This window comes from Spodoptera frugiperda, chromosome 14 (genome assembly GCF_023101765.2).
Source record: "Spodoptera frugiperda isolate SF20-4 chromosome 14, AGI-APGP_CSIRO_Sfru_2.0, whole genome shotgun sequence".
Lineage (NCBI taxonomy): Eukaryota > Metazoa > Arthropoda > Insecta > Lepidoptera > Noctuidae > Spodoptera > Spodoptera frugiperda.
The window spans coordinates 9,641,938-9,714,026 of NC_064225.1; the positions used below are offsets into that span (position 1 = coordinate 9,641,938).

Genomic DNA, 72,089 nt, shown 5'->3' on the forward strand with positions numbered 1-72,089 from the left:
AATGACATCACGAATTTGCTTTAAATTTTTGTTGAGGTTTTGTGCGCAGTGTACTAAATAATTTGAGTTATTTCATTTTTTTTTTTATGGTAGTACCAGTGAAAACACTTCGGTATGAATAGGTGACTCGGGAATATGGATGGGGCTCTCATTTAGATTTATTGAGAAAAAAAACTATTTTCCAAAAAATATGTAAGCACATAAAAAATCATTTAATTTGTAACTTCGTCCCATTTTTAGTTTAAAATAGTTTGAAACTTAAAATGTTAAAAAAATGGTCTCTTAACCACACTGTAATTTGATTAAACCGATTGTCTCTAAATATTGTCCTCTCTTTCTAACAGTATGAAAAAGAAAAGAGATAGACTATCTTTAGGAGAAAAATAATTATGATGATTATTTTTCTCTTTCTAATTCTTATTGTTAGAAGGAGAGGACAATGTTTATGAAAACTATGGTTCTTAAACTTACCTTAGGTCATTATTAAAGAACTATTCCTAAGAAATTGGATCATTAACGCTTTAAGCGCCACCTGGTGAGAGCAAAAACGATAGTTTTCATTTAGCAGAGTCGGTTCCAAATGGAAATGTATGAATGAAAATGTATTTTTAATTTATTTACTAAAGCTATCCAACATAATTAGGCTTTGCTAGTGACGAAATTACTGCCTTTTTTTAGAGGGAAAATCATCAAATGACTTCTCCTGAGAGAGGGAGTGTCAGACTCTTACTGACTGGAACCTACCCCGTTCTTACTACTGCTTTGACGCCGGGGTCTACTACCTAAGACCTATTTTTATGCCCCGGACTAAAATCATCCAATGACTTCTCTCGCCTTAGGTGTGTCAGACTCTTACCAACTGGAACCCACCCCGTTCCTAGTCCTGATTCGAACCGAGATCCCAGTAGCCCACTACTTAGTGGGTTAGCCCCGGACTACCTAAGACCTTGGACAAGACGAGAGGGAGTGTCAGACTCTTACTGACTAAAAACCACCCCGTTCCTACTCCTGCTTTTCGAGCGGGAGCCCCGGTAAACCCGCTAGGTAGTCCGCAGCTCCGGATACTACCTAAGAACGTTATAAGGCTTGAGTAGACCGCATACAAATGCCTAGACGACCATACCACTGACTTTAATATAAAGAATATTTGACAACTAGTCAAATTCAATACTTATATCGAAATGTTAAAAACTATATTTTTCTATGGGTCTTGCTATGGGATCATGAGCTCTAAAATGCTTAGTTTAGAGTTTAAAATTGCAGTTTTCATTTCCTAGATATTATTTGAGGAGGGTGGGAGGGGAAACTTATGAAACTGACAGAGTTGAAAATGTTTAATTGAAATTGAACTTTAGGAGTTTGTAATAAAGTCGATAATCTATTAAAGATATTTAGCCCATGTTTGTGTCTCGCGTAACATCAGTGATGCGATGTGTAATACATTTAATTTTGAACTCTATGTGTTAATCATCACAATTCCTTGAAACTATAATTTATCGTAAAGTGAATAGAGATCAAATTCGCATGGCAGTAATTTCTTCATTATCAAAGCTATACCGATGTCAGTGAATGATCGTTTGTATATAGTAATGGAGTGTTTAACTGTAGTTTACTCGTAAACCTATTTATAATAATATACTACAACTAGTGAGATATTTAAATTTATAGTTTTTAGTATATTTCCTTTACCGTACGTATTTTAATGTAAAAAAAATGCAAAATATCGATATGATAGATTTTGCGTCATGTCGCAACTCTATTTTACCAGTGATGGGCGATATTTTTATCGATATGTGCGCTTCACTAGTCTGTAATGAAATGTGATTGGTAATTACGATGGCCAATCACGATTCGTTGCTGTTATAGTAAAATAGGTTTATGAAATCGACTTGATCTTTTTTTTCTTTAAAATATGTACCAAAGGAAATAAAGCATAGTTTTTATTTTAAAATTCGGTGTACTGAAGTGAAACCAAATATTATTTTGTAAATAATTACTCTTGATAATTTTAGTGTTACGCCACATAGATATAAAGTTCATTATTGAATAGCAGACGCGTTAACGCTTTTTGGCGAAGACCAGGTCATGAAATGCACTGAAACAGTTCCATTTATAGTACCTAGCGTTAAATATTGCACATTGGCTTTAAAAAAGAAACAATTTTGTTTGATATTACGATGATTTATTTGGACTAAACTTCCTATGATTTGAGAAAACTGCTTGACTGGTTTTAGCCTGTTATATACCACGCTTTCTAAGATTATTTAAACACCACTGACAAACGGTGAAGGAAAACAACGTGAGGCAAAATGGACTTATAATTTCTTATTACAAGTTTGAAATCGCCAACCAGCATTGAGCAAGCGTAGTGATTAGTGTTTAATACTCAAACGTACTCCGTACGAGAAGAGACCTTTGGTCTGCAGTGGCTACTTATAAGCTGTTGATGAGATGTGCAATATTTATCGCCGGGTGCTATACAAATTCCTCTATAAATGTACGGTGAAATCAGGATAATAGACACGTAACATATGGAATAAGTATGAATTGTATTAGAAATGGTACAAAATCGTTATCTGGGGGCACGGCAGTCCCCCGCCAAGTCGAGCAAAAAAAAGCGGCACGGCCGTACCATCCTTTTCTCGAAGCAATTCGGGCCTTTTTCGACCCCCTATAATTCGGTTGTGGATAAAGCAAGAAACCTGAATCTTCAGTAACTAATCCGGCATTGTATAAACACGGAATATTTAAAATTTCAGTCAATTTGAACCAGTAGTTTAAGAATGACAACTTGTTAAAGTTTCTAAATTTTGTCACTCACTGACTCACCGATCATCAAAAGTCCAAGGCACTTCTAGCAGACTTAGAAGCTTCATATTTGGAATACATATAGAGTTTAGTGTCTTAATCATGGGAAAACTTAAATATTTTGTAATTTCGGTCCAGTTTTCCAAATACACCAACTGCATCAATAACTTTGTAATCCCATATAAATATATGGGATTACAAAGTTATTTATGCAGTTGGTGGTTGGTGGTGGTTACCGTCCAGGCTTGTCAAAAATTGAGACATCAAAGCCTCCGAGAAAAGCCCATAGAGACAGGGAGTGGGCTTTGAGAAAAACTGTGGCTGAAGCTCAAGAAGTAGTACCGGAAAAGAAAAAGAGGAAGACTACATATAAAAATAAGAAAATATCATAAGACCTTTAACAAAATTCGTTAGAAGTAGATGGTATCAAAAAGAAAGGCTCTACAAAAAGAAGTGAGATCCCATCAAAAACATCCTGTAAAAAACCCAAGTCTCGCAGCTCAGTCTTTCTACCGTCAAAAGTTGTGAGATCCATGTAATACCAAATCGGTTAATCTATTTAGTGTCTACTTGAAGGACCTTCTGTCTTAAGTTATTACATAAGTTATTATCATGCCAATATTAAAAATATTTAACGTTTTAAACAAATAGATCGACTTGGACATCGCATGAAAACAAAATGAATATTACAATATTATATTAGATTCTTTAGTCTCTCGCGCCTCACGCGATTGAAACTCTCGTTCCTGTTGGTCGCTGGCCCGTCGTGCTGTGTAGTGTGATACATACTAATAATCAAATCAAGCGATGTCCAAGTCGATCTATTTGTTTAAAACGTTAAATATTTTTAATATTGGCATGATAATAACTTATGTAATAACTTAAGACAGAAGGTCCTTCAAGTAGACACTAAATAGATTAACCGATTTGGTATTACATGGATCTCACAACTTTTGACGGTAGAAAGACTGAGCTGCGAGACTTGGGTTTTTTACAGGATGTTTTTGATGGGATTATTATTACAATTTCGTGATATTTCAGACAGGCCACTGCTTTTGGGTGATATGATCATAATGATGAGTATGCGGATGAATTGCACAACTTTATTCCCCCTAGCCCTTTCCATCATCGAACCATAAGACAATCGGCGAAGCGCCAGCAGTTCATGGTAGATGTCCCACCCACTCGCACGAAGCGCTTCGCTTCAAGCTTCCTTGTGCGAACTGCTAGGGAGTGGAACTCTTTGCCGGAGTCTGTGTTTCCTAACGGGTATAACCTGACGAATTGTACTAAGGGCACAGTACACTCTTTTTACCCGACTGCGGCAGAAGGAGGGTTATGTTTTTGAAACAGTCTCTAACATAATAGGTACTTGATTTCTATTTCGTTATAGAGATGTGGTCTGTCAGAAATATCGATATCGATAATATAGTATGTAACGTTTCGTCTAATTTAACTACGTTTGTTTACTTTTAAATCGTTCTGTAGATATGTGTATTGTTTAGAAAGCGTTATGTTACAAGGTATACACAACTCATAGTATACAATTCAGAGGATTAGAAAAAGTAATCGATGGATTAAGATCGGCAATTAATCGCCGTACTCAGAGTCATTTAATGGTTACTTAACCCTAGTCTTTAGCAATTACCGATACGACCTTAAAACCTTCAAGAAAAGAGCATACTCCTTTTTAAAAGGCCGACAACGCACATGTGACTCCTCTGGTGTTGCGGGTGTCCATGGGCGGCGCTGATCGCTTACCATCAGGTGACTCGTCTGCTCGTTTACCACCTATTCCATATAAACAAAATTGTTACAAGGAATAGTTTAAGTAATCATTAAATGTCTCTAAGTACGGCAATAAGACACTATTGCTTTAACTGTCGAAGTTAAGTTGGTCATACTCATACACAGTGATTTACCTGCATTTCATTGTAACTTAGTTATCGATTCATTAGTTTTGTTTATTCACACTAGGACTTTCTCCAGTGTCGTGGGTGCGTTTACAAACACAATTACATCACAACGATTTATGCATCACACTAAGGAGTTGCTTCGTGCGTTGTCTACTACCTTTTCTACATTGCAACCCCTTATATCCCCGAAGGGGTAGGCAGAGGTGCACATTACGGCAACTCTTCTACACTACTCGCCGAATATTAGAACTCGAAACGGGATATTTACCATGTTTTTTCTATTTCTATGAGTTTCCGATATTTCGGCACTGTTGCAAGCGCCATGATCACGGATGAACTGGAGTAAATATCCCGTTTCGAGTTCTAATACTAGTGTTAGTGACCATGTCAGTTTAAAAACTTATATTTCGCTGAAGTACTGAAGAAAATTTGACTAAAGTCCGATGTGACCACACTCTTTACGGTATGTCTATTCATGAGCAACTTTGGGTCCTTTGACTCAGTTGCAAAAACCAGAGTACTTTGCCCAGGACTTTCGCGAGTAGTGTAGGTAGTCATTATCATATTAAGTTACATTTTGGTAGAACTTTACTTCAAAAAGAGTTCAAGTGAGACATACTAAATTAATTATTATGTTATCGGCTTACTCACGTAACTGTTTGACGAGGAATTCGACTAGTTTCAAGCCATGCTAGAGCCTCGTATTCATGAGCAGCATTCGATTTATGAGTAAGCTGATAACATTATAATTAAGTTTTAAATTGTTTATTATTGAGTAATTATGGATATTCTATTGTTTGATCCTGAAAAATATTATAGGAAGCCTAAGTTAAACATACCTATATTTTGGAATGTTGAAAATTATAATGTAAAGCTAATTTATCTTTAAAATTATGTTCTCATCTTATTTTTGTATAAACTACCTTGATATATAAATAAAAATGATAATACGGCTTACTTAACTGATTCGAGTGTGCTCGACTAGTTTCAAGCTACGATGGGAGTTCATAATCACATATTATGAACAGTAGTCGAGCCCTCGAATAGGTACGAGAGTGATTGCCGTACTCGGTCATTTAATGGTTACTTAACCCAGTCCTTAGCAATTGTTTTCGGAACAAAATCGTTACTAAGGAATAGTTCAAGTAATCATTAAATGTCTCTGATTATCCTAATTAGGTTCTTTACTTTACTATGTAATTAAAAACAAAGGTTCATATATCAGATGAGTCTACAATGGAAGGAATTTGAAGGGAAAAACGTTTTTGTTTAGTACCAAGATGATTTCATAAGGACTATTATGGCATAAAACACTTTTAGTTGTCATCTCTCATAAACGCGTGAAATAATGTAGACGGTTAATTTTTGAAGCTTATATCTGTGATTTTAAAATATATAATTGTACTAAATTTTATGGCTTTTTATTTGCGTAAGTGTCCTTATGTACCTGTATCCTTAGATCTTCGCATAAAAATGCTAAATATATGGCATAAACCAACCAATCTGTACCCTTAGTACGAGTTTGCTTTACGTTGAACGAAAACGGAACGAGAGCGCGTTCAGTGCTCTGATTGGCCGGCACGATTGGACTAACCAATTAGAACGCTGAACACGCTCTCGTTTCGATTACTTTAAACGTAAAGCAAACTCGTACTAAGGGTACCTGACTGCTTCGCAGAAGGAGTCAGCATCCCAGTCCCCCTCGCTCCGAACCGACGGCTGTAGGGATTGGAATGAAATTTTGAACAGGGGTAGATTATGGTCTGTAGTAACACATAGGCTACATTTTATCCCACGGGAACGATGGACATTGCGAACTACACATTAATATTAGAACTTGAGAAGGGATATTCACCATATTTATCTGTGTCTATGAGTTTCCGATATTTAGTGTTAGTGACCATGTTAGTTTAAAAACTTTTAGTATATTAAAGCATATAAATTTCTTTAATACCAAACAAAAGTACTTATATAAGACTATAACGTAATAAATACAAGTAGGATGAATGTCATAAATAAAAAATGTAAAACATTTTCAATAAATACCAGTTTTATTAATAAAAAACTTAAACAATGAACATTACAATGATTCAGAAATCCTCACCAAAATCTACATCCATCAAATCATCTACTACATCCACAGCTATTTTTGTGTCCTTATCTAAAATTCGTGTTTCCTGTTCAGTATTTTGTGGCAAATCTTCGCGTACTACATTTAATTCACTATTATCCTCTAGTACACTTTGTTTTTCAACACTTTTATTACTATTATTATCAACAATACTTGGTGTAATGTCTTCATTTTCTATTGTAACTACAGCATTACTTGTTACATTCTCTTCAGCGCCATTAATTTCAATAACATCATTATCATTTTTGTCATTGATTCCTACATCTTTACTATTTTCATCATTTATAACAACTATCTCTTCGCTTCTATCTTTACCTTGATTTGTATTTTCTAAATCTTTAATTTCTATAATTTCATCTGTAATTACATTTGGTTTAACATAACTGTCTGTGACGTCATTTATTACGATAATATCCGTTTCTTTTACTGCGACATTATCATCAATAATTTCTTCAACTAAATCGTCAATACGAAGACTTCCTACAGCATTACTAGGCTCTTTAAGCCCATCATTGATTACAATAACATCATTTGCTACTGTTTTATCTTCCATTTCTATATCAGCATCATTTCTACCAGTCTCTTTACCAAAATCATCGTCTAATTCTTTACTTGCTTCAGTCCTATGCCCATGTACATCAACTATAACAGCTTCTTTAACAGTAGTGATGTCACATTCATCATCAGAACTATCTATAACATTTGATCTGTTTTTCTTTGCTCCAACATTATTCTCTATTTCTTCGTCTACTTCAATAATTCCACTAATGTTGTGTGCAGTGGTTTGTTTAGTATTTTCTGTAGAATTTTGTTTTAATCGCGCTAAGCGTCTCTCTTCAGCTAGTTTCCTGTTTCTTATCATTCTTTCTTTCTGTTCGTCACTTATGGATGGCGATGAGGTTGCTTTCGGCATTGTGAATGGTGATCTGGGAATGAGGAGTTTGAGTTAGAAGATATGTAATGAAGGTGTGACACATACTATATCTAGTTCTTACTACTAAACCTAACTTGAGAATAATAGGAAATAATAGAGCTTTTCTCGGTAGTTTCAGTTACGTGAGTAAGCCGATAACATAATAATTAATAGCCTTTATTTTACAGAATACGAGGTTTCGGTATTTTTTTTCTAAAATCCCATTATTTTTCTGAAATCCCGTATTGGCATTAACAGTGCCGTCAAAATCGGTCCGGCCATTTCTGATTAGCCAGAATAAACAGACAGACAAAAATTGTGAAAAAAATATTTTTGGTGTATGTATATTAAAGGCTTGTAGTAAAAAGCAGTTATTTCAATAATACAAACAGACACTCCAGTTTTATTCTAGACCAAGTGTCTCCCAGCACAGATAAATGAATCTTGAAGAAAGAAATAGAAATTGATGATGCTAAGCAAATATACTATCGAATAAATTACCACCTCCTACACTATTTTTAAGTAATCTAACTACAAAACCAACCTGTCTTGTAACGGCGTAGCAGGAGTAGGCATGGCCTTCTTCACAGACCCTGGTGCAGGTGTAGCTCTAGCCAGGTCAATTTGTTGCTGCAACAGCTTGTCAAACTCATCCTCTTCTTGAGGAGGCTGCGTCTCCTCGTCACTGGAGTCCTTTTGAACCACTGTCTCTTCAGATATAAACTGGTCTGTGCGGATTTTGTGGAGATGGACCTGTGGAGAAGTGTATGAAAATTATTGAAGGTGAGAGTTCTATGTTGTAGCAGTGGACTTTCGAAACGGATGGTGTATCATGAAATTGGTAAATTAAATGCATCCTTTCGGTACTTACTGTAAATATACTACTCTAATTGCCATTCTTAGAGACATTAAATTATTACTTAGTAATGATTTTGTTCCAAAAACAATTACTGAGGACTGGGTTAAGTAACTATTGAATGATTCTAAGTAACTAGTGATGGTAAGCTAATAAAACTTGGCAACTTGTCTTGGGGTCAAAAATAGTTTTAAGATTTTAAATACCTACTTATGTTTTAAACTTAAACTGAAGTGCTGACTGCACAAAGTTCGATTCTACAGCACATTGAACTGTAAAATTAATTGTAATTGAACATACTAGCAGATAAATACTAGGTCTTACCATAACTGGCCTCTTTTTGCCGAGAGTCTCGATCTTCTTCAGACAGTCTTCAAATGGAAACTTAGGGTACAGTCTATATGCCCAATGTTCTAATTTCTTTAACACTAAATCTAGGTCTTCTTTTTCATGTCCTTTGCCTGAAACATTAAGAATTACCTAATCATATTGTCATGCCTTTTATCCTACAGCAGGCAGAGGTGTGCACGCGTTTTACTTTACATAAATAGCAAGTTAAGTAAAAGACCTTACCTTTAAATTTGAAATCTTTAAAATGGTCAGGTATGACCTGTATGCCTCTAGGTCCTGTCAGCCGAGCCGGGTTCAACAAGAACCTAGGATTCTTCGTCACTCGTTTAGCTTTAGTTGAAGTGGGATCCACTCGCCTTTTGTCCTCCTCTGTAAAAATATAGTTTTAAAATTAATAGTCTACATTAATAGTAACCTGATCAAAGTATTTTGAACAAAATGTACCTAAATTACGAAGATTAATTATTTGTGACGTGTTTCGGAAGAGTTACTGTTCATCTTGTAATATAAATGTTTGGATTTGTAGACTTATTAGATTTGTACTAAAGAAAACCGGTATATTGTGGCTTATGGAGGTTAGGTCCAATAAGACATAATAAAATACAATTTACTCATATACAGTGAAACTTGGTTAAGTGGGACCTGGATAAGTGAGAAACCTCCACAAATGGAACTCATACTGAGGTCCCTACCCATTGGCACTGAATTACCTCTATTAGTGGGACAAACAACCCTCTATATCTGGGATTCGTTCTTTCGATTTATCATCTTAGTCACCTCTATAACTGAGACAGGAAGTGAATTTTAATGCATAAACCTCAGTAACTGTGACAAAATCGTATTGTTTGTTGATTTACTTATTCTTATTCATTTATAATGTGCACACATTGTTTTATTTAAGAATCACACCTCTTTATGTAAAATAACCCGTATGTTCACCTCCATTAATGGAACCCTCTGTAAATGAGACAAATGTTTATTTATACCTGGTTATCTGAGACACTGGGTTAGTGGAATACCTCTATAAGTGATACCAATTTGAAGGTCCCTTGATGTCTCACTTAACGAGGTTTCACTGTAAATATAGAATCTTTAGTAATAGTTTTTAATTACCGTACCTGCTTCATCTTCTTTTGGTTCATTGTCATCGCTAGTTGGTGTAACTTCGCGTGAACGAGGTCTTTCATCATATTCGTCGCCTTCTATCACTCTTTCCAGCTCTTGAGCTTCGTCTGCCTCATCTTGTAAGAATATATCCTCCAGCAACGACATTTATTTTACATCCATTAACGTTTCACTAAACAAAATCTGAAATAATCACAAATCAATCTTCGTGAAATATTTTTGACATGACATTGAATTTAGCGGGAAAGTTATGTTTGTTATACTTTTTTTACAAGCTTTTATTTTAGTTTCGTTCAGAATCATAATGCAATTGTTACGTAAATAGGCTATTGTGCCCTTTTTGTTAAATAAATCACAGACACTGTAAAAGTATGGCAATAAATCACTTGAGCTTATTTTCTGAAAATATTGTTTTATTTACATTTTGTTTTTGTAATTTAAATTAATTTAGCAAAGAATATACAAAATCCAAATCGTTTTAATTTTTCAACGAATTTTTTTACCTGTGGAACGCCCTCAAGCAGTGCTGTCGTTCCGCTTTTTATTTAGATCGGTAAATTAAGTTACGGTTATTAGACATTAATGTTTAAATATCCAAATTCAAATTGAACATACCCTCCATAGCATTTGTGAACAATTTGGGAGAAATAACGTCTCATTGTTTCACTCCTCGATGCAGATGGATAGACTCAAACTGCTGATTTTGTACTTACACAGCCAAGCTATGGCTGCAGCATCATACAGGTCTCTCCGCACTTGAACATATCGCTTGTTGACTTGACACCGTTGCAATTATTTCTTCCTCATCATAACAGAGTAAAAGGAATATTTCTAATTCTAGATTATGATCATTTGCATAAAAAATATTTTCCATTACACGTTGTTAACGGCTTTAGTAATATAATCTCATATCTTATTACTTTAAAAATGGCGCCAAAATCAAAATGTATCAAAGTTCATTAACACAAACACAAACGTAGTATACAATACTATACCAGAATAATTAATATTTACATCCTTTTTTATCAAATAAAACGGATTTTTAAGATGTGTAGGTACGTTTGGTTCAAATATCAAACAAATTCAAGTTGCAAAAAATCACTTATATTTTATTTTATCTTGCAACCCTGTTAATTTTACCGGTTTTTACAATATGCAGTTTAAAAATATACTTGTAAATTCTAAATGCATATAAAATTCACTAAAAAATCTATTTTAATATTTTAAAGTTACCAAGTTTGACATTAAATCAAAAACTTCGCTTAAAACTGGCCATTCTGAAGTCGATTACGATTTTTTCTAGTAATGTCCCATCCCTTGAAAGTCACGTGACCAGCTTGCGTTTGAGCGCACTAACAGGTATGGAAATTAGTAAATTTTATTAGAAATTTAGTTATATTTTCGATATTATTGTAGAAATAAGGTAAATATTAACGTTGCGCTAAAATTGAGTGTTCATGTGCGTGGAAATAAGGTGATAAATGGTGCTGTGCACGGTTATTTCGTCAACAAAGACTGTCATTTTGATACCAAGAAAGGTGCTTCAAGAATGGCGTCCCCCACATGTGCCGCTGGCCTATTGAGTTTCGTCTTGGCGGTGCTTGAATCTGATGACGTGAGCTGTTGAAATGGCGTGAAACAGCTACTGCATGAGGTTTCCGGCAGCGTTCCGGTAGAATAATGACGAAAATTTCGTGGTTCATACGGTGCCCTTGCACTGCCACTCTCAATGATTCATTGTTCCGATTTTTGCGAAATATTACAGAAAAAAACGCCTTAAATCATTGTTTTAGACGTTGCTAAAGCTTAATTATGTGTAGTAATTAGTAATTCCGTGTGTTTTGATTGGTAAAATAGTGAATTTTTCGCGATCCGCCCATTTGTTTTGTTTACCATTTTACCGCTCTCACGACAGCCGGGGTGCGATAACTTTCTTATTAACTTTGATATCATTGTTTTCCTTGTAGGTGAGTAGTAGAATACGTCGGCTCCAGTTATGTTTAAAGAATTTATCGTGCAGTTATCAAAGACGCCGGTAGGTTATTTGAATGCACTTCCAATTCGCGAATTGGGCGTTCACGAAATGTTTTTTCGCGAATCCGGTCATGATATTCAATTTTCAACCTCTATAGTTCTGAATACTGACGAGTAACGCTCGAATTCTACTATACTACCACTAATGTTTTAATATTTAGTATTGTTTAGTGGTTTCCTCTAATAGTTTTCACTGTACAAGTATGGTATCAAAGTTATTATAGCATTTACCTGCTTGTTACAACATTGTTTATAACATCTACAGCAGAAATGGTACTATTTTGTCATCTTTATTCAAATTTCATCAGTGTCAAGTTCAATGACCTTTCTAACAGTCTAATACTAACATTCTAGCAATTTTGCTAATACAAGTGCTTCAAAGCATCTTATATTTACAATAATCTTCTAATAGTTTTATTATGTAGGTAGAAAACAACATCAAAACAGGTAAAATTATTTCTAGTGAAACTGACATGTTTAATGGTCGCAAATTAATTTAATAAACAGTAATAATTACATTCTTAAGTTTTATCTTCAGTCATTAAGAAATTCCACATTTTTATTCTATGGACATCACATAATACAGTAACATTTCCATTCATGCTATTTTCTATTTTGCTTGCTGTAACTTGAATAAGAGAATTCCTTTTCTTTTATTATCTAAGAATTCTAAAACAATACAAGCTATTACAAGACCATATTAATGACTATTATAGAATAAAATTATTAATAGTTATGGCTATTTATAAAGAATTACAAGAATTTCAAGTATAAACTCATTAGCTTATACTAGCTGTGTCCAGAGTTTAATAGGTGTAGTAAACTTTTTAATGACCTCTATTTCCATTTATTTATTTTGTTAATATTTAATCTTTTATAGATGGTAAAAAGATTTTAAGGCTTCTACTAGGCAACAACATGATTGAATTTCATCTCAGCTAAAGTAGGAATAGACTGATTACATTTAGAAATTAGGTAAAGAAGGGTAGTGTGATTGACTACAAAATAAATGTTTTAGTCTCTGAATTGTAGACAGATCACATTTAATATTATAAATGTTAAAGTTTGTGTGTTTGGATGTTTGTCAGTCAATCACGTTTAAACCAGTGAATAAAGGCAGGGTGTGAATTGACTTGGGTAATAGGACTTTTTATTCCATGAGGAAATTTGTGCAAAGCCACTATCAAGCTATTAGCTTTAAGTCAAATCTTAGGTAGCATGTCGACGCTGGAAAGGCAAAATGTATTAACCGCCATTATATGAATTGTTCAGTAGGGCGATTTGAAGTTTCAAATTTTGCAAAAAAATTCATAACTAATTAATTACTGGAGCTTTTTCATTGAAAATCAAAATAGTTATTACAAATAATGTTTACTATGAAATGTAATAATAGAAAATAATCTAGGTGTCTTCGTGTCCAAGATTTTGGAGTTAATACAACGCAGGCCCATAATCTTGGTTAGGTAAAATTGACTTAAGTCAGTTAACCATACTCACCGTGTCCAGGTAAAAGATGTTTTAACGAACAAAAAGCTGCATAAAATGAGCTAGAAAAATGTGTTATATTCTATGGGAAATTGACTTATGTGTAGATTTTATAATAATTGCCAATCTGTAAAATGTTTTATTGCGTAATTTTTTAGAAAAATGGAAAGGTAAAGAGTTTTAAACCAAATCTAGTTGTAAATTTAAGCAGATATAAATGACTTATCAATAGTTTGTTACTATCATGTACGCTTTATGAGCCAAAGTAAAAAAATGAATGGATTTAAAACAAAAAAATATACGAAAAAGTCTAAAATCACCGGTGTATTAACCGCCATCAAAATGCTCATATTAAGGCGTGACATATACCATTCGAAAGAGAAAAATCAGGCGATTTCAACGGTATATATAACTCATTTTCGACCAAAGTGGCGCTTAATACATTTTGCCTTTCCAGCGTCGATGTGTTTGTTTACCAATTAGCCAGCAATTTTATCAACAACTTAGTAAACTATAAATCCTACTAACCTAGATAATTATATCCTTTTTGAAAACTTAGTACAATGAATCCTTTGGTTGTTATTATGCAAGTAATTTAATGCAAAAGGCACCTTGACCTCACTGTGCGACCAATTGAGTGTTATTGACAGAATCTTGTACAAATAATAATTAGGTATGTTTTCTATTTGTATATTGATTTGGACTTTACATAAGCTAATAGCTAATGTTTTGATGTTGTTTTTATTCATTTGTGGTTTATCTTACACTCTGAGGTTCAAATTAAAATGTTTATTCTTTTACTTGTGAGTAGGTTGTTAAGGCATTATTTGTCTGTAATTTTCCGGTCAGAATTCCAACTATATTTAATTTATGTTGAAACAACAAAAAATTTACTACAGCCCTATTTTCCCGCCACTTTTCCTTCCACTTTACTTCAGTTCCATCCTCGCTGCTAGGCCCCTATTTTATAGCCTATATCCTCCCTCAATAATTGGACTATCCATCACAAAAAGATATTTTCAAATTGAACCACTAGTTCCAGAGATTAGCGTGTTCAAACAAACAAACCCTTCAGTAAGATTCATAGTAAATATTGGAATCCGATAAAGAATATTGTTTAATATCAGATTTAAATCCTAATCATATTAAAATCAGATACAACAATATTTTCAAACAACTTCATCTCTGGGGAGATTCATCCAATGTCTTCTCCAACTTTATGCTATGCAAGAGGGAGTACCAAACTCTTACTGACTAAAAACCACCCCATTCCTACTCCTGCTTTTCGAGCCAGAACACCGGTAAACCCACTAGGTTTTCCTCAGCCCCGGGCACTTTCATTTCTGCAGATTCACCAAGAAGTTTTCATGTCAGGACTAGCCTCCTTATCTAAAGTTGTTATGAATGTTCATACACAAATACATTCAGATTGATAAGCAGTAAAGAATCATTAATAGACTTGGCACCATTTCTAACTAACAATGTTTGCAGCCAAACTTGGCAACAAACCTTTACTTCCTGGTTTCTTATTAATGTTTCAGTTTTTATGTTCTACTGGTATTTCCCGCGGTTTCGGTCGCGTGTTCTCAAGTATATTGACTACTAACTTTTATTCTGCAGATTTACTGGAATTTAAAACATTTCTTTTAAGTTATTCCCAGGTCTGTAGGAATTTAGGGACATAAAGTAATCTTTACACATTATTATTTTCTAAAAAATATGAGGTTTATTTATACTTATATTGCACACATACAGAGACTTATTATTTAATTACATTGTAACAGTATTTTAAGTACAATGGGCTGTCTTATCACACAAACCAGTTTAATCCAGACAACCTTCTTTTGGGAACACTTTGCATTTCTTTTGGCGGGAATGTACTTTTGACGTATTTTTAGCTATTAACTAATAACAAATAATGGCAATTTATTAAGCAAATATTCTAATAGTGTGGTTATCGAAATTAAGGTTTGATTACTCTTTAATGGATTTCTACTTGTCTCATTTCTAAATGATCACTTATTATAATTGTTAATGGTTTAAATTGCGGTGTGCTTTCTCAATCTCTTGTAGAGGCTTTCCTAGACAGTTGCTCTCTAGTAACATTTCATGGTGCAAATATCAAACATTGTGCTAATTTGTTTACGCGTGTTTTTAAAGAGTAGTGTGGCTCTTTGCAGTTAAAATACAATCGTGCATTTCATTAATACGTGATAATAATTCAAAACACCTAAGTGTGGGATCTCAGGAGTTAATTCTGATTGGCTGAGTAAGTCGTAGTATTAGCTCTTTCTATCTAGTAAATAAATAGAAAAAGTAAGTTCCAATTTAATTAGTACTCTGACTATTATGCATATTTCATGTTTGTATTGCTGCTGTTACTTTCTCGTCCTACCACAAAGTCCCACGTGGCTAATTTCCCTACCTGTAATTACGTCATAATTACACACCACCTGTTATATCCAATACAACAGTGGAGGTAAAACCGCGCCATACGCTGCACGTTGTACCACAATAATAACAGGAGTCGCAAGCAAATGACAGCCCGCCATATTTATTGACATTGCAGGCTGAATGACTTTGTGCCTCGTGCATGTTTTGATAGATAAGTAAGTGTGTTGTTTTTGGTCGGTTACGAAGTTGAAGAATGCGGTTTTGCATGAGTCATAGCCTAACAAAATGTGTATTTACGAAGGAGGTTTTTAGTTTGTAGTGTTCTTAGTTATGGTTACGTAAAGCGTGAGTCAGGACTAACTGCCGCACTCAGAGACAGTTAATGATTACTAAAACTATTCCGTAGTAACGATTTTGTATTGAAAACATTTGCTAAGGACTGGGTTAAGTAACCATTAAGTGACCAAGAAAGTATAGTTGTGACTCATTAAGTCATTACGCGGTTATTATCAGAAAATTCTCAAATGAAATTAGCTTGAGAGCAAGTTTGCGTTGAACTAAATAAGCAATGTTGCCTTGACCGAATTTCCTTCACGGCTGCGAGTTTCAGCGCACAATGCAACAGATAATAAATTGCATAAACGTGTGCGAGAACTTTGGGGTGCATACTTTATTCTGTGACCTTATTTGCTACAGGACCTCCAGTTTTTTTCCTTTTGCAACTGCATACTGTTTTAGTCCTACATATCAATGGGACATATCACAAAAGTTATTGTTGTCGCATAAAAGGTCGTAATATAATAGAGATTGTAAGCTAAATATTCTACACTAGACAACACCGCATCGTCTAGTGTACAATATTTTTTTACGACCAGTAAGCGTAAACAAATCAATGTACCGTCTACTTTCGCCACGAATCACGGTTTACTCGCGTTTTTATTTGTTTTCATACGTTTTCGGCTTGCCATGTGGTTTTCTGAGTCAGAATAGAAAATGTTTTAGCTGTTACTAGTGATAGACATCGCATTTAATATAAAGGAGTTGACTCCTTTACATTAATCACATAGAAAGATGTATTCCTTTGACTTATAAAGATTTTGGATTTAATTCTACATCTACTGGGGCCTTAATAAGAGTTTGCTTTACGTTCAACGAAATCGAAATGAGACCGCGTTCGGCGCTCTGATTGGCCGGTGTGAATGAACCAACCAATCAGACCGCCGATCGCGATCTCCTTAAACGTAAAACAAACTCGTACTAAACCCTCCGGTACTAACGTTTAGTATCCATATTCGGATACTGAAAGCTTCATATTTTGTAAAATAAACAAAATAGCTTATATTTGCGGTGGGTAGGAGTTCCCAATGTTGATTTTCAATGAAGCAACTACTTGTGTAAGGGGATTCCACCCACAATCTCACAATAGAATAGCGTTACGTTTGCGATTCCAATCGCGTGGGCACCAAACATCCATTCATTCAGGATAATAGAAAAAAGTAGGTAGTTATTTTTTTTCACCGAAGTCTTATAGACGAAGGTATGTTTACAAACATTTTTTTTAAACATCTGCGTTTGTCCCGTTTGGTATTAGGCTAAATGCAATTTCCAATTTGGTCTTGTTGGAAATGGGGCATATACCTATTTCTATGTATCAACAGACTTTAAATCATTCAGTTTCATTGGACGCTCATTACTTAAAGTTAGTACGCCGATAACATTACCTCACTCAAAGGATATCCGGCTTCGCATTCCTTAGTTATTTTGGTAATCACACGAACGAATGATTGAAACTGGTTTGAGCTGTGTAGGTGGTGCGGATAACACCCTAATTTTGGTAAAGTTCCCTCTAATAATACCGATTCATGTTGGTTGGCAACCGTGTCTTAAAGGTATATCGTCCTTGAGATATTTTTAGGCTCTTGACCCGGTTCTAGTAGACTTATCGCCCAAAATGTCTTAGGATAGCTCGTAAATCTATTTTTGACGCGAAGGGTTGGTATTGCGTGTCTTAGTATGTTTACTTACTGTGGATTGGTATAGGACGTATTATTGACGAAAATGTTTTAGAATTATCGCATTGTAGGATGAAGTAAAACCGCTTTTTTTTTCTATTGACGAAATAACCAACAGCACCATTTATAACTTGGGTTTTAATAATTCTGTTCCAAAAGGGAATCAACTCTCAGAAGTATGGTCTTTTGAGACACGAAAGGACCGCGTTGCATAGAGAAGTTGATGGAAAAATGACATAAAATACTAATGTATTTTTTATTTTATTTCAGCTATTGTAAATAGAGGCTGTAAATATAACGTATATAGTTTAAAGATGAGTTTGGGTGCGCGCGCCACCAAGGGTGGTGCGAAGGGGGGCGCTAAGGACGGCAAGCATGCACAGGAGACCCGGAAGAGCACAGACAAAACCCAGAGCAAGGAGAAGGTGAAACCACAGGTAATTGGTGAACACCATACTAAATTACTTAGTACAATCGGCAAAAATCATAACCCTTCCCCCCTTTTCATAAATAACCCAAAAAGACCAAGTTTGCCAAGGTAATGTATGAAGTACTTATGTTTATGCGAATGTCTTGAGGATGATTTTATGGTGGCCATAAACTACGAATTAGACAATATTCGTAGTATCAGTAGTTTCTAGACGATTTTAACAAAAGTTTTAATGAAATTTTAGCCAGAAATTGGTATTTAAAAGGCAAAAAACTACAAAAATACGTTTTATCAACGTTAAAATGAGTGATTAGGCGTAAGAAAAGTTCAATAAAAATCCACACCCACGCACTTCCATTCAAGAAAATCAAATCGTAATTCAATCTGTCTATAAGAATAATCTGGTAACCCACGTAAAATGTATACGTTTAGAAGGTATTGCATAAAATTTTGCTAAAAATTTTCTCCTTCAAGTTGGTGAGCAATCGGCACGTCTCGCTAAGCCCAGGGTCAATGACACTCGGGTCACGCCGTCAAGGTCGGCCGCTGTTATTGTCATATCTACGATTATACCGACTTATCTTCGTTTTATTACGCGATACGAAAACGTTAATATGTTAATGCTGTTCTTTCTTTCTCTTTCTTTTTTTTTTGATGTCGTTCTACTGATGGACTATATGCCTCCTCTACATAAGAGGGTTTGCTATAATCTCAATTCTTGGCGGGTTTGAGATAACATAATAACATCATCAACAATCCATGAGACTCTAATGCTGGACTATGGGTCATTAACTCATAATTTGCCCTAATCTCCACGGTTGGCAAACGGGTTGGAGATCGCAGTTTAAAAGGTTCATGTTTGTCAGAGAGCGCTGCTGTCCGGTCTCTGTCAAATGTGTAGTTCCTTATTCGATTCTTACGGCACCCAAGTGAAGACTAGGGTTGGTAATAAAAGTGCTCTGCTTTGCGCTTACCTCGTGGCTTTCCTAGTTTGTCTTGATTAATATCATTATCATAGCAGCCAGCAAAAGTCTTCTACCTGACATACGTCTTCCCCTTCGTAAATTCCTATTTACTTTTTTAAATCCTTTTACAAATTCCTATTTACGAAGGACCAGCCACCCATCAGCTTATTTATAAGAAATGGCCTTAATTATGTACGTTTATGCGTACCTCTCCGAATATCTTTCTAACTTGATCAACATTTCGTACACCGAATCCGTCAAAAAATATCCGATCAATAATGATTTACCGAAATAGTCTGGTATTGTTTACAAAGCTCTCGGTAATAATTGTTTGTATCATTTGTTTTGCAATATAATGAGAACTTGATACTCGACCGTTGCTACGGACGAGCTTGTAAACCAGGGGTGCGGCTAGGGCTGCCTCGACTCCTAAATCACACTTAATATTTAATGTAAATGTGAAAGTATAGTTGTTTGGGTGTTATTCCGTCAATCACGCTGAAACCACTGAACGGATTTTGATGTTTGGTATACGATTTATCCCACGGGAACGTGGGCGAAGCCGCTAGCAGAAACTAGTGTAGTATTAAAGTAATATGGACAATTAAATTTATTAAGAAAATCAAAATTAAATCCAGATGAGGGCAGGTAAAATCTTTTTACCTGGATTTGCAGACAACCTGACGGGTTACCGGGGCTCCGGCTCAAAGCAGGAGTAGGAACGGGGTGGTTTGTAGTCAGTAAGAATCTGACGCTCTCTCGGCTCACCCAAGGCTGACTTTGGGGAAAATGTTAATAGGTTTCATTGATATCTTGAAATAATAGTCAACAAAAATAATTTTCAAAATGGAAATTGGTGTGTTGTACCAATCAAGTAGAGTGCTGTTAAAGTGTAGGTTTGGGGTTAATCCCCATGGATAGGTTATTAAATAGCCTCTATACCTGCTATCATTATACCATTTTCTGATTGTTCTGTTTTTTAATGTAAGCCGTACGAAACATAGTACTAAAGCTAAGGTTACGTGCAATCATTGTTAATTAATCTGGAAATTGAAAAATAATTTCTTTTTCGCTTTAAAACATTCGTCAATACACTTAAATTACAAAAAGTGTTGCCAATTAGTTCCCTATTACTTATTTTATTGACTTGCACCCCTACCATGAGTTTGAAGCAATAGTATTTGTCGATAGTCGCTAGCAACGACGTAAATTTTTTGGATGTCAAATTTTACAACGCCTCTACCGGTCATCTGTGGAACTAAAATTTGTCATACAAAAAATTTACGTCGTCGCTAGCGACTATCGACAAATACTATTGCTTCAAACTCACGGTAGAGGTACTGGCAACCCTAGTTCACGTGGGCGCGCGTAATACAAATTACAACAATGTAGTTGTGTGCTTGTTACGTTGTTCTAACTCGGAGTTCCCATGTAGGGGTATTGTGACCTATATTTATTGTATCGGTGGAATAAGTGTGTTAAACTTATATTCTAGGTTTGTAAACCAGTTGAGCTAGACTGGGGTATCGTTTAAAAACGTGCAGTCAAATTATTTCGAGGGTACAATAGGGTAGATGACTAATTTTTATTTTAATGTCCGTCTTGTAGATTATTTTAAAACATTAGACACGTATTTTCTATTTTCTTACGGAAACAAATACTTTCGATGATATATTGATTTGAAATATCGTTTGACGGCATTTCTAGGTATATTATTTACGTAGAAATGACGTATTTGCTCCGACTCCTAAACTTTGATTTGTTTTATCTAAGTATTGTTATCTTATATGACAAAATAAAAAATACGAGTAAATATTTTTTGATTAACTACTTGACGGACTAAATAGATTTTTATTTTTCATACGAGGATGATGACGGCCATCATCCTTATTTTCTCTAGTAATGATTATTTGTGTATACTTGTTTGAAATTGTATGTTTTTAAACTAATCCACGATACAGGACAAAATCCTAGTATGAGGCAATGTGGGATCAAAACAGTATATTGCTAACTTATCCTTTTGTTCCTAAGCTTTCTAGATTACAGGGTAAACTAAACTATAAACACATGTATAATAGAATTGGTATTTCAGAATCATATTCCAATGCTAACCTGTATCACGTTTGTTCGCAGGCTACAACAGAACAGCTCCGCATGGCACACATGATCGATCGTAAAAGCGATGACGCGTCTGACGTTCGAAGAATGGTGAGTTTTTCATATTAATATTTTTTTTTTACTTATATGGTGACGTCACAGGTAATTTAAAAAAAAATACATTTCTCACCAGCCCTAACCGAAACGAGAGCGTGTTCGGCGTTTTGATTGGTTGGTTTATTCGAGTCGGCCAATCAGAGCGCCAAATAGTCGGAGTGTACAGTTAAATCATAGGTCCATACACCTTACGGTCTAACAGTGCAGTTTTGTTTATTCTTGATTCGATTCAGTTAAATTACAGTTCAACAATTTTACTTAACTGTAAAATCGTAAGGTGTGAAGCCGCTATAAGGACAACTTATAAAACAACAAATAAACAATGTTATATCGTAAGGTGTATAGCTACAACTTTTAAAACAATGATAGCTACAAAAGCACACCTCTCTCTACCCCCGTTCTTGTATAACAGATAACAGGCATCAACTATAATATTACAAGTAGTATAAGTACTTCACCAACTGGAGTATTTTCTCACACAATAATAGATTTGATATGCGTTTACACGCCGGTGTCGTGGGAAACGTAACGGCATCGCCGCTCGGTACGCGAGCCGTTCAATGTACATAGGTAGCTGGGATTTATATGACTGTGTATAAGCCATAAGAAATCATTTTGATTGGTGTTTGTGTGTAATATTATGCTCTAAAACATCCACATATATTTTTTTTATTAGTAAAAATTTGCACAGTTTTACAGCCAACCATTACGTAGTGTCGAATTAGCTTTGCAAATTCTAAAAGTAATTTGAAAATAATTCCATAATCCTTCCCTCTGTCGCTTGTAGTCCAGGAAACCACTGCCATAGCATTCAATGAGCATGCAAACGTGATGTGCTTTTATTGGCTATGTGCTATTACCTATGTTATGTTCTTGTAATACTCAAATTTTAAGACGATCTCAAGAATAGTTCTGTCACTACAAAGTTTTGATAAAAGAAAGAGATAGCACGATATTTAAGTACAACATAAAATTGAGTAGCGTTTCAGTATTCGGGCGTCAGTCATTCAGGCCCTTGATCACTATTTACACAGTCATTATTTAGCTTAACGCCAGTTATAGAAAGCTTTGGTGTACTATACAATTTAGTACACCTTTCCACCGAATACCTAACACCTTGTTGACATAAAAGTCACGATTACTAACAAAGTAATCAAATTTAATCCCTCTTCATCTTAACAATAATCCGATCGGTTGTAGCAACATTGTATCGAGGTTACAGGAAAAATGCAAGTGTAGTACCTACTCGAGTATATTAGTGACTTCCGTCGCGCCTGAGAAACATACTGCAACGTAATCAAACGTTGCGATGCAAGGATGTGGGCTATGGGAGACGGTGTATCATTGTAGTGTAGTTTCGCTAGTGAAATTGTACCTGCATTCAGTTTGTGGCAGAAATTCCATACAAGTAATGTCAAAAATTGATCTCGAACAAAAGATTTTGGATAAAGATCGGTTATAAACGACCGATAGAGGGTTTGCATGTGAAATTTGTCCGTTAAGCAGTGGCTTTTTTTAATGCCTTGAACGAGGCAAGAGGGAGTGTCAGACTCTTCCTGACTAAAAACCACCCCGTTCCTACTCCTGCTTTTCGAGTAAACCCGCTAGGTAGTCCGTAGCTGTGGCTACGTCCAGATTTCTATGCGGAACAACTCAAATGCTATTCCTACTGCTACTATTTGGGAAGCGCAGGGGAGTACTAAGAATGACTAACGTAGAAAGCTAATATTTTGGCATCAACAGAGAGCGTTGAGTCAGTGTCTTGTTTCTGGAGTGAAAGACAAGTTCAATAGCATTTCGGAACTATTTACTTTTACAAGAATGAGCTTTTCATACCCAAAATCTAGCTGTTTGAGTAAAATTTTCCAATAAATTCGTTCTACTTGATCAGCTCTTGTATTAAATCACAACTTGAATAATACGTACATAATAAGTATTATAAATGTGAAAGTTTTTGAGTTTGTTTGTTGCCCAAACAGGTCAAAACGGCTGAAGGGATTGGAATGAAATTTGGGACAGGGGTTTGGAATAAAACATAGTCTTTTTATCCCATGGGAATGCCAGCGAAGCCACTGGTATAAGTTAGTACGTACATAAGTACTAAATTGCATATCAGTGCAGTTTAACAAGCCTACATGTTCAATTTAGCATTTAATCAAACTTGATTGGTTAACTTCTGACCTCTGAGTGAATATCTTCAATTGCAGATTCTGACTCGCATGATTTATTATTGGAAGTGATCATCAGAAAGCCCTTTGTAGCTCGTTGCTATAGCAACTTAAATTACGTTGCGATTTTCTACTTTTTAGAACTGTTTAAATAAATTAAGCTAGTTGCTCTACTCATTTCTATGAAATGGATTCTGCCACAGGTTTCATTCGAGTTCTCTTGGGATAAAGCCTATGTGCTGTTTCCAGACTATAATCTACTCCTGTTCCTAATTTCATCCCGCGGCCTTCAGTTGTTTTGACATGATTGAGTAACAAACATACACACAAGCTCACAAATTGTCACATTTATTATAATACGTGTTCAGAAACGAACAGTCATGAGATATGTGACATATAAGACTGGTCTACTATCACATCAGCTTGCCATGTCGATTACATTAGGTTTTCAATCGGTACCTGCCATATTGGTCGAGTGATCTTTAATTCTCTAATAGGCAAAGGTAGTACGAAGTCATGAGAATACCACCTGGTACTATATGGTGTGCTTATAAAAAGACTAGCGGAAATTAGACATCTCTTATTCTTAAGTGTTAAGTGATATTGGTGTCAATATGATTGTAATAAAGTGCATATTCACTTGCATCAGGTGCTGGAGCTGATGGAGATGACGTGTCGTACCGAGGAGGAAGTGTGCTCGGCACTCCACGACTCGGACAACGACATGGTCCTCGCCTGCAACCTGCTACTCGAGGAGAGCCAGCGGATACAGGTATGTTTCTGTGCCTTATAACTTTTTTTTATAACATAAGGTGGGTCTTTTTTGTGGTATAAGCCGGTAAACGTGCAGTTGGAAAGGGTGGCAAAAGATCTAATGGGTTATCTGATTATTGTTTATGGTGTAAGCTGGTAAACGTGCAGTTGAATCACCTGATGGTAAGCAATCGCCGCTACCCATGGATACTCGAAACACCAGAACTGCGTTACAAGTCCGTTACCGGCCTTTTGGGGGTTATAGGGGAAATCTTGGGAAGATTGGAGAGATATAAGTCCATGTGTTTGGTCTACTGATCGTACTGTTTTTGTATGACAGTTTTTATTATAACGTTAAATGTATTTGTTTGACAGGGCGAGTGGCAAACAAGTGAGAAAAAGAAAAAGAAGCCACCAGCCCCCGCAGGCAACGGCGAGTTAGACCCACCACGGGACCCACGCAGTCGCTCCGGACCCAGGCCACGTAAGTATTTCCTAAACTACTAGCTTTGTCTATATCATTAAATGTTATTTTTATCTAACGTTATGTTGGCATAATCAAAGCATTAAAATTGAAAATTGTATATTAAATTTATGGTAAAACAGTACATTTAACCTTAAGGTAAACTAGGTAACTGTCAAGGGTTAGAGGAAAGTCGCGGGATATGCTTGCCTAACTGTTTAGAGTACGGTGGCGCAAAAAAATTAAAGGCACCTATGAAATGCTCGTCTAGGGCGCTTTTTACTATGAATCCGCTTCTATTTTGGCCGTTATATGGGACAAATATAATGGTTTTAAGAATGATTTAGGGAACAGCAAGTAAAGTTCCCTAAGAAAAGGAGGATCCTCCGACCAGGCGAGGTGATCATGCCTGGCGGGCTTTCTGCCCAACTGTTGTTCGTTGGGATTTTCTATCCATGTTAATTTGCATGTAAACTTCATATGTGCGATGCAGGATATTTATGACGTCATCCGTTGATTTTGCTCGTCGATAGTCTATGTGCGACTTCTGTCATCTGTCATTTGTTACTTGTCAATGTGTCGCCACAATGATAATAATTGAGATGTTTGTTTAAGCAGGCCGAGGGTCAGGCGAGCGTGGCGAGCGCGGCGAGCGCGGTCCGGGCGGGGAGCGGGGACCGGGCGGGGAGCGCGCGCGGGGCGAGGGCTCGTGGCGCGGCGGGCGGGGCGCGCCGCGCGGCCGCGGGGGCGCACGGGGCGCGAGGGGCGCGCCGCCCCGCAGGCTGCGCCCCGACCGGGACACACACTGCTGGAACGACCCGCAGCCCGCCGGTATGGACACCTTACTTCTGTCTACCTACTCACTGCTTTAATTATTCAGAAGAAACACCCCCCATCACAAGAAGGGTCAATTAACATGAACCGCATACCTTTAAACGAATGTTATTTTTTACCAAATTAAATAAGATCACTTATGGTTATGATTATGTTACTTTTATGGTTAACATTAACTACTCATTCTGTGAAGAAGCCTTATATTGTTAAACAGTCAAAACGCTATTCAACCCGTTGTCTGTTTTTCCTGCACTGGGCGATATGGTCGCCAAGCGACAAAGCCCTTTAAATAAATAAAAAAAAAAAAAAAACCCGTTGTCTGTCGGAACGCAGATCTACGCGAGACACAATGTGTTTTCTATTGTGTCTCATATACTGACAGACAAGAGGTTATCATTAGTAAAATTTCGAATAATTTCACTTCCAAAACCAGTGCCCCATATTTTCTCTGAAATATTTAGCAAATAAATTACGAAATAGTATTATTTTTCTATAAATATGAATATTTAATGAATTAATTAATTGCTACAGGTGGCAACAACATCGTCGACACATTCCCCACCACAGAAGACTGGGACAACGAGGAGTGGTCCGGTTCCCTATCAGATACCAAGGTGAATATTATTCTTAATTATTTTAAATTAATATAAATTAATAATGGTTCCGATGTGCATTTCATTATTGTCTGTCAAGTTATAAATGTACAAATTAAAAAAATAAGCGAGTACCAATATGACTTTCCTTTATACCCGCATTTAACAAGCGTGGTAATCAATGTTCAAACCTTTCTCCATGCGAGAAGAGGTTCTTGGTCAGCAGTAGCCATTGTTAGGCTGTTCATGCTGATGTGATGTACTTTCTCAATTTATTTAAACACGACTGACATAGGGTGAAGGAAAATCTGGACCTATAATTTGTAATTTTAAGTTTGAAATTGCCAACCTGCATTAAACAAGCATGGTGATTCATTCATTCACTCAAATCGCAATGCGAGAAGAGGTCACTGGGCAGCAGTGTTGCTGCAGTTGATGTGATGTGTGTGAGACAGGGAGAGGGAGGAGTAGTGTATGTGTGTGTGTAGAGTATATGCGAGCACAGAGTATAGTGGGGTGTCGTGTTGCAGGTGTTCACCCCGAGCGCGGCGGCCGCGCCGCCCGCTGACGTACCGCCCGCCGGGACGGTGCGTATACTCTAATTATATTACATTTTGTTACAATCACCGTCGTCAAACCCTTACTTGCTAAATTCATTCATTAAAGACCGGTTTACTCACGTCAAATAATGAGATAAGCTCTGCTACTACCGAGTACAGTAGGCTGCAAGAGGCCAAGTCGCCGCGTCTACGCAAGCTACTCGTAAAAAAGAGTCGCTCTGTGACTCGAAACTAGTAGAATTTTCTTGTTACTTCATGTGAGTAAAACGGTGTTTTTAACTAACTTATGCTACTTGTATTATACTACGCTTATTGATATAATAGTAACTATCTATCTGGACTAGTATTAGTCACACACAACAACTTTTGTCCTATAACTTCTTCTTTCCACTTTTGAATCATCAAATTCATTATCATTTCTGTCTGTAAAACGGGGTGAATAAAAATCGGTATGCGAATAGAGTCAATAGAAATAGATGAGCAATAAATAGATACTATGAAGATTTTTCCAATACTTATTCACATCTCTTCCGTCTTTATTCGCCTCTCGATATTTATTCACTATAAGCGTATCTTCAAATTGGGCGTTTGTTCAGCGTAGGCGTTCGCGCCGCTCAAACGCTGAGCTTGCGTCGTGTTGTCGCGACGTCTATATAGTTTAGTAAATGAATGAACGCCTACGCTGGACAAACTCTCAATTTGAAAGCGCTCTAATTTGCTTACATGAGTATTGAGTATGCACGGGTGTCTTCAATTGCACGCTTACATCCTCATTAATTTCACTTACCTTTAATTACTTAATATTATAATTGCATACTAAACCTCTCAAATGACTAACTATACTACTTTTTTGTCATGCTCAGACAACGGAAACTAAAGTAAGTATACGTAGAAACAAAAATAAAACGAAATTTTAAAAACCTCCTAACGCCATTGTATTAAAGATAGTTTTCAAATAATTGTACTAAAAGAAATATTTTGTGATCCATGATATTTTTAGAGTTTTCCTCCTGTATCTAATGCTTTGTGGGCTCTATACTAATACTCCAACTAACTAGATAATTCATGGCTGTTTTCACCAACCACCCCTAAACCATATTAACTTAAAATTACTAGCACCTAAACTAACCCCTTACTTGTACTTACACATCAGTAAGAGAAAAACAAAATGTCGTTAAATGTCACCTATCTTAGCTTACGCGGCGTCCTGCGTTAGCGGTCTAGAAGCGAACGCGAAGCGGTGCAGTGACGCACGAATTCAAAGTGATGCGGTATGACGCGGCACCCTGCGAAGTCTACATAATTATATTTTACGTGCATATGAATCGTTTCGTTTTGTTTCTGACCGCGTCTAGTTCGCGCGAATCAGTAACCTCGTATGATTGAGTTCGCACGTGCGATTGGTGCCGTAGGTCACATCAATACATTTTGACAGTTTGTTGTATTCGCGCCGCGATGTACCGCATCGCTTTCGCGTCTAGATCGCTGACGCAAGACGTCGCGTTAGAGGTTTCTTAAAATCTTGGTGGGGATGGTGAAAACGGGTATTAGCTTCTTAAAGTCTTCATCTATCTGGTGGGCTCTATTAAAACTCCCTTTGCTTAACTCTTACGGCCAGTCTCAGTAAAGTAACTATTGGTAGATTTAGTTAGTATACACTTTTTCACGTAGGAGAGCTAGATTTTAGTACGAATGGGCTGGCTCGACCGGAGTGATACCACAGCCTCACAGAAAACCGTCGTGAAACAACTCTTGCGTTGTATGACGGAGGTTACTGGAGGCCTAATCAAAGGTTCCAGTCCCATTTTTTGTATTGCTGTGTCCATGGGCGGCGTCAACTGCTTACCATTCGGGAATCTGTCTACTCACTTGCCATCTTACTCCAAAAACCACACCATTCATTCTGTTTCTAGTCACCAAATCTACCAATAGTTAGTTTATTGAGACTAAAGGCTAGACTATCATTTGTACGTGGAATCAAGGTTTACATTAGTCCTTCTCGCGGGTAACCTGAGTTCCTTCCTTGTGGGTACAGGAGTGGGAGGGCGCGGAGAGCGGAGGTCCGCTGGAGGCGCACATACCCACATACACGTACCACAACTCCGCGCACATACCCGCGCACCCGCACCACCAACTGCGAGAGGTAAACATACACGCACGACATGCTTCTCTATTTACTTGTTTCGGGTTGGTGCAATATGACTGCTTTTTCCATCTTCATTTCATCATATTGGGGCGGCACGATGTCTTCTAATTCCACATTTGTATGGTCACATTACTAATTCCTGTTTATTTCATTGTTCCCTGCACAGTTTTCCGTTTTCATCCATCTACATTTAAGCTTAGTACGGTTGGTAGTCGTTTGATATGACAGAACACAAGAATTTACCTAAAGACTCTGGAATGAGAAACGTTTTTTTTTATATATTTTTTGGTTATTTTACAGAAACAAGGCACAATAGACGAAATCTACAACAAAATTGTAATTAGTGTTTCCGTTCCCTTGCAGCAAATAAACTCAGTGAGCCGGCAGTCCCCGGTGGCTGCGGCGGCGGGCGTGGCGGCGGCGGGCGCGGCCAGCGCGGCGGGCCCGGCGGCACCGGCCGGGGGCGCGGGGCCTGCGCCCCCGGCCGCCGCGCCCGCGCCCCCGCCCGACACGCAGCCCGCGCCTGACACCTACCACCACCAGATGCACCACCAGGTACACTGCTTTGGCTTTATGACCTTCCTAGAATCATTCAATTATATACCAGTACTACTGGCTAAGCCGGTGTGAGCAGTAGAGCTATGATCAATTCGTGATGTTTTATAACCCTTTACCTTTCCTCCAAAAAGAATATTCAGCGCAAACACTTGTTATAAGTACAGTTAATTAATTTTATGACAACAACGGTAATTGGACAAACCATAACCCTTATTGACGAACTGATAATATTTATGTATATTACGCTTGGTTCCAGCCCATGGGTATGTCCGGCAGTCTAACGGCGGCGCAGTCACAGTACCTATCGCAACTCACGCAACAGTCACAAAGGCATGACAATAGTGAGTACACATTCATTATATATACATACATAATCCTACTATTTACAATCGTAACTGTCATACTTAATTTATCTATAACTATCATAAAGACTAACGGTCATTTTAAATTTTACTGCACGGTTGACGCAGTGTTTGGGCACCTGACTGCTGTGCAACAGGTAGCGGGTTTCTTTCCAGCATGGAACAACTCTTTGTGATAATCCACATATTGTTGTTTCGGGTCTGGGTGTTTATGTGAAATTGTATGTTTGGAAACGCATCCACGAGACTAGTGAGAATGTGTGAGACAACAATTAAAAAAAATATCTGGAGATTTGTTTACTACCAACATACAAAACTTTGACATAAGTTCCATTAAAAATGTGTCATACTTCTATCTTTATGGCTAATGTCTACATATTGAACAGAGATCGAGCATCAATGTTCTCTGCTAAACTTGAACCTTTTAAACTGCGATCTCAACTTCCTTGCGAAGTTTAGAGATATTGTCAAACTTCTCTTTAGTAAGAGGCCCATAGTCCATCAGTGGACTGTCACGTGCTCTTGATGATGAAGATGATAATAATAGATATAATACGTGACGTGTTTGCAGGTGTATACACATCGAATTACGGCGTATACGGGTCCACAGACATGTCCAGCCAGAGGAAACCGCAGCGGGCGAGAGTACCGCCGCCTTCCAAGGTACTATATACCTGCCATGAACCGTGCCAAGATATTTTTGTATTTTATCATAATGTCTCTCTTTAACTTTCTTGTCATTTCTTACGTTTGTTTTCTACGAAATACACAATGATAATGACGATAAAAGTAATACAACACACTTTTAATAATATATACTTGTCATCAGGAGATTTGTACATATTATCTAATGAGCCTAAACAACATGTGTTTATTTTAAAGTAGCCTAAGGTTCCTTGTCTAATGTCGTTCAGCCACGATTGGCGCAATAGGCTAGGGGTTAGAAGATTTATTTTATCATTTTACCATGTATAAATTAGAATATATGCTTATGTCGGTAATACTAATATTGTGATTGCCTATGTATAGATTCCATCGTCAGCGGTGGAGATGCCGGGCGGTGCGGACGGCGCGATGTTCCTCGATGTACAGTTCGGGGCACTCGAACCCGAGGCCTTGCGGGACAATACCACACCCAAACCGGTGCGTACAGCTTCGTTATTTCTATTTAGTTATGGGCGCAATGATGGATGTTCATATACTGTATTTATGCGGAAACGGACTCTGCTAGAGTTATTGTCGCGCGTCACTGTTCCATTTGCCAGACTTTCAGTGGCATGGCGCTTACTGTTTATCTGAAAGTCGATCTTTTTTATTGTATTAAGAAATTATAACACTGCGATCTGTAGGTATATTAATTTAGGAGTTGTGTATAACAGCTAAGGTTATCGAGTATTGAGAGTAACATGTTGTGGTTCCAGTCGACGCCGGGTACGGAGGCGAGTGCTAGTGCGGTAGTGAACTCCGCGCCCCCGGCGGGCGCGCCCCCCGCCGCGCCCCCGGCAGGCCTTCAGCCTGCGCCCCCGCGCGTCTCGCCCTCCCCCGACGCCGCGCCCCCGCACACGTACGCCAACAACACTAACAATATGGTAACCTACCTTACATACTTCATACTTTACAAAGGATTTTAATTTAAGTTTCAAGTCAAAACATAGGTGACGATAGTATTTCATAGAGAGGAGAAAGCGTAAATTCTTTCTAGTATATTGCATTCCTGTACATTACCTAAAGATCGATTGGAAATGTATCCTGAAAGCTCGCGTATTTTACATATTGTATTATGTTCAAGTAACAAGAAATATCTTACAAGACCAATCAATTACTTCTATCAATCTATAACTCGTGTTATAAACCTATCTATTGATTATTATTTGTTTCCGCTAGTATTATCAGTATATGTCCCCTTTGCAGCTAAACGAGAACCTATCGTCAGTAGAGCCGACGCCCGTCAGTGTCCCCGCGCCCGCGTCAGAACCTACTGTCACAAACACTACTTGTAAGTTTGGCTTACTATTATAACTATAAGTTATTATCAAGGCTTCAATAATTCATGAGAGGTTTTTAAGAGATGTTTTTTTTAAGGAATAAGTGACTGTAAACGAGCAATCGTATCACTTGATGGTAAGCAATCGCCGCCGCCCATGGACGTTACAAGTGCGTTGCCGGCTTTTTGGGAGTTAGGAATTTAAGAAACGAAAAGAAATTTAGTTTAGTTCGGGAATCGGGGATGGGGAAGATTGGGAAGGGAGGAATTGGGTCTCCGGATCCAAATTCATGAGATAGAGGCTTTTGACAGATTTTTTAAGGAAAAAGCCGGTTAACGACCATATGGATCACCTGATGGTAAGCAATCGCCGCCGCCCATGGACATTTGAAACACCAAAAATGGTACAAGTGCGTTGCCGGCCTTTTGGGAGCTAGGAATTTAAGGGTTGTTGGGAAATCTGGGATTAGGATGGTGGAGAGAGGGGTAAATAGTAATTTTTGATATTTTTTTAAGGGTAATTTTTTACAGATATGTTTAATTTATTTGTGTAATAGTATAGTTTGTACATAGAAATGTAGAGTAATATAATGTAATGCGCAGCGTCCCTGGACGCGTCCCTGGCGGGGTCGATGAAGCAGCTGTCGGTGAGCGAGGCGGGCGCCGCGCCGCACCACCACTCGCACCCGCAGGGACACCACAGACCCAAGGTACACTACTATATTCTTCTTTAGCCTTTTTCTACAGCTAGGGTGAAGGCCGCCTTCACTATCTGCCATCTCTATAGAAATTTCCATCCATTCCATGCCAGCTGTTCGTTGGATATCATCGTACCAACGCATCTGGGATCTTCCTTGTGGCTGAACCCTCGTTGCGTGCAACGTGATCAATGCTAAATTCAAAAGTCATCCATCATTACGATATATCTGAAAGTGGACAACACGTAACATGACATTGGTAACCAATCATAGTGATGTTAGGTATCATGTGTGAAGGTTTGAAATTGTAAGGGCGGCTTTTTACCCGACTGCCAAGGAAGGGTTATTAGTATATTATTGTCTGCATAATTCGTTTATTTACATTCATCCATAGTAATGACTGTTGTTATGGTATTGTTAATACATCATTTTATTCCCCCTGCAGTCGGTGGGCCAGCAGGCAGTGTACCACCACGCAGTGTCGCACCACCCGCCTGTATACGGCGCCAACGTCTACGGACCGCAGGTAACTACACTCATCTATATTTTTGTCAATCATCTTATTGACCGATTAGGATGATGGTATTGTAAGGAAAATGAAACCACCTCTGCAAGTTACTAATTAGTTTTAATGTTACTAATACAAATATACAATACTTGTTATTATCAATTTCTGGCTAGATAGAATTTTACTAATAAAGAGATACAAATACGAAAGAATATGATGTACCGGTCGCGTTGTGGTCTCGAGTGGAAGAGGGTGGAAGTGTCGCTTGTCTAATGTTGTCAATTGAATTTGACAGTTCGACAAACGTCAAACCGTTGACGTTCCCTTATATTATATTTATTTGGTTGATATACACAATTGGTTAGTATCCTCGGTCAAAAATAAATTATTACAACTTTTCGATACAATAAAATATTAAAAAATAATCACACTCTCATTCATAAATTTGATGATCTATTTAATTTTCGATTTTTTCTAGCTAATTTTCTAGAAATAAGTCTGCTATTTGATGTAAAAATCTGATGACGTCATAACGTACTATTTCATACAAAATTCATAGAAAATATAGTTTTTGACGTTTCGAAAAAAGTATTGAATTTGACTAGTGGGAAACTAGCCTATTGAAGAGAATAGAAATGTAGACTTTGAAACTAGTACTCAATAAATCTTAATTTTCAGCAGGTGAACTCGACGGCGGCGGGTCTGTCCGGGGGCGCGGGTCTGTCGGTGACGTACGGCGAGGCGCGCGGGCTGTCGCAGTACGGGCCCATGCTGTCGTCGTACGTGACGTCGCCGTCGGCCGCGCCCTACGCCGGCTCGGCGCTGTACACGCCGGCGCCCTACGCGCCATACACGCCCGCCATGCCCAAGCAGCCCGCCAAGGAGAACGCACAGGTATGTTTTGGTTATGTTCTTGTATGAAGAGGCAATAATTAAACAGACAAACGTAAATCCCATCAAAAACATCCTGTAAAAAACCCAAGTCTCGCAGCTCAGTCTTTCTACCGTCAAAAGTTGTGAGATCCATGTAATACCAAGTCGGTTAATCTATTTAGTGTCTACTTGAAGGACCTTCTGTCTTAAGTTATTACATAAGTTATTATCATGCCAATATTAAAAATATTTAACGCTTTAAACAAATAGATCGACTTGGACATCGCTTGATTTGATTATTAGTATGTATCACACTACACAGCACGACGGGCCAGCGACCAACAGGAACGAGAGTTTCAATCGCGTGAGGCGCGAGAGACTAAAGAATCTAATATAATATTGTAATATTCATTTTGTTTTCATGCGATGTCCAAGTCGATAATCCCATATAAATATATGGGATTACAAAGTTATTTATGCAGTTGGTGTATTTGGAAAACTGGACCGAAATTACAAAATATTTAAGTTTTCCCATGATTAAGACACTAAACTCTATATGTATTCCAAATATGAAGCTTCTAAGTCTGCTAGAAGTGCCTTGGACTTTTGATGATCGGTGAGTCAGTGAGTGACAAAATTTAGAAACTTTAACAAGTTGTCATTCTTAAACTACTGGTTCAAATTGACTGAAATTTTAAATATTCCGTGTTTATACAATGCCGGATTAGTTACTGAAGATTCAGGTTTCTTGCTTTATCCACAACCGAATTATAGGGGGTCGAAAAAGGCCCGAATTGCTTCGAGAAAAGGATGGTACGGCCGTGCCGCTTTTTTTTTGCTCGACTTGGCGGGGCACTGCCGTGCCCCCAGATAATTTTGTTTCTCTCCCCAAATCCCCAATCCTCAAAATCTTAAATGCTCAAAAAAAAAAACATGTTGTAAATCGGTGTTGTGAGGTATCAATGGGCGATGCCGATTGCTTTCCATCAGATGGTCTGCATATTTGCCAGTCTATTCAAAGAAAATACTTGCCTTTCCGTCATCTCTACTTTTGTACATAGATTTCAATAAAAGTAAGTATAATATCTGTATGTTTCAGTACGAAAGCTCAGTAGCGTCAAGTAATAGTCTAACTAGCACGACGACGCAGACACAAACCTCCACAGCCAAAGTAGCAACTACCACAGGTATGTACACTATAAATATTCAATACATTTCAATTCCTTTAGTGTTAAGACTTAGATGCCTTAAATGATCGATCGAATTATTCTATTGAATTCGTCGCGGTAAATAATTGTGTAAATCTGTATGTTATAACCATTTTTTTATTTCTGGTCTAGTATTTGGTACAAAGTTTTCTAGAAAAGCCTAAAAAATTGCCTTTATTTCACTGATAGACATTGGCACTATTCTTTTTCGGCCTCTAAATAAATGTTTTGACTTCTTTTCTACATACCACTTATTACATCAATGTAACAATAGTACCTTTTCTCACATAATTTCCATATAATATCTTTCCCCCCCAGTATCAGGGCACGGGTCATCAGGCTACGCGTCAGGAGCGCTGTACGGTGCCGGCGCGACGCCGTACGCGCCGTACGACGACCAAATCATTCGCTCCAGTCTACCACACCATATGGTATTGTATTTACTATACCTTTTTATTCCATAAACAGTGAAAAACTACTTAAACTGCAACATCTGCAAAAAAAAACACTTTAACTTTACTAGAGGGCGAATTTGAATCCAGACTTGTAAGTCGTCATTCAAATATCAAAATTTGTCAATAGAATAAGAGATAAATTAACTAAAGTTTAAGCTAAACTGTCGTTTAAAATGATGGAAACTTATATTATTTTTGTTCCTTATAACATTAACTATTAGTGCGCCTCTAAATTGAGCTTTGGTCCAGCGTATCATTTGTCGGCCTATTTTAGGCGCACTGCTTTTTTACTGCCGCGATAACGCCGCGTCAACGCGACGCTAGCGCGGCGTCTGCGCCACGCGGACGCCTAGGTTGGATCAACGCTCAATTTAAAGGCGCTCTTAAAAGTATCAAAAATAATAGTAAGTTAACTCGTTCCAGGGAGGTTACTACGAGGTGGGCTACGGCGGTCGGGACGCGACGTTCGGCCTGAGTGCCGGCGAACGGTTCGGACGGACCGACGCTGCGTCGCCGCAACAGGTACTTACTGCGATATCTACTAACATACACACGGGAAACTGAAGCTTTAAACAAACATACAGGTGATTTGGGAACCTCCTCCTTTTTGGGAAGTCGGTTAATAACCATGCGTAAACAATCTTCAAATGTATGGTGTACGGATAAAAGTCAGCTATATATAATTATACATTTTAACAATGTTGTATTATAACTCACATACTTTCAAAAAATTTAAGATTTTTGTGCTCTCCGTCCTTCTGTGATCACAATTTTAGAACATACTCAGATCACAGACAACTCGTTCAAAAATATGCTAGTTGTTGCCATGGACTCCCTCAGTAGAAAAGCTTCAGTTTCCCGTCGGATATTACGTATGTTGACTTTACTTTGGAATTCAAATTATGTTTTCAAAACGATACATTAATTTGCGCTTTGTGTTTTTGTGATTTTGTTCTGGCTTCGCATCAACCGCTTCCGCATTAAGTCTGCCATTTACTGTTATTTGTTTGAAGAAGAAATAAATAAATACATTTCAAATGTAAAGCATTCGCATAGTAAATGCATTCTAGTTAAAAAGCCTATATCTGTATTGTTACCTAACTTATTGATAGTTAATATTAGACCAAAGTAAAGTCAATACACGTTTTACATAATATATTTACCTATGAAATTGCCATTCTTGCTTTAAAAAAATCATCTTAAATGGGTAATTTCATAGGTGAAAGATTAACAGTTGTATTATAGTAAAGCAATACGATCACACATAAGTAACATTACGTAGCTTAAGCCTTCATAAACATACATTTAATACAAAACAAAGTATGTAAGGTGGAACAGATGTTTCGAGGATTTGTCAACAGTTATTTATTTCATTAAAGCTAGGCAAAGATTAACTTACCAGATCACACCAGAGTTTTCTAACATAATGTTCCTCGATAACTAGTAGCTTTAGCTAATTTTACTATTAGCTATAATGTTGAAATTCCGTCTAGTCGGCACAGACGAAATTAATAACAGATTTTAATACAAATTCTTAACTGAGGTCGGTTTTTTTAGTTTAGGTGTATTGAATTTTTTTATTTATTTATTTAAATTAAACGTGAATCAACAGGTACTTTATACAAATTTTGTAGAAAGATAGTAACATTGAGCCAAGTCGCTCAATGACGACTCACTATTTAGTCACTATTCGTGTGAATCTAACACGAATAGTGACTAAATAGTTGACAAATTACAGCTAAGATAAAACCTAAATCGATCCAGAAGCTATTGATGAACATTCGTTATTAATATCGGTCGTACAAGAAATAGGTTAAAATCTAACTGGTAATTACCAATTTTAAACTTTATCGACAACTTTTTTTTACTGATTTCGCCAAATATCAATCTGTTACACCTTACATAGTCGACACAAGCACTAGAATAACATTAGTTAAGAGCTATATAAGCCTAGCTAAGTAGGAGTAGTGGTGACTTCTAGTAGTAACTAGACGCGGCTGACCATTTTGCAGGGGCCCGCCGCCTGAGCCGCTCAGCGCTCCAGTAAGTACACACGTACACGCCCAACCACTGTACCGCTACCATACACTCATAAGTGATCTAACTATACCAGCGATACTATTATAAATATTCAGTTAGACTCTCTAAGCTTACAAAGTAACCTAGGCCGGCAAATGAGCAGACAGTTCGATTTCGTTAAACATAAAATAAACTCTCGTACTAAACCCTCTGATGGTAAGCAATCGGCGCCGCACGTGGATACCCGCAACACCAGTGTGGAGTTAAATGCGTGCAGGCCTTTTGGAGGTTGGGAGATTTGAGACGAGGGTATTGATGTAGTTTTTATATAAATTACGTTGCGTTTCGGTTAAAAAACTTGATTGATTTACGGCCCAAATAAATAACCGATCACCGGACCGAATTTCAGTCAGTTGAACTCCGAGACTACGAGGATTAGAATTGCAACAAACCGTTCATTTTAGTTTTTCTTTTTATCTTCAGTATAATTGGCTAGTTTCCTACTAGTCAAATTCAATACTTTTTTCGAAACGTTAAAAACTATATTTTCTATGAACTTTGTATGAAATAGTGCGTTATGACGTCATAGTTTTTGACGTCAAATAGCAGACTTATTTCTAGAAATTTAGCTAGAAAAAATTGAAAATTAAATAGTTCATCAAATTTATGAATGAGAGTGTGATTATTTTTTAATATTTTATTGTATTGAAAAGTTGTAATAATTTATTTTTGACCGAGGATAATACCCAATTGTCAAAACTTCAAATCCTTAGTATTAGGACGTTTCAGTAGTCAAAATAATTTAAAATAACATTATTTTATTAATTGATTCATTAGAAAAATAAAATCATGAAAGCTGATACAAGAAATGACGTCATAAAAATCAGGGAAATTACAATATTTTTTTTATGACATAAACCAGTAAACGAACAGACGGATCACCCGATGGTAAGTAATCGCCGCCGCCCATGGGCACCCGAAACGCCAGAGGCGTAAGAGTGCGTTGCCGGCCTTTTGTGGGTTAGGAATTTAAGGGTTGTTAGGGAATCGGGGATTTGGAAGATTGGGAAGGGTGGTAATTGGGCCTTCGATAACCTCACTTACACGACAAAACACAAGACAAACGTTGTTGCACGTCATTTTTCTGTGAGGCCGTGGCATCACTCCAATCGAGGCCTGACCCTTATAATCAGTGATAAAGTAGCATTCAAATTATGAAAGAAATTTTTAAATCGTACACTACTTTTTATGTCAATCCGTTACAAACTTACAAACATAGGTACATATACAATTTTAGTATAGATTTCCTTTGGTAGGCGGTAGTATTTAGATTTAATTGAAGCATACGGCTTACCGCCGTACTCAGATTTATTGAATGGTTGCTCAGTTCTTACCAATTGTTTTCTAAACTAAATCATTGATAAGGAATAATTTAAGTAATCGTTTAATGTCTCTGACTACGGCAGTTATTCACGTGATATAATGGAGGAAAGCTCTATTTATTGCACGCTGATAATTAAGAGTCCCGATGTGACTTGAAATTAGTAGAGCTTCTCTCGAATAGTTTACGTGAGTAAACTTCAGTTTCTGAAAGGTTGATCAACGCAAAACTCAAATATTTTGAAAAAAATAAAATGTCTTGTGAAAATCAATTTGCTTTGAAAAAAAAAGCAAAAAAACATGTTTATCATCGATTTCATTTACGAAATACATTTTATTTGAACTTATTAATTGCCGTTTCCACCAACCCACCCTAAACTGCCTCTTAACTAAAAAGTTAATAAGCGTGACAGACCACCGTAACTAACTTTTTTCTTCTTCTGTTACGTTAGTTAATAAACAAAATATCGCTAAATATCACCTATCTCAAAGGTTCTAGGAGAAGTTGGTAAAATCGGGCATACGATATGATGAAATCGTTGATCAACCTTTTGGAAACCAGAGCTATGAGCCAAATTGGATTTAGCGCTTGTCTATCGAGAGAGTAGAAAACTAAATTATATAGGATTGACGTATTTTTTTATTTATTTATTTACACTTCTGTATATAACATACGAATAATGCCGGGTGGCATTCCTTAACAGTCAACCATTAAATTATGATTCTTGTCAGTGCTGTTCCCATATATTGAGTTTTCTACTCTCTCGGTAAACAAGTGCTTAAGTAAAATTTGGCTAGTAGCTCTGGTGTATGATACAAAAATGTAGTTTTAAAGTAAGTTATATGATTCAGTATAATAAACGTCAATGTTTTGTCCGCTAGGTCCCCGCGGCAGCGCTACCTCCAGGCTACGCTTACTTCGCGTACCAACCTCCACCCACCACGTACCAATATGGAGTCTACCCCACTGTGAGTATATTTATTTTATTGATTTTTCTATGGTACAGTAAAATGGGGTGAATAGGGATCGAGAGGTGAATAGGGACAGAAGAGGGGTGAATAGATACTATGAAGAATTTCCCTATACCTATTCACCCCTCTTCTGACCCTATTCACCTCTCGATCCTTATTCACCCCGTTTTACGGTATAGGAAAATAGCAGACTGATCACCTAATGGTAGGCAATACACGCAGCACTAGAGGAGTTACTAAAGGTAATAGGAGACGGTAGATTGGATCGTCGGTAAACTAACCTATAAGGTGACGCAAGCTTTGTTTCACGTCGGTTTTCTGTGAGGCTATTATCACTCCGGTCGAGCCAGACCATTCGTGCCGAAATATTGCTCTTCCACGTGAGAACTGGAGCTGATAAAACATTACTGAATGTAGGTCGCTTTTGACCGGTTGATTTGGAAGTCATTTTGAGAGGTCTATATGAGGCAGCAGACGTCTTGCAGCTGAGATAATGAAGATGATAATAGAACTTTAACATTCACTGCCTCGTTAGTGACTCCGATAGTGTTATTAATGACATAGAGAAAATCTATACTAATATTATAAAGCTGAAGAGTTTGTTTGAACGCGCTAATCTCCGGAACTACTGGTTCGATTTGAATAATTCTTTTTGTGTTGGGTAGTGCATTTATCGAGGAAGGCTATAGGCTATAAAATATCACGCTATGACCAATAGGAGCCAAGCAGAGCGGGTGAAACCGCGCGGATGCAGCTAGTATAATAATGAATGTAACATTTCCAGTACGGCGGTGGCTCCAACGTGGGTGGAGTGGGCGGAGTGGGCGGCGTGGGCGGCGTGTCGGGGCAGGCCAAGGTCTCCACATACACGCAGCAACAACCCTACGACGCACAGGACTCATACAAACCCGGTCAGTGCAGTTTCACATTACTACTATAATTTAATATTACGCTATTTACCTTTTTTCTAACATCTAGAAACAGTATGTTCGCTACAATCAAAACGTAACATGTAGAAGTACTTCATGCATACTCTACAACTTGTAATTTATCCTGTTTTCACAAATAAATACTTTTACGTTGATTTTATATTGAAGACTTTAAGAGTCAGTCAGCTCACGCCGAGAAACGACATGACGATTATAGAAGACGCCAGTGACACCGCGCTGCGTCGACCATCATCATTTAAATGGTGTAGTATACGCGTAGCGTCTTGACTCTGTCTGAACTGACCACTGATTGACTTTTGAATCTAGGAAGAACAAGATCCACATAATAGTTTGCGATAAGATCTAATGTCTATAAAACAATTTGGGGAGTAAATATAATGGATTTTGTTTGTGTGTTGTACAGGTGGCCCGTACAGCGGGACGGCGAGCAAGTCGGCAGGCGGCGCGGCCGCGGATCTCACTAACGCCATGTACGCCAAGACGCACGTCGCGCTCAACAAGGTCAACGTGAGTACCACCACTACCTCACTACCTCACTCTAGCACTACTACACTAACACTACCTCACTACCACACTGCAATCGGACTACCGTAAAACGGGGTGAATAGAATTCGAGGGGTGAATAAATATTGGGAAAATGTTCTAACATACTCCTCATTCCTCTGTGTCTATTCACCCATTGAATTCTCTTCACCCTGTTTTACCGTACTACACTACTTACCACACTCTTAATGGAACGCGAATGATTTTCTTTCCAATTTGTTCAATATGTTGCACTTCATCGAAGATAATCTTCCATCCCATCTTCGCGTTCTATTAAGACTTCGTGACTGAAAAGACCCAGTTGCAAAAAATACAATGCTATGAAGAAGAATTTGCTTTGAAATTGTGTTGCAAAAATGCTATTTCCACTAGAAACAAGAACACACCTGTATATTTGTATTGGTTTTTCAAATCGTCGAAATATTTTTTACGTCGTGTAATATTTTGTCAGTGCTTTTGTAGCATAATAAACAAAAAACAGTTGTCATGAATATATTTTGCGACAACTGAATATTATTATTGAAGTTACTTTTCATGTACTCTCACTGGTCAAGTGATCACAATTGCGAATACTGAGCTTGGGTCTTGGGATCAGGTTGTAAAATAACACTTGGAAATGGGTCCAGTACAAACAAAAAACAAAATTGCACATTCATTAACTTAACTGTATGTACACCTTTGCTTACCCTTTGGGGATCACATTAAATAAATGATGTTATATTTAATATGTATTATGTTTTATACTAACAATGTTTTTAAATTTCATTAATCAATATTTTACTGCGGGTTCGATTCCCTCACGGAACAAATTGTTCCGGGTTTGGGTGTGATGTGTATGTGAAATTTGTGTTGGTAAAATCATCATGTAGGCCAAAATCCTAGTGTGGTGAACAAACATTTAGCTTATGCTTTTATTAACAAAAGCTTTTACTAAGCCTACCCCCTGAGGGTCCCCTAGGGGGATTCAAAAGGGGTGCGGATAGAATTATGTTACTGGTCGTGTGGTGGAGGCAGTAGAATACATTTAGTTACCATCTCGTCTCTTCGGAGACTTGGTATCAGTGCTCGCTGATAGATCTCAATCTTTCAAATTGCGATTTCTATGCATTATGGTCGGCTAACGCATCACCTGATGGTAAGCAGTCCACGCCGCCCATGGACACCCTCAACACCAAAGGAGTCGGCGTTTGACCGCTAACTCGCCTGGTGTTAAGCCTTGTGGCTGACCATGAAGCCTATAGGCATCCTGTTCTCTTGGGCCTTGAAGACATTGATTTAATGGGAGTTATGGTCAAACACAGACATAGTAAGCACAAAAAAGTGCAAATTCGTTGCCGGCTTTTTTGGGGGTTAGGTATAGTTGTAGAGATGTCGATGTGATGTGTGGTAGGAGTGCCGTAAGTTGTATGTCGTATGTTGTATGTTGTAGAGTTACGAGAAGGCGTCGTTCCACAGCGGCACCCCGCCCCCGTTCGGCGGCGCGTCCCACCTGTACATCCCCGCGCCCCCCCACCACCACCCCCACCACCACGCGCCCCAGCAGCATCAGGTACCATACACGTCACGTACATACTCACACCACAAACTATAACATTGATCAACTTTTAAAACATAATCTAAAAAAAAAAAATTTTAATTAGAAAAAAATCTTACGTAAATAAAAACACACGCTACTCGCTAAGAGTCCCGGCGTGACTTGAAACTAATCGAGCTTTTCTCGATTTCAATAATTTTTTATCAGAACTTCAAATACACATCACACTCATCAAAAATCTGCTATTTTATAATATAAGTCTGTCTTTGACCTGCAACAATATAAGTGTAAAATACAGTGTTTAGGATGCGATCGTAACTTGCATCTGTTAGATTGCAATGGTTTATTGTATCACATGAGTGCAGCATGTTCACGCGATGGTTTTATTAATAATTTTAGAGCATATAGGTCTTTATAGAGTTTATTAAATATTGATATATTAATATAACATCATTTTTTATATAATTATTTCCCATAAGGGTTACACAAAGGTGTATAAGACAGTTACATATATTTTTTTAAATATTTTACTTTTTAAATAACTGTGCGTGCTTAGTGATTTTTTTTTATTTGTATAAGTTAGTAAATTAGAAACACTCTTCACAAATAATAGCCAGATTTAACGCTGCCGCTTCGCGGCCGGATTTTAATGTTTCTGAGCAAGATGCAAGCATTTTTGTTTTACTTTTTTTAATTTAATTTTTTTAATATGCAAGCATTTGTCAATTTTATGCCAACTATTCTTTTACAATTACCACGTATCAATATCATCAAGATTTTGTGTAATCTGTTACCTATGTCTTTGGTAACAGATTTCTTCTCATCATATTTGTTTAGGTAATAGAGAGTTAAATTCCCTAAGAAAAGGAAGATCCTCTGACTAGACGAGGTGATCGTGCCTGGCGGGCTTTCTGCCCAACTGTTGTTTGTTGGGATTTTTTATCCATGTTTATTTGCATTCTTCATATATGCGATGTAGGATTTATGACGTGGTCCGTTGATTTGATCGTCGATCGTCAATGTGCGACTTATTTCATGTGCATAATTAATAAAATTAAGTTACGAATTTAAGCTACGAACTTTGTTTCTCATATTCAAAATACAAATATAATATAAGACCAACTTTTATACTGGTGCTCAATAATCGCTTTTGTGCCACTAGACCTACGAGTGAGAACAAATAAGTGACTAATTAAGCTCTAGAATTATGTTTTAGTAATTTAGCCACAGTACCCTAAAGACTATGAAACGGCTATCTTCCCCCTTCTGGGAAATAAAGGCGCGATCTTGATATCTTTGATTTATCTTGATACAATTACAAAATTGTCTGTTACCTATATGCTCTGAGATTATTTTTTCTTTCAATGAGTTCTGGATATCATTATTATAATAAATAAATAGTATTTTCTGAATTTTCAATCATAAGCCCGTTCCTATCTTTATGTAAATGTTTAATGCCTGTTATTACCAGCCTTGTATTTATGCATTTATTTATTAAGGCTTACCAACTAAGATACATACAGACAATCTTAAAAATATGGGAAACAACAGTTAGTGTATGTTCTTAAATTAAAGGTAGGCTCAACATTATTTTTAGACCGTTCAAGCAATAAGTACGAGACACAATTAAGTTTTTGTGTCTCGCGCAAATCTGGTGAGGTGTTAGATTATAAAGGTCCTCACGCTAAGTATCTCTTACTTGAGAGACGCTATAGGAGTCATAAACGGTCAAAGGATTCCTAATATAATTGAGGTAAGTTTCTCCTGTGCCGTGAGTGCATTTACAAATATGCAAATTTTCATACATATCACACATACAAAGATCTATGCGGCAGTTGCTCAGCCACTGCGCCATCAAGAGATGAATTTATAATATGTGACTATCCCTTCAGAGAATAAAAAGATGTGATATATTTACAATCGTGCTGGCGTCGCGGGCTAGACTAGCCTCGCCTCTGCCCCCTTTAGGGGCTGGACATAGGACTTTAAGTCAGTGAGTCAAGTCTTGTATAAGGCAGGAGTAGGAACGGGTGGTTTTTAGTCAGTAAGCGTCTAACACACGCTCTGGCTTAAACCAACGGGAGTGATGACTTCTTATTCAATATAAAAGCTGTGTATGTAATCCAGGACTCATTGTAAAGATTAACAAATACAGGACAAAATACCAAAGAAGTGATATTTTTGTTTATGCATGCGATCTCGTTGAGTTGTTTATTTCATTTTATATTATATTTCTTAGAGTTTGCTTTCGTTTGTAGATGGATGTACGGGTGAACAGTAGTCATAATAGGCGGGTAAGTAATATATACATACATACATATTTATTAATGCACTATATTTATATATATGTTGTGTGCACTTGTTGTTGTGTTAACCTTTTCAATATCTTTACTATTAAATAACAATACATATATTTAAATTTAAGAATTTTACACTAATGTAAACTTCTACTATTATTGGTGATTGAGTGATAATAACTTAAGTAATAAGTAAATATGTGAAAACTAAAACAAAGAGGAAAATTAAAAAAAAAAATCCTTCCATTAGACGTCAAAGTACTCGTCTCTATCACTGTCACTGGGGAATGTTCCCAGAAGACTTTTTGTGGTAAAATGTGTGTAAATTCAGAATTTATTTCTCTTGTAGTGAAATAACTCACTCGTTCTTTCCAATTGATTAATGATACAATCTAATAAAATAAAATCATTAATTAGACGATACAATTCGTTTCGACGCAAAATTATTTTGACGTCACGCGTCATCAATTATTATCAGTAACGTTAACCACTTACCATCAGGTGGACCGTGTGTTTTCTTGCCACCGTCGTGGTTTAAAAAGCAAAAAATTGGTATTTCATAAAGTATTAAATTTGACTAGTTATCAAATGAATATGTATGTTGAAAAGGTTAACATTATGTCTATTAATTATCTATCGCTACGTATTTATATATAAAGTTTCTAATATACCTACTACCCGCCTTACATATATGTAATTGCATGTCAGATTATTTATTGTTTTGTTTGAATGTTCGCCTATTTATTTAGTTTAATTCATATATTGTTTCTGTTTGTGCTAATTTTGAGTTTGTGACGCTCTTGAAATTTTGTTGAGAATCAAAATATTGTGCTATTTATAATGTTTTTGGAATTTTATTATAATTTTACTCATGTTAAAATACTGATGTATAATTTCGCCACAATCACACATGTCAGGATGGCCGAGCGGTCTAAGGCGCTGCGTTCAGGTCGCAGTCCACTTCTGTGGGCGTGGGTTCGAATCCCACTTCTGACAGACTTTTTGTACTATTTTTATATGTATTTTTTACACACACACATTACTTAGCGATATATGTTTAATCTTTATTACATTAAAATACTGTTTTATTTATTTTTATAATAAAATCGGCTAATAATTACATGTACTAGCAGATCAAGACAATTTGCTATGACTATGGGCTTGTTTCTCTTCATATTTCTATGACAGATGTATCCATTGGTTATTCAGACACTGTAAAACAGGAGCTATGTGTTTACAGTAGTGGGTTATTGTAATAAGTGTTAACAAGTACGTTATTCCGTCGCAGGAGAGCGGTGCAGGAGGCGGTCGCGCGTCGTCCAGTAAGCCGGCCGCGAGCAAGCCGAGCTACTCGCAGTCCTACTGGGCGCCCAACTAGCCAGTCTACAGGTACACCATTACATACTACTCTTTCCCTACAACATACCTCATAGGACTCTAGGGGCGAAATTAATAACTCATCTAAGATTATCACGGCAACTCCACACAACTAAAAATCACGGTTTACTCACATAAATTAATGATAAGCTCTAATAGCTTCTAGTCACAGAAGGCCTATCATGTGCAGCGTTAGACCGTGCCCTAGCGGCATAACGCGCCCATCCCGCCCTCTGCTTCTATGACTTGAAATTAGTAGAGATTTTCTCCATTAATGTACGTGAGTAACTCGTGATTTTTAGTTGAATCCAAAATATTTGGACTGAGACTGATATTGACGTTTTGATGTCGACCGTCAAACAAAATCGGTAACTATCTAGATGTTTCTAAAGCATACGAGCCACACAAAGATCACCCGATGGTAAGCAGCACACACTTCAGCACACACCCGTAATGCTTGTAGAATTACAAGTGCATTGTCGGCCTTTTGGGAATCAGGGATTTAGGGGTTTGGGGAAATTGGGGAGGAGAGTAGTTGAGCCTCGAATAACCTCACTCACACGATGAAATAAAATGCAAGCATTGCTTCACTCCGGTTGAGTCGGCTCATTCGTGCTGAAGCATGATCTTCTACACAATCTTCCTGCCGTTACAGCGAAAATTTATTGGCTTTTTAACACTGCTTCAATGGCAGACAGACTGACGGAGTATTCAAGAAAAATGCTTTAAATTAATTTAAGAAGGTTACTAAGGTCCTACAAGCATTTGTTTAACATATTGTTGTTTGTTGCAGGCGCGGGTCGGGCGGTCCTCCGATGTATACCTAGCTCAATACTGAACATAACACGCGACACCCAACCAGCATTACTATATAAATTCATTGTGTAAAGGCATCGCCGCCGTCACATACCTACGTTATTTTTCTTTTTGAACAAGAAGTCGTGGTAGAGTGATGCAATATAATTATGTATTCTATTCGTTAAGCGTCGTGGCGACGTCGATGCACCATCTCATTCGTTAAGTCCGCTATCATAGGTTTCAATTGTTTAAAAGAAATTACCTCTAGTGCTATGTATATCTTATAAAGTATGTATATGTATGTAAGCATTTGGTACGCTATGCGCGCCGAAGTTTTTTATTTAGTTGACATACTTTTTGTAATTAACACTTATTATTAAAAAATGATTAAAGAGATGTCATAGGACGATAATCGTAATTGTAACGAGTATAATAGTCGAGCTCTTTTATATGTGGAAGAATGCAGTTGTGATGATCTCGCGGGCATTTGAAAGTATGACGGATTACACATATTGGAACTTGCAACGACTTTTATTTTATTTTTACCTATAAAGCAGCGTTTGTGTATCACAAATCAGTCAATTAATTTTGTCTTTTTATTTGTATACATCCTGAAACCCTACCTTATTTTGTAACAAGTAGTTTTAGTCAAAAAATCCGTTTTTACGATTTATTTCCATCTTACTTCTACTAATAATAGGACATCTTGAAATTATGGTCCGGAAAAATACAGGCTATTTTAGTTCAGTTTATCCCGGGACCGCGGACGAAGCCGCTGGCAGAAGCTACTAATAATTAGACGATGGGATGTTTGTTATTCTTTCAAAATAAATTTATTGACGGATTTGAATAGAGATATATAGTACTTTGGGATACCTATGCTCTGGAATAATAAAACAAATAGACATTAATATAATAAAACAAATAGACAACATAATCACCATCACGATAACATAATGATGATCAGTCATTGTATTCTGAGTTTGTTTGTCCGTCAGATAAAAATAGTTTTATTTAAAATATGATTGGTATACAGACAGCAATATCGTTACCTGATGCGTCGGCGGTAGAGGCAGTTTGTTGTCGGAACCTTTCGTCTGTGGGTATATGAAAAGTTAGTACACATTGTGTCTCGCACTGATCAGTGCTTCAATATAAGACGGGTTAATAACACGCGGGCGAAGCCGCTAGCAGAAGCTATTTTTAAATAAAAATTCAATGTATACCCTCAAAATATTTATTGCTACCAGTGTACAGGAATGTGATAGAATAACTTTATAATTGCTCTCTTCTCCGAAAACAGTAAAATTATTGAGAGATTCTATTGGAAAAATGCATTCATAGTTACTAATATTTTGTCGGAATGATTATGTCTCAGTACATACATAATTATAGACTATCATTTGTATATTTTTTTAAATTTGTACTCTTACACTCCGATTCTGGATCGGACAAACTCTCGAAGCAATCAGAAGTCACTTCTCTAAAAAAACAATATGGCGATACAAATGTATAGCAGACTTCATTAAATAAATATACTGAATTATTTCATTGCATTTAGATGTGTCAGAATGTAGTTATGCGAAAACTTTTCTTTAAAAAAGAATTAGAATGTAATAACTAAGAAGGGTTTTATAAGCTTCTTAACATGTCTGTCTGTCTACAACATCAGAGCTCTTAAACGGAAGAACCGATTTTGATAAAGTTTCAAGCGCAAAAAAAGGTGTAAGTGACAAAATCATTTAGTGTATTTACGACGTCTCTTTCGCATAACTACTTTATAATATGTAAATCTTACCTACTACATAGGTATTGCAAATACACACTACTGTGTATTATATACTATTATTACTATATGTATAGGGCAATTCGTTCCTGTATAGCTCTACAAGTTCTTAGCGGAGTGTTGGTCGAGCACCCAGTAGAGGGAGCCACTGTGGGGCTTCACTCTGCGCGCCGGCACTGACTCATCGTTGTCCTTCAGGATGCGCTGAAAATATGAAAATATTTTATGTACAAGAGTAGTTAATCTACCGATTCTTGAGTTTTCATAATTGCTGTTAGGTTTCCGATGTTGAAATTCTCGTATGTGTACGATAAATTATGCGCTAGTTTATGCATTGGGCTTCTCCCACGACAAACATAGCCTATGTGTTCTTATAGACACTAATCTACACCTGTTCTAAATTTCATCCTGTATATATCTCTTCAGCAGTTTTGAAGTGATTGAGTAACAAACATACACACAAACACAAATTTTACAAGAATAATAATTATGTGGTATAATTTTAAGAATGTGATACAATTAAAATAGGACACAATAACTTCGGGATCTAAAAAGCCATTGTAACTACTCACTTGAATCATCTCCGCCTTGCTGGAGCCACAAATTGCGAACAAACAGTTCCTTGCTTTGTTTATAGTTGGGAAAGTCAGTGTGATCCTCTCCGGAGGGAACTTGGGCGAGTCGGTGATAGGAGCCACCTTCAACTTGGTCTCATCCAGTAATGGATGTCCAGGGAACAAGGAACATGTGTGTCCATCAGGTCCCATGCCGAGCAGAAGCAGGTCAAACACAAAGTCTTCGCTGCCAAATGCCTTGGTCAACTTCTCTGTGTAATCCTGGGCAGCTTCTTGGGCTAAAACATTAAAAGAGATAATATTATAAAGCTGAAATATTTGTTATTTGAATACGCTAATCTCTGGAACTAGTGATTCAAAATTTATTTTGTTGGATCTAGGACATTCCATTTATCACGAGGAATAAACCTATTAACACAATTAGTAAAACTTAGTTAATGAAGAAAACAGTTAAACAAAAATAGTTTTGATGAGTCCTGAACATTCCAGAAGTTGTTATCCCAGGTCTGAAATCAGTGAGAAGATAATTCCATTGCGAAAAAAATATAAAAAAACAATTAATAAACCTGATACTCCTTGCTTAATCTTGATGAATTGCTGCTCAACCAGCTTCGTTTTTGGGATCAGCTCTCTCTTGTAGGTGCCAAAGGTAGAGTCGTCATCGTTCTCCGGTACCAAACGTTCGTCACAGAATGCCACTACCCAGTTTGACCAGTCAGTGTCCACGGTTTGAAGGCACTCACAGAGGTAGTTCAACACGGAACCACCTAGAAAACATTCATTTTGGAATTTAATTATGTAATGCGGACAAGTACTTCGATACCTAAAGGCTTGAAATTTTTATTTCTTATGAATACTTAATTTAAATCTTTACAGTAATAGATCATAGACATGATTTTATATAAAATCCTTTAACTAATAATATTGCAATCATGGGTTCGGCATTAGGAACAGTATTACAAAACTAATTTTTTCTTAGGTCTTTAGCGTAACTGGTGAAAACTACGAGTTACATTGTTGGTGTACATTTTTACCTCTATTCTGATTAAAAGGATATGGTGACGTCATTGGGTCGTTTTATTGTTATGTTCCTACCTTTAAAAATAATTCCCGACAGCACAATTACATAGCATGTCCATATAAGTACTCAAATAGTTAATCAATATTCTGCTATCAATAACAACTCGAGTCAAGGTTGTTAAATGAAACGCCCACTTATACAATCACAGAACTTAACATTTTAATTTACGAAAGTAAAATTTGTAGAAAGTAATTAATTCCATACTTAAATACTAGAATGTTTTTTATTTACCAAGCGTGCTTAGCTATTGGATATCTGACGCTTAAATTCCGGCCGGTATTAATCAAGCTTAAATATAAAAAAAAATATGTTTATTCTTTGCCATACATTCCCCTATCTCTAAATTCTGACTTGAAATATACGAAAAGCGTTTATAAGTTAATTAATGAATACATAAATACAAGTTGAAACTATAAAAATGACCTTTGATTGCTTACCTGAAAACCCGACGTAAAACTTCCCGCGGTTCTCAATAGCATCGTTAGCTATCTTCTCGATTTTAGAAGCTAGCTTAGTAACTAGTTCTTGTTCGTCGTTAACAACAATTGTAGTCATTTTGAAATGAGTATTTTATTTGAATAATTCCAAGTTTTATACAACGAAGCGAAACTAGGTTAGGTTAGAATAAATTCTGAAATGTCACTTAAATTTTTTCGGCTTGTCATTCTTTGTTTCTACTTGGCTTTTTTGTTTTTAATATTGGATACTTAGCCTTTCTATACAAATTTCATTGACATTCTATTCTCATATTGAATTAACTTGCCTCACTACTACTCAGGGATTTTAGTTATTACCTTTTATTTTGTTTTTAGTTTTTGGTTTTTGAAAGAAGATTTTTTTAACGCAAAGTATTATTTTAATTTCTTTTTTTTAGTAATGGTATGTAGATCCGTTTTACCACTTATAATTCGTAGAGGTGCAAAGTATTTACTAATCAATACAAATTATACAAGCCTAAACACAAGGTAGTTACTGTAAACCGTTGAGGAGTTCCCTTAACAATTACAATTCTTCATCATCAGACCCTTTAAGACATTCCCACTCCATCTAGGTGTAAAGTTCTCATCAATAAAAAATAATTAAACCCAAATACAAGATAGTGTTAGCCCTTGAGGAGTTCGCTCGACTGTTTGTTGGCTTCATCAGCAGATCCACTTCAAACTCTTATCAAATTTTAATGTTTTAAAATCCCTACAATTTTCGTAAGTTCCCCTCGGTTTCCCTAGAATTCCATCATCAGATCTTGACTTGGTGAAAATAGGACCCTCTCGAAAATGGAAACCGTTCCCAATTGGCGAAGTAATCGGTGAACAAATAAAATTAAAAAAAAAACAACCATCTGAACATAGTAAGTAGCTCCTCCTTTTTTGAAGTCGGTAAAAATAGGAATATGTTATCTATACTTACTAATATTATAAAGCTGAAGAGTTTGTTTGTTTGATTGTTTGTTTGTTTGAACGCGCTAATCTCCGGAACTACTGGTCCGATTTGAATAATTCTTTTTGTGTTGGGTAGTGCATTTATCGAGGAAGGCTATAGGATGTAAAACATCACGCCATGACCAATAGGAGCCAAGCAGAGCGGGTGAAACCGCGCGGAAGTAGCTAGTATACAATACACTGAAACAAAAGGCGTCGACCACGTTCTACCACTACGGGGTGATTACAGCACATGCAAACTCTCCCTGGCGAACATACAACGAGAGTTCACATTATACCGATGTCCGCTATCACCGCCGTAGGATAGCCATGTTCGACACCCACTTAATTATCCAAATTGCAATACATATCCAACTTGCAGTCCTGACTTCCAAATTGACTGAACACATCCATTTTTAATAATGATTATTCTTATTTATTTACCTTTTTTTGCATTTTTACTGCATTTTAACCCTAATCTATATATTAATACGTGATGCAAAAACTTTGGACCGCTTTTTACGAAAATTGCGCGGACGTAGGAGCATAAAATTTGGTACACTTATAGTTTATGTGTAGGAGAAGTGGAGAACGCTAATATTTTTCAAAAATAATGCTTATAAAGTACATTAAATCAATAAATAAAACATTACACACACATGCATAGTATCTGATCGTATTTGACAAAACGTCAAAATCAATCCCACAAAAACATTTCATGTTAAATGTTGCCAAGACGAGACCATATAGCTCGCACTGTCAAAAAGTAATCAGATCCCGTGTAGAGCCAAGTTTCTAACCCTACATGCCCAGACCTAAATCGATAAGCCCTAATTTCACACTCAAGTTACGGGGAAATTCTACAGCCATAGCTCGTACTGCGTAGTTCGTAGCGCGTAGCAGAGTTTTTACGCTATAATCTCGTAGGCGTGCAAACCTTGGACGTAACTGGCGAGTTGGCCGCACGGAAAGAGTTTAGAAGATTGAATAGATTTTTAAGCTCAAGCCCATATGACGAATAGCAAAAAGTCCGTGCGGCCGACTCGCCAGTTACGTCCAAGGTTTGCACGCCTACGAGATTATAGCGTAAAAACTCTGCTACGCGCTACGAACTACGCAGTACGAGCTATGGCTGTAGAATTTCCCCGTAACTTGAGTGTGAAATTAGGGCTTATCGATTTAGGTCTGGGCATGTAGGGTTAGAAACTTGGCTCTACACGGGATCTGATTACTTTTTGACAGTGCGAGCTATATGGTCTCGTCTTGGCAACATTTAACATGAAATGTTTTTGTGGGATTTCATTTCTTTTTGTAGGTTGCTTATGATAGAAAGATAAAATGAGCGAGTATACTTGTAGTTCGTCCCAGTGGTCTACAACATATCGCACAATAGCAGTCCTGACTTGCAACGCCATCTCAACGTCTATTCGTTCATGCATTAAATATGTCAAGGAATGGAAGAGGCAGGAACCGTCTCCCGGCATATTAACCACACGATGGCGGCGGGGTCCCAGCTCCACTTCATGTAAAACTTTTACACTATCCATGTTCAGTATCTAAGTAACGAAATACCTATACCCTAGCTTAACCTAGTAACAAGGCTATGTAATGCCAAACTGTAAACTAAACCTCTCAATTAAATCTTAAAGTAAATTATACCTACCTACTGGACAAGTGTCAATGAAATGAGCGGTATAGGTACCTGTAGATAAGCCTATTAAACCTAGTTCTAAAATACCTACACAAAATTATTTTTAACACTAGATTAACAACTATCAATATCGTAATTTTCTACCTACTATACAATATTCAAACCGTACCTAATCCTAAACTACTTAAGTTAAACCTATTAACAATGAAAATTAAACAATGACCTACGTATCAAATTATTCTCACTAAGTCGTACCTACATAAACAACTATAAACATATTATACCTACTAACCTATACTACTTAATTGCAAATACCTACTTATTCAATCTTTGAATTTCTTAATTAAATTTGTGAGAAAATTGCAAACGTAATGCTAATACTTTTTATCAATGAAAATTAAAACACTAGTACCTAACTAAACCTTCACCTACTAAACTACTAAATTTATAAGAAAATTGCAAACGTAATCCTAATACTTTTTATCAATGAAAATTAAAACACTAGTATCTAAACCTTTACCTACTAAACTACTAACAATTAAATATTAGGCAAATGGTTTTTTTCTCCGCGATAGCAAACTTTTAAATCACCGAAATATTCCGAAAATTTTTCATTCAGCGAGACAACCGTCAACGACGTCTGCCCTCGCGCGTCTGCCCGCGTTCGGGTGCCGCGCTCGCTGACGGGCCGATTATTTTTAGCTACTACGCGGGGACGAGGGGGCAGGCGGCGGGCTTTGGCGCATACTATACTTACGATGCTTATGTTCAAAAGTATAGGTTGATTAATAAACACTTACCGAAGTGAAGTGTAGTAATATTATTCATATCTAAGTACTTATGGGTAGGATAATGTTTTGATTTGATGAAAAGTTTGTGTTCTATGTACTTGTGTATAATTTTCAGATCTCAAGCAGAAAATAGGGAATTAAGTTTCCCTATTTCAGATTTTTACCCCTCCGCGGCCGCATTCAGACCTCTAGCGTCAAAAGTTGCGGAAGTCTCGAACAAACTTTCACCCCCTAGTTTAAGGTTTAGTTGGGGGTAAAAGTTCCAAGTTTTAGGATTTTTTTGTTGTTTGGGTACTACTACTAGCTTACATACCAAATTTCAGTTTTCTAGGACTTCAGGAAGTACCTTAAGAATTTTGTTGATCATCAGTGAGTGAGTGACGAAATCGGGGTATTTTAGATATCAATAAAATCTAAAGTATAAGAGCTATGCAATTGAAACTTTAGAGGTTTATTAAGTCTACCACTGACATTATATTCTGAAAATTTTGTTTATCTGGTATAACCCAAACTCAAGTTATGAAGGTTCAAAAATACGACGAAGCGCTTCGAGAAAAGGTAGGTAGTGCCCTTGCGCTTGCGCTTCGCTTGGCTCGTCTTGGCGGGGCACTACCGTGCCCCCAGATAGACATTACGATGATATTCTGACGTCTCATATGAATAGAGTTTTATAAAAGAGTTTGTTTGAGTTTGAGTTAAATAAAAATTATCCTTGAACGTATGTTAAGTGGTATTGTAAATTAAATCGTATATGGTCGAATTTCGACCACTAGGCGACCACTAGTTTTATTATAATTTTCTAAGGCTTTCAACGGGCTTGTCATTTTTAACCTACTTTACAAAAGGAGGAGTTATTAATTGAGTTGTTGATGTGTAAATGTGTTATCTACTATCTGTAAGCTACTTGCAAAAACAAATATCATTAATGATTTATTTTTCGGTTATCAATTCTTCGGCAACTATTTTTATGTAGGTATGTTCACCGATTTTATTGTTTGAAAATATGGTGGTATTGTACCTCCGCAGGTGTCTGTAGTTACCAGGTTAGGATCTGATGATGGGACCTCAGGGAAACTGTGGGAACATTTTAAAAAATCTAGTGCGTGCCTGCATTTGTTTTATTAAGTATTCAAAGTGTGGAGCAGATATGCTGATGGAACAAAGACAAGGGAGTTTGGGCTTGAATAAAATTATTTTTGTTGATGAGAACTTTACACTTAGTTGTGATGTTAGAGTTTGATCATCATTAGGGGTCTCGTGATGAAGTAGTATGATAGTTGAGGAAACTCTACAATGGTTTACAGTAGCTACTTTGTCAAATGTAGTGAAATGTCTGAGTATAGACATCTAGTGGCGAGTGGAGAAACTAACTCACGAAATTAATGTTAATGATAGCTTTAGTTTAAACCGCAATTAAGGAGTTAATTTACATAAGTAAAATATTTAAATATACAGTATTAAACATTTTTTAATAGTAATAAACGTAAAAAGTTTTCAAATGATTAATAAATCGTAATTTAAAAGATTTAAAATGCACCTACTAGTTCTGCTATTCAATGATAGATGGCGGTGTATGCATAAAGTTACCCGCGTCGAAAGTGAAAGTGAGACGAAACGCAATGAAAACGGGCACGGTGACCGCGACATACGGTTGTTGACCGTCAAAACGTGACGGTGACGTAACCGGCGTAACCGGCGTAATAGAAGTAAGGGCGGCCTCGCGACGCGCGTAGGACTTGTTCTCTTCGCATCATTCATAGGGCTATTTATCCATTACACTAATATTATTAAACTATCTATTTACGAGCGGTTTAGCTCATTCTGCTCGGCTCCTATTAATCGTAGCGTGATGTTTTATAGTCTTCCTTACGGGACTATCCAACACAAAAATTATTTATTGACGTTGAATCAGTAGGTTTGGAGATTATTGCGTTAAAACAAACACATTAATAAACTTTTCAGATTAATATTGGTTATGAGTTACTATGATAATATAGGCTATGACAAATCTATCATTTGATGTAATGTATGGTACCTAATATCAATACCATACTTTGACTACTTTTACCCGACTTGAGAAAAAGGAGGTTCTCAGTTTGACCTGTACGTATATTTATTTGTACGCGATTATCTCGCGTTTTTCTGAACCGATTTTGATGCGGTTTTCAGCATAGTATTTTTCAGAGTTAGGTATATACAATATATGTATTATACGACTTAGAATATGGAGGTTCGCACTTTAACATAAGAAGGCGGTTCCCATATTAAAAAAAAAGTTTTATTACCTTTGTATTTGGGGTTTTCACGTCTTGCGTCTTTATAATTAATAAATAATACAACTCAATGGTCACAAAATTGTAAACAGCTTACATATTAGTTATCAATTAAAGTTTTAATGAGTAATTTAAATCATGAGAACCATGTTTCAGCACGAATGGGCCGGCTCTATCGGAGTCCTCACCGAAAACCGACGTGTAACATCGCGTGCGTTGTGTTTCGTTGTATAAAGGCCGGCAACGCACTTGTAACGCCTCTGGTGTTTCGGGTTTCCATGGGCGGCGGCGATTGAATGTTAAGGATTTAAGGCACCGGCTTCTAACCTAACAGTGGATGGCTAACCAATCAGTACTTACAACAGTAATTTTACTTTTTGTTTGTTTTAGATTTTGGTTTTTTAAACGCAGATTAATTTACTTTTTTCTTACACTTTTCACAACATGCATGCAACAGTACACAATGATCCGGAGCTGCGGACTACCTAGCGGGTTTACCGGGGCTCTGGGTCGAAAAACAGGAGTAGGAACGGGGTGGTTTTTAGTCTGACTAATGACTTCTTTCGCCTTGGGCGAGGCGAGAGGGAGAGTCAGACTCTTACTGACTAAAAACCACCCCGTTCCTTCTCCTGCTTTGAGCCGGAGGCCCGGTAACCTGTTACGTTGTCCGCAGCTCCGAACCAGGCCTAGTTTACCTTAGGAACAATACTCTGTTAACAGTGATAGTGATGTGTTCCAGGAAGCTGTTGACAACCAATACATTAACGTCAGGTGTTCACGCACATACAGCAAGATTAAAAGGTCGTACTTAAAGGAATATCTCACGAATCATTAAACACATATGGACAGGTTACACTTGACACAGATTACTTTACACTTTCTGCACGATAACATATATAATATATTACATAATTATGTATGTACGTATGTATCTGTAAATAACACTAGGTATCGCCCGCGGCTCGGCCTAGCCTTCAAGTTTGTATGCGCAGACGTCATGCGTTACACTTGATTTAAAATATAAGTGTAAAGCAAGGCAAACTGTATTTTTATAATAACTGTCGTGAGACATAGTAAATTAACTAAAAATCACGGTTTACTCATGTACATTAATGGAGAAAGTCTCTACTAGTTTCGAGTTACAGATGGACTCTCCACGATGAGCAGAGCCTCCTTTTTTTTTAATGGTGGGAAAATCATCCAATGACTTCTCTCGCCTTGGACGAGGCGGGAGGGAGTGTCAGACTCTTACTGACTAAAAACTACCCCGTTCCTATTCCTGCTTTTCGAGCCGGAGCCCCGGTAAACCCGCTAGGTAGTCCGCAGCTTCAGAGTTGCGGCTAGCGAGTAGGCTCGGGCCTACTACAGTAGGCTGTAGGCTGAGCTTTTCTCCATTATAATTTGCGTGAATTTTAGTTAGTTAAGTTAAACTGTAACATAAGAATACCTTTTGATTTGGAGCTACCGAGCTGATTATGAAAGGATGCCCTTTACATCCTATTCCTATTGTGAAAAACTTAGATTATTTATGGTATAAGCTGGTAAACGAGCAGACGGATCACCTGATGGTAAGCAATCGCTGCCGCCCATGGACACCTGAAACACCCGAGGAGTTACAAGTGCGTTGCCAGCCTTTTGAGGGTTAGGAATTTAAGGGTTGTTGGGGAATCGAGGATTGGGAAAATAGGGAATGGGGGAATTGGGCCTCCGGTAACCTCACTCACACAACGCAAGCGTTGTTTCACGTCGGTTTTCTGTGAGGCCGTTACAATATTCATATTATAATCATTATTATATGTATGTATAATATTATAATACTTAGGTAGGTATATTAAATGTTTATTTGCAACCATATGTCTCAGCCCGTTTGGTCAAGTCGTCAGCCAATCTGCTCTTTGCTTACAAGCGCGTGATGGTGCGATCACGACCGGCGTCTTTTTAGGATACATTCTGACAGATCAAAGCATCCTTTCGCCTTAATTGACGGTCGGAGGTCGGCTTGTAAATGGACTAAATTTGTATTTTTAGATTAATTTGAAATAGACCTTCGAACATTTATTAGGTAATAGGGATGATGACGGGGTATGAAAATTAAAAATGTATTTAGTCCGTCAGTTAGGTAATAAAAAAATATTAGATAAGTACGTATTTTTTTTCGTCATGTAAGATAACAATACTTACAAAGCGAATGAAATCTTAAGCTTAGGAGTGGGAGCAAATACGTCATTTCTACGTTTAACACGTACCCAGAAGTGACGTCACGCGATATTTAAGTAAGAGTCTGACACTCTCTCTCGCTTTTTTTGTGGGACAAGCCCGCCACAACCTCCCATACCGCTGCAACTCTTGTAAGCCAGGATCTACAGTAGATACAACCATGAAAACACAGGAACATTGAAGTCCGACGCGTCTCAGGGACATGAATGACTGTCTTGGATCCCGCAACGAAATAAATCAGAAGATATTATTAGAGAAGAAGAAATTCTCTCTAAAGACACTCTCTCTCGCTTATCCAAGATGGGAGAAATCATTTGATAATTTCCCCCCTTCAATTAAAATCTTTGTTCATCTTTTTTCCGTTCTTTATACATCTAGGCGGTATAATATTTAAAACTTTGTTTCGAGTAAGCTACCCGGTGCTAGCTTGCGTGAATTTTATCATACATATCAAGTACGTTAGATATTTAGCAATAGGTACATATGTGGTATATGGATTGTACCGATAGTTCATCAATCTTTTATGTTTTTTCTATAACCGTTGAAATTTTTCTCTCGCTGTTCACATACTCATACATTTACGGAACAGCCTCGGGTGTTACACAAATTACTGATCTTTTTTCTTGTACCTTTCTTAAGTCTTTGTCTGCTAATAAAAAAACTGTTGAAGGCAAATCCTCCGCTAACGTCGGTCACCGGTGACCACCACGGCGTTCAATGTGTTAAGGGAGACATCGGTAAATAACAAATGTGCTGATGGTAAGTTTAAGGAACAGAGAGTAAAGGCCCCTTTTTTATGGAATATGAGGCAAATGAGCAGACGGGTCACCTGATGGTAAACCACAAAGTAAATCAGGGATGCACAGACTTATTAAGACTAGGGGCCACTCGGACAAATTATGAACGGATTGCGGGCCGCCAGAAGTATAGGTAATTAAAGACAATAAAGAATTGATAATAATGTATTAAAAAAATTGAATTATGGAATAGAAATAATTTTATTGTTGAATAGAATTCAATATTTTTCGAATGTCCGAGAGTATTATTTTTACTATCGGCGGGCCAGCAGGATTCGACCCGCGGGTCGCGGTCTGTGCATCCATGAAGTAAATGAATATTTAGTCCAATATGTCGCTTCGTCTGCTGTCGCTACCTGTATCGAATGTGTGTCGGCAGCTGGGCGCGGCGCGTTGCGTGCAGATCCGCGTGTGTGCTGACCCTACCCACCTCGCCACTGGTCATAGCTCTGTACTTACTTACTCTGATATTACAATAATTTATATTTCATCAGTCAAAGCTTTTTTAATTGCGAGCCTCAATTTTTGCAAGTCGAGTATTATACCTAAAACCTTCTCCTCAGTCAGATACTATGCAGAAAACCGCATCAAAGTCGGTTCTGCCAAACACGAGCAATTCCTTCATTTCCAATGTTCATCTATTAAACATCTTTTAAACATTTATAGGACATGATATTTCTTTTTTTGGGACAAGCCCGCCACAAACTCCCACACTGCTGAAACTCCTGTAAGCCGGGATCTACAGTAGATACGTCTCAGGGAATGGTCCCATGAATGACTGTCTTGGATCCCGCAACGAAATTAAGCAGAAGATATTATTAGAGGAGAAGAAAAAGACAAGATATATCTACGGCCTTAGCATTCCATTCTAGATATAATTCCAGATCCAGACCTTCCCGCAAATAGACCTAAAGTCATGATCTGTTAGCTCCTGGGTATTTTGGTTGAGTATATAACACGGATGTTTAATCCAAGACATATACGTGTTATTTAGTAAACCTGGCCGTGGCCTGGTTGGCTAGTGGCCAGACTCCTGGCTTTGTTTACCATTCTCGTGGATTTATCAATGAATGAAACGCGCTTATGAACACTGTGCATCCGGCAATTAATGTCATATGTGTAGTTGTGCACTTTTGTTTATATTTTTAGGTGTAAGAAAAGGTTTAGCTTTTGTTTTAATGGGGGAAAATTATTCAATCACTTCTTCTGCCTTGGGCGAGGCGAGAGGGAGTGTCAGGCTCTTACTGACTAAAAACTACACCTGCTTTTCGAGCCGAAACCCCGGTAACCCGCTAGGCCGTCCGCAGCAGAAATGCTACCAATATTCGCCCAATACGGAATACCAAAATTTTGTGAATGAGTGAGAAAAAATTTTGTGTGTGAGTGAGGTTATCGGAAGCCCAATTACTCCCTTCCCAATCCCCGATTCCCCAACAACTCTTAAATTCTTAACCCCCAAAAGGCCGGCAACGCACTTGTATCGCATCTGGTGTTTCAAGTGTCCATGGGTGGCGGAGATTGCTTACCATCAGGTGATACGTCTACTCGTGTTCAATAAAGTAACATGTGTTTATTTATACACAAACATAAGTAATTACAGTTCTAATAACTAAATTAAACTTTATATTGGATTCATTAGCCTTTGATTGGCGTTAACAAGTTAATTTGTTTTTAATGGCTCTGATTGCAATCACTACTGCCATATATTAAAAGCGTGCCAAAAATATGTCTGAAGCCTTGAACATAATTAACATAATATTTGTATTTTCATGGTCTAATGTAGTAAAAGGTATTATGATGATAATGCTGGTTGGAGCCACCCTTTTTTTTAAGGGGGAAAAATTATCTAATGACTTCTCCCGCCTTGGGCGAGGCGAGAGGTAATGTCAGACTCTTACTGACTAAAAACCATCCCGTTCCTACTCCTGCTTTTTGAGCCGGAGCTCCGGTAAAGCCGCTAGCTAGTCTGGAGCTCCGGATCAGGCAACGTCTGCTCTACTGGGCCCCATCTGTGGTGTCACCGGACATGGGAGTTTCTAGGTTCCTGCACTTATTGGAAATATTTAGAAAAGATCAGATCCCACAAAAACATTTCATGTTAAATGTTACCAAGACGAGACCATATAGCTCGCACTGTCAAAAAGTAATCAGATATAGTGTAGCGTCCGGCTTTGGTTCAGGCATGATGCGGAGCCACTGGGATGCCGTCTCCTCCTTCTGCGAAGCAGTCATGCTAGCTAAGGAGGAGGCGGGACGCGTGGCGGAACGAACTTCCTCACGCCCCAGCCGACGCGTAAAGACACTCCGGGCGTCGGGGATCGCGTGACGTCTACGGCCACCAGTGCGGGTCTGCGGACGGCGAGCAAGGGTAGCTCGCCGCCCGACCAGAACCAGACCCGTGCGTGCGGCGCGTTGCGTTCCGCGCGCGCCTCAAAGAGCCATCAGACCACCACAGATGGGGCCCAGTAGGGCTGATGCTTAATCCGGAGCTGCGGACTACCTAGCGGGTTTACCGGGCTCCGGCTCGACAAGCAGGAGTAGGAACGTGGTTTTTAGTCAGTCAGTCTACCCCACTCCCTCTCGCGATGCCCTGGCGAGAGAAGTCATTGGATGATTTTCCACCCTAAAAAAATACGGTAAACCCGCTATACAAATCATCACTCATCTGTGGTTTGGAGTCATTAGGAGATAATTATTCAGTGAAGATACATAGATAAAAATCAGATGTAACGTTAAATACCGATATCGTCAAGTATACAGTTTCTTTGAGAAATGGCATGTCATCATGAGTACAAGTTTCGTTCTGCCTTCGTTGTATGAGTGAGGTTACCGGAGGCCCAATTCCCCCTTCCCACTCTTCACAATCCCCGATTCCCGAACAACAACCTTTAAATTCCTAACTCCAAAAAGCAGGCAACGCTCTTGTAACGCCTCTGGCGGTTGCTTACCATCAGATAATACGTCTGCTCGCTTACCCGTGTTTCATAAAAAAAACATTCACGTGTTTCTCTTACCTTCACTAATTACCAGTCACCCTATGTATTATGTACTAGCTTCTGTCCGCGACTTCGGTCGCGTTCCCGTAAGATAACTAACAACCTACATGCCGTTTTGACGTTATTGAGTAACAAACTGTAACGTTGCACGTTAATTTCTAACAAAGAAATAATAAATTTCACACCTACCCTGTATAAACAGAAAAAAGAATAATCATTACAAAAAAATACCTAAATACCCGCGCGCCGCGCGTGCGATAGCTACCTGCCGCGGCACGGTAACCGGTTCGGCACGATCCCCTCCACCTAGACTTCGCCGCGCTAGTACTTACATTCCCTGGCGCCGGCGAGAAGCTATATTAGGCAACCGACTAGAATCATCCCGAACTACCACGCAACCGCGACAGAATGTACCTACCGTAACAGTGTCGCGAATTACAATTATTTTAATTATAATTTATAATCAAACAATATCCGTACCTCAATTTCTACCAAGTGCTTATTACTATTAAATTCAGTGTTAACCCCATATCAGCTACCTTCCAGCAGCTACTTCCAACATACCTACAATGTCCGCTTAGCAGCTACTTCTCAGCACCTACCTACAATCTACGATTCAAGCACCTACCTACAATCTACGGTTCATCATCTACCTACATCTACCATTCGGCCGACTACCTTCCATCTTCCACTTCTACTTCGCTACTATCCGAGGCTGCTGGACGACCTCCGTGACCTTCACGCCAACGTCAGCGGGCCTACCCTGCATCACCTACGGCGGGACTACTGCGGAGCTGCGAGCGACCTACCCTCACTACCGGCTACTGACCAGGATAGTGGTGTTCTACCGGCGAACTAGAATTCGTTACGCTCGATATTCGGACTCACTCCCGGCTCAACCGACAACTACCTACCTACCTACCTACCTGAATATAAAAATAATAACTAAAATTATTTTTTTCATTTTAATTTTCTATCTACCCACTGTAACCACTAACGTTACAGTGGCGTAAAAGTTAATTTACTACTACCTACAAAACCTTAAGTGTTACAAAACATATACAGAGATACACAAACTTTCGCATTTAAAATATTAGTAAGATACACAATACAAGCACATATACAAATACATATGTGAAGTGACATTCGCGACGCATGCATTGGCCACACCGGTCGTCCTCACTGCCTTATATGTACAGTAATGTCGGCAGTGAAGTAAATAAGTCACACACGATATTAAAATACATTTTATTCAGTAAATAAACCACTAGATAACACGTGAAAATAATAATTGGCATGGCATTTTGTTTGAGGGGCAAAAATCAACCCTTAAGTCGTAGCGCCTTGGATAATATGAGAGGAAGTGGTAGATTCTCGTATCTTTTACCACCTTGAATGAGATTAGAGGTAGTATCAGAATCTTACTGCCTAAAACCCACTCCGTTCTTACTCCTGCTTCGACCCGAAGCCCCGGTAACTACACCCACCCGACTGCATTAAGCTGGGTGGGAGAGAGTCAGTAAGACTCTTACTAACTAAAAATCACTCCGTTCCTAATCCTGCATTTCCAGCCGGAGCCCCGGTAAACCTGCTAGGTACTCAGCTCCGGATCAGGTCTCAGCCTTACTGGGCCTCATCTGTGGTGGTCTGAAGACTCTGAAGACGCGCCGATATAAACATCCTGACTGTACGATAGATATAGCTACCACCGTATCTACGTATGTAAGGTTCAACCGGAAACATATAAACGGATAGAGGTCACATTTGACCCTTGCACTGAAGGCAGGCCTACAATGACCTAGATTGCCCTTAAATGTATAAAATATTGTAGTCATTTATGCCTATTATGTCTAAGTCTAGAAAATCTAGTAGGAAATGCAATGTGAATTGCTTTAGGTACAGTTTAATTTATTTTATCTATGAGTCATTGTTAGTCATAGTTTCCATTTTTGACCGACTTCCCAAAAAGGAGGAGGTTCTCAATTCGATCGGTATGATTTTTTTAACCCTAGAATTGTAACGTTCGGCGGTACCCCGCAAAAAGATTTCAATATCTCAAATTAATCTCTTATGAACCTGTATATGTCGCTAAAAGTGAATTGACAAGCAATATGGCTGTGATAATCCCACACACTAATGGACACTCGAAACACCGGAGGCGTTGGAAGTGCGTTGTCAGCCTTTTAGGGGTTAGGAATTTAAGGAATGTTTGGGAATCGGGTTTGGGAAAATTGGGGAGGGGTAATTGGATCTCCGGTAACTTCATTCATACAACGAAACACAACGCAAGCGTTGTTTCACGTCGTCGGTTTTCTGTGAGGCCGTGGTAGATGCACTCCGGGCGAGCCGGCCCATTCGTGCCGAAGCATGGCTCTCCCACACTTTTACTATGGGTAAATAATAAGCGAATGTACCTGAAGGGAAATATATCTTTCTGGTTGTAACAATATACATATAATTATGTACCTATATGTCACATGTGAGTCGATATAATATGAGTAGTGTGGGCTCGGCACGGTTGCGCCACCTGGCGGTCACCTAGCGCGCGTGTTGCAACTAGTGTCGCCTGGAACCGTTGTCGAATAGTGCTGGGATTATGCAATATCGATATTTTATTGTTGTTTGTTATTTCTTTATCGACAAAGATTTATTTGAACGGGCCCAATTACACCCTTGTCCAATTTTCCCAATGCCTGATTCCACAACAAACCTTAAATTCTTAACCTCTAAAAAGCTGGCAACGCACTTGTAACGCCTCTGGTGTTCATCTTACAGATACCAAGCAGCAACGCTTTCTAATAAACCTGAACCTTTTCAACTGCGATCTATTACTCTCATGCTAAGCGCGTACTACATATATTAAAATCTCACATATGTAGAGGGGGCTCACAGCCTAGCAGTGGTCTGTCACGGGCTGCTAATGTCGATAGGCTACTGTTATTTCACTTTTTTTTTGGCACAAGCCCGCCACAACCTCTCATACCGCTGCAACTCCTGTAAGCCAGGATCTACAGTAGATACAACCATGAAAACACCGGAACATTGAAGTCCGGCGCGTCCCAGGGACATGAATGACTGTCTTGGATCCCGCAACGAAACAAATCAGAAGATATTATTAGAGGAGAAGAAAAGAAATATTTCCCAATATATCGATAGTGAGTCACATCACTAGCGAGCTGCGCATGCAGGGCGCGGTTGCTCGCCTTGTGCATATGTGCGAGGTACACGTTAGTACCGACAGCAACGTAAATAACTCTTGTTGTAGCGTCGGACAAATAGTTATATTTTTTATATTTTTATCTGTATGTATGTATTGTACATATAGTGAAAAGAAAGTGATACAATAGCCTTATAGAAAACCGACGTGAAACAACACCTTTTTTAAAGGGGGGAAAATTATTCAATTGCTTCTCCCACTTTGGGCGAGGTGAGAGGGAGTGTTAGACGCTTACTGGCTAAAAACCAACCCGTTCCTACTCCTGCTTTTCAAGCAGGAGCCCCGCTAGGCAGTCCTCAGCACCTAGGTGGTGATTTTTGGTTGTGCGAGTGAGGTTTTTCTCCTCTCTATCCCCAATCCTTAAAAATTACAAACAAAAATAATATTTCATGTTGCTACTCGTAAAGTAGAAAAAAAAAACATTATTTTTATGCTATCGCTACCCAAAGTAAACAATTACAATATATCAAAACGTAACTCACTTAAGGTCCGATCGGTTGCCGATAACATATCTACATAAATATACTACACATATGTATTTTGCTGACCCTACGCACGTAATATTATATTAACTTAATTGATTTACACACACATGTACATATTTTTAATTGCTATTACTGACAATAGGGTAGTTTTTAGATAACCAAATCCATTTTTTTTGAAGGGGGAAAATGATCCAATGACTTTTTGCATTCGTTGGAAAGGTCTCAAGCTCCATACGGCTTATAGCAAAGGAGTCCCGGTAAAAGTCAGGGAAAAATTTAATAAAAAAGCAAGAAAACGGAAAAACAAAAAATCAAAAAATCATTGGAGGTGAAACGAAGTTCGCCGGGTTTTTGCTAGTATTTGTTAAAAACTTCAATAGTAAATCTGATCTTATATTAGAAACAATTTAATTTTGATTGAGGACATAAACATAAACATAATTTAAAAAAATATATATACTGAAATCCTATTCATATTTCACCCTATCCAAAACCACTTGCTCAATCGCGGTAGTCTACATACTAAAACCTATGTAGTAAACAATGAATCTATTAATAAATGCGCGGCACGGGTATAAACCTGTGCCCTCAACAAGATTACCTCTACGGCCACTAGGAAGAAACCCCACACACTACGGATTATATTGTATATGCAACTGGCACTGCAACTGCGCCGCATTTATAAATATATCGAGTACACACTATTAATACATGTCATGTAAATATCTAGTCTTCTAATCCTCGAAGGGGGAAAGCAAAGGTATCTATTGAAATATCATTAGACGATTTGTTAATCTAACCACTTTTTTTTAACGTTGCCCCACACTAGAATTTTCTCCTGTGTTGTGGGTGCGTTTACAAACATACAAGTTCGCATATACATATGACACCCAGACCCGAAACAACAATTTGTGGATCACACAAAGAGTTGCTCCGTGCGGGAATCGAACCCGCTACACGTTACGTGGCAGCTGGTTGCCCAGCCACTGCACCAATCGTGAAGTAAATAAAGGCAGTAAAATAAATGTGTATAACTTTATCAGAGAATCCTGCTGCTTGCAGCACTTTCTTTGTTCAATGTTTAATTCCTTATGGCCGAAATCCATGATCGGTAGGTAAATCCATAATGTGTGACAAAAATGTATTTGACTCTGTAGTCCTCACGTGACAAATATAATTATGCCTCCATACCTAAGGGTGCGTTTCCACAGAAGCGAAATTGTGAGTAGTTCAGCAGAGCAAAGCCGTGTAAATAGGTGTTTCTACTAAGCTGCGCAGAGACGAGTGATACAGGGCTGAGCTGTGTAGCTGTGTGAAGTGAAGTTGAGTGGAGCCGTGTTGGGCTGAGCTGTATAGCCGAATGAAGTGGTGCCAAGCGGGTCCAAACAGAGCCGGGAGGCGAGCAGCCAACAAAGCCATACATTTTAATATCATCATTAATCATCAGCTTGTTCTCGTCCACTGCTGGACATAGGCCTCTCCTATGGCACGCCACTGAGCTCGATCTTCAGTTAACATTTTAATATAAATCTTCTCAATTCCGCTAACACTGTTTCCACTGAATCAGAGCGGAGTTGAGACGTGTATTTGAAGCAATGTGATTGGTTAATTTTTGTATGTCTCTGTTCGGCTCCGTACAGCTCAGCTTCTGTGTAAACACAGCCCTAAGTTATGTAATTTATGTGAATACCTATAACTATAAAATTAATTTCGAATCGTCTTTAATAAACCTATTTAATAACCGAAGTCTTTCGGCCAAAAGGTTAAAGTTCCCAATTAAAGATTTCGTTGGGCAATACTCGTACGTAGCAGGTTCCTAAAATTTAAATTAAATTTTAAATGTCCAATTAAATTTAATACAACATAAGTATACATACACTTATTTAAATAAGTTAATTTTATATGCATGCAAACTTTGAGTAGAAGCGTGAGTTTATGCCCGTACATAATTATATACTGTATATACGTAAGTATATAGTAGGTTAAATAAATTTTAACAGCGTATAAATACATAATATTTATATTCTAAGGTGTGGACCATACTTGCCAAAGATCAATGTCACATTTTATAGAGTTCAAACTAGTTTTCCGACTGCGGTTTTGCCCGTATTGTATAAATAATGTTTCTCTTTATGTAGGTCCTGACTTCTGATCCTGTAGGCATATTAGTAAGTAGCCTAAGTTATTTAAAAAGTAAGCGTTGCAATGGTGAAAGAAATTATTAATTCGGTTTTTTAGGGTTCCGTAGCCAAATGGCAAAAACCGGCCAAGTGCGAGTCGGACTCGCTCATGAAGGGTTCCGTAACAGCAAGTAGTAGTAGTATAATATAAAAGTTGTAAAATAACTTGGTTTTACATAGTGTTTGTATGAACGACAAAGTTATATTTGCGGTTTTTGAAAATGTTTTATTTCTCAAAAACTAATAATGATATCTCGTTCAAACCAATTTTCGTTGTTAGTTTCCATTAAAACCTACAGCATATATTTTTTTCAGTTTTCTCACTCTCTTATTTTAAAAGTTAGAGGGGGGGGGCACTCATTTTTCCACTTTGGAAGCGTCTAACTTTCAAACGATTGATTTTGACGAAAAGTGGTTCTAGGAACCTTAATGTCTTTTTTAAAGACCTATCCATAGACACCCATCACGGATATGTTAGCTGAAAAAAAATTTTTTTTGAATCAGTTCCATGTATGGACCGCCCCCTTTAATTTTTAAATTTATTCATTTTTATTCAAAATTCGAATAGCGGTTACCAAAATACGTCATCCTACAAAGTTTCAACTATGTAGGTCCAACAGTTTCGGAAATAAATGGCTGTGACATACGGACGGATGGACAGACAGACAGACAGACAGACATGACGAATCTATAAGGGTTCCGTTTTTAGGGTTCCGTAGCCAAATGGCAAAAAACGGAACCCTTATAGATTCGTCATGTCTGTCTGTCTGTCCGTCTGTCCGTCCGTCCGTCCGTCCAATTTAAAAATTTACGGGGGCACTCCATACATGGAACTGATTCACAAAAATTTTTTTTTCAGCTGACGTATCCGTGATGTGTGTCTATGGATAGGATTTTTAAAAAAGACATTAAGGTTTCTACAACCACTTTTCGTCAAAATCAATCGTTTGAAAGTTAGACGCTTCCAAAGTGGAAAAATAAGTGTCCCCCACCCTGTAACTTTTAAAATAAGAGAGTGGGAAAACTGAAAAAATATATATGCTGTAGATTTCAATGGAAACTAACAACGAAAGTTGGTTTGAACGAGATATCATTATTAGTTTTTAAGAAATAAAACATTTTCAAAAACCGCAAATATAACTTTGTCGTTCATACAAACACTAGGTAAAACCAAGTTATTTTACAACTTTTATATTATGTCATCTATTTGCTGTTACGGAACCCTTCATGGGCGAGTTCGACTCGCACTTGGCCGGTTTTTATGGTATAAGCCGACAAATGAGCACACGGATCACCTGATGGTAAATCAATCGCCACCGTCCAAGGAAACTTAAAACACTGGAGAGGCATTAATGCGTTACTGGCGTTTTGGAGGTTACGAATTTAAGGATTGTTGGGGAATCGGGGAATGTAAAGGGTGGTAATTGGGTCTCCGATAACCTCACTCACGCATCGCAAGCGTTGTTTCACGACGGTTTTCTGTGAGTAGCATGGCTCTCTCACTCGTATCGGTCCAGTAATTTTGGATACTATGCGATGCAAACAAATTATTGAATGTAGATATTACTAAAAGTTATCGTTTAACTGTGACATTCTAATTCTATTTTTTATCCGACTGACTGAAAAAGAGCATTACATTTTTTACAGTAATGTCGGGAAATGGTCTACCAGTGGTCCCCAACATACATTATATGGCGATAGGTACATACCTACCTAGTTTTGCTTGTTTGTCAATCACCACGGAAGAGTAGTACGCACGTTGATATTTATACTGTAGCTATTATGTACATCGAGTGAGTAGCTACAGATACAGGGCCATGGGAACTAGAAGTCATATATCTTATGTTTTGATTTCTATAAATAAGTCAGTTTCCTTATATCGAGAGGTTGATCACGATGGTGGTTTGTTATTATTATATATTGTATACATAATATTGTATATGGTACTTCCCGATTTTATTCCTTACCTGTACTTATGCTTCTTTTAAAAAAATCTCACACTAAGATTCTCTGTGTCGTGGGTGCGTTTACAAACATACAAGTTCACATACACATGATCCTCAGTCCCGGAACAACAATTTGTGGATCACACAAAGAATTCCTAGGTTCGGGAATCGATACCGCGATTCGTTGCACTGCAGCAATTTTGACTCGGTTTTAAAGCACCAGGCCTTACGTACGGGAATGTTGAAAAAATAAGAAAATTTATGTCAATAGGCACACATCTCAAGTCCCATAATATAATAATAATTATCACACGTATGCAAAGATGTCCTGTTTATATCATAGACCTCCCCTAATGACTTCCAAATTGAAAGGTTGGATACGACATTCAGCAGGGACTCCTTTTTTTAGGGAGAGAAAATCAGCCAATGTCTTTTCCCGCCTTGGGCGAGGCAAGAGGAAGTGTCAGACTCTTACTGACTAAAAACCACCCCGTTCCTACTCCTGCTTCGAGCCGGAGCCCCGGTAACCCGCTAGGTAGTCCGCTGCTCCGATCCAGGAGCTCCCTGTGACCTTTATCAGGTCTATTGCAAGAAAATAAATAATAGAATAGAAATACATAACACTACAAGGTAAATAGTCAACATGTGTAGTTTGTACATAGTTTCAAAGATATAGGTACCAGCACATCAAGCTACCCCACCTATCACCATGGTATTTGGACTTTAACAAATAGGAGTAAGGTTGAAAATGTATTGCACGGAGATTGGGAGACAGCACATAGGCTGAGACAAGCAATCTGCTTCAATATTTAATGCTAATCACTCGGCTTTTATCTGCACATGTGTGGCTATGTACCTAGTTGTACAGGGTTGACACTAGCGTGGAAAATAATATACCTTTAAATCGTGGTATAGTGTTATGCAACCCTACTGATAGGTCTAAGATTTTCAGCTCTTTTTGTCTTCCTCCAGAAATGCTATTCTGTAAGAACATTTAAGAAGCTTTCGA

The 72,089-nt window shown here is 37.7% G+C and overlaps 4 protein-coding genes and 1 non-coding gene across 16 annotated transcripts in view; 3 read left to right on the top strand and 2 right to left on the bottom strand.

Annotated features, from left to right (window-relative positions):
- The window catches only part of LOC118279307 (homocysteine-responsive endoplasmic reticulum-resident ubiquitin-like domain member 2 protein), a 14,190-nt gene extending 13,455 nt beyond the window's left edge, over positions 1 to 735 (top strand). Inside the window, exon 4 of the mRNA XM_035598963.2 lies at positions 1 to 735. This exon is cut by the window's left edge and continues 595 nt beyond it. The gene's annotated coding sequence lies outside the window, so the exon portion shown is untranslated.
- Positions 736 to 6,756: 6,021 nt separating this feature from the next.
- On the bottom strand, positions 6,757 to 10,343 carry LOC118279260 (uncharacterized). Its single transcript, XM_035598903.2, has 5 exons — positions 10,094 to 10,343; positions 9,198 to 9,344; positions 8,949 to 9,085; positions 8,313 to 8,521; positions 6,757 to 7,781 (listed from the first exon to the last, which is right to left on the bottom strand). Exons 1-5 carry the CDS (start codon positions 10,245 to 10,247, stop codon positions 6,815 to 6,817), a joined length of 1,614 nt encoding a protein of 537 aa, XP_035454796.2. The 5' UTR covers positions 10,248 to 10,343; the 3' UTR covers positions 6,757 to 6,814.
- A 961-nt stretch (positions 10,344 to 11,304) lies between these two features.
- Positions 11,305 to 48,192, top strand: LOC118279234 (protein lingerer). Of its 12 annotated transcripts, none has more exons than XM_050698365.1 (30): positions 11,305 to 11,459; positions 18,296 to 18,462; positions 21,554 to 21,628; positions 24,452 to 24,574; positions 24,931 to 25,039; positions 25,634 to 25,849; positions 26,384 to 26,466; positions 26,976 to 27,032; positions 27,869 to 27,883; positions 29,041 to 29,148; positions 29,515 to 29,594; positions 29,631 to 29,706; positions 29,966 to 30,050; positions 30,643 to 30,734; positions 31,101 to 31,214; positions 31,493 to 31,660; positions 31,983 to 32,067; positions 32,659 to 32,765; positions 33,199 to 33,279; positions 33,940 to 34,155; positions 35,234 to 35,321; positions 35,661 to 35,773; positions 36,221 to 36,319; positions 40,079 to 40,165; positions 40,953 to 41,079; positions 41,522 to 41,625; positions 43,091 to 43,210; positions 45,454 to 45,489; positions 46,781 to 46,881; positions 47,663 to 48,192. In XM_050698365.1, the coding sequence occupies exons 2-29, from the start codon at positions 18,340 to 18,342 to the stop codon at positions 46,868 to 46,870; spliced, it is 2,877 nt and encodes a 958-aa protein (XP_050554322.1). In that variant the 5' UTR covers positions 11,305 to 11,459; positions 18,296 to 18,339; the 3' UTR covers positions 46,871 to 46,881; positions 47,663 to 48,192. The 12 variants fall into 12 exon arrangements, with proteins under 12 accessions (XP_050554322.1, XP_050554324.1, XP_050554318.1 ...); XM_050698367.1 differs by having other exon boundaries at positions 29,515 to 29,547; positions 29,638 to 29,706; XM_050698361.1 differs by having other exon boundaries at positions 29,515 to 29,706.
- Positions 46,405 to 46,488, top strand: Trnal-cag (transfer RNA leucine (anticodon CAG)). The gene has a single exon. It is a non-coding gene; the product is annotated as a tRNA-Leu (tRNA).
- A 698-nt stretch (positions 48,193 to 48,890) lies between the features above and the next one.
- On the bottom strand, positions 48,891 to 51,774 carry LOC118279364 (6-phosphogluconolactonase). The gene is made up of 4 exons (XM_035599044.2): positions 51,547 to 51,774; positions 50,595 to 50,795; positions 50,026 to 50,306; positions 48,891 to 49,657 (listed from the first exon to the last, which is right to left on the bottom strand). The coding sequence occupies exons 1-4, from the start codon at positions 51,662 to 51,664 to the stop codon at positions 49,553 to 49,555; spliced, it is 705 nt and encodes a 234-aa protein (XP_035454937.2). The 5' UTR covers positions 51,665 to 51,774; the 3' UTR covers positions 48,891 to 49,552.
- Between the last annotated feature and the right edge of the window lie 20,315 nt (positions 51,775 to 72,089).

What these genes read in the sequence shown, in the direction of transcription:
- LOC118279260 (XM_035598903.2), bottom strand. Translation starts at nt 10,247, where the DNA reads ATGTCGTTGCTGGAGGATATATTCTTACAAGATGAGGCAGACGAAGCT. An exon ending in ACCAAAAGAAGATGAAGCAG is followed by an intron (nt 9,345 to 10,093) that starts GTACGGTAATTA and finishes ATATTTTTACAG; the next exon opens with AGGAGGACAAAAGGCGAGTG. An exon ending in GCTACGCCGTTACAAGACAG is followed by an intron (nt 7,782 to 8,312) that starts GTTGGTTTTGTA and finishes CCTCATTCCCAG; the next exon opens with ATCACCATTCACAATGCCGA.
- LOC118279234 (XM_050698361.1), top strand. Translation starts at nt 18,340, where the DNA reads ATGAGTTTGGGTGCGCGCGCCACCAAGGGTGGTGCGAAGGGGGGCGCT. An exon ending in ACGCTGCGTCGCCGCAACAG is followed by an intron (nt 36,320 to 40,078) that starts GTACTTACTGCG and finishes TTTGTCCGCTAG; the next exon opens with GTCCCCGCGGCAGCGCTACC. An exon ending in TCGCGCTCAACAAGGTCAAC is followed by an intron (nt 41,626 to 43,090) that starts GTGAGTACCACC and finishes TGTATGTTGTAG; the next exon opens with AGTTACGAGAAGGCGTCGTT.
- LOC118279364 (XM_035599044.2), bottom strand. Translation starts at nt 51,664, where the DNA reads ATGACTACAATTGTTGTTAACGACGAACAAGAACTAGTTACTAAGCTA. An exon ending in GATTAAGCAAGGAGTATCAG is followed by an intron (nt 50,307 to 50,594) that starts GTTTATTAATTG and finishes TTAATGTTTTAG; the next exon opens with CCCAAGAAGCTGCCCAGGAT. An exon ending in GCAAGGCGGAGATGATTCAA is followed by an intron (nt 49,658 to 50,025) that starts GTGAGTAGTTAC and finishes TCATATTTTCAG; the next exon opens with CGCATCCTGAAGGACAACGA.